We start from the raw sequence: 69278 nt of genomic DNA on the forward strand, positions 1-69278 counted from the left end.
AGAGGCACTCGCACTGACATGGACGTGTGAGCGATTTCAGTCTTACCTGGTAGGAATGGACTTCTTGATCCAAACTGATCATAAGCCTCTCATTTCCTTACTAGGCAGCAGAGCTCTTGATGACCTGCCAGCTCGTATTCTAAGATTCAGGTTACGACTACTCCGTTTTACATACAAAATCGAACACGTTCCAGGGAAAAATTGGATCACGGCAGATGCACTGTCCAGGGCACCCATCCAAGCTCCACCCACAATGCAGGATAAGCAGTTGGAAGAAAATGTGTGTGTCTCTATCAACCAAATTTTGCAACAGTTGCCAGCATCTGGAAGTAAACTAACACAAATCAGAAGGGCACAGGAAATGGACTCTACATGCCGTAAACTAAAACATTTAGTACAATCAGGGTGGCCTACAAGCAGAAAAGCACTTCCACCAGAGCTTCAAGTGTACTGGCAGTACCACCAAGACCTACTTGTTGGGGATGGACTATTAATGAAAAATAAAAGACTTGTCATTCCAGTCAATATGCAAGAGGAAATGCTTGAAAAAGTGCATGAAGGTCACCAGGGCATGACAAAATGCATCGCCAGAGCACAACAGTCCATTTGGTGGCCCGGTTTGACCAAACAAATCAAAAACACAGTTGAAAACTGCACAGAGTGCGCGCAGGAGGTTCATGTTGCTCCAGAGCCTCTCATGACAACGCCACTTCCTAGTAGACCATGGCAGCGCGTTGCAGACGATCTTTTCCAGTGGAACCGTGCCATGTATCTGATAGTAGTGGATTATTTTTCCCGATACATTGAGGTGGCAAGCCTTACCACTACTACTGCAGTCCCAGTCATTAACAAACTGAAGGCAATTTTTGCGCGGCACGGGGTTCCTGAAATCCTGATTGCAGATAACGGCCCTCAGTTTTCAGCGGCTGAGTTTGCAGCATTTGCTACAGACTATGATTTCAGCCGTGTGACATCAAGCCCCCACTACCCTCAAGGCAACGGGGAGGCAGAAAGGGCTGTGAGGACCATCAAAGCCCTCCTGAAGAAGGGGGAGGATCCACACAAAGCTCTGATGGCATACAGAGCCACACCTTTGGTGCACGGCTCCTCACCTGCACAGCTGCTGATGGGTCGTGACATCAGGACGCCGTTGCCTGTCAGTAGAGAGAAACTTCAACCAAAGTGGCCAAACCTTCTACTTTTCCGGAGCAAAGACCAGGACCACAAACAGAAACAAGCTTTCTGGTTTAACAAAAGACACAAAGTTCAAACAAAACAAGAGCTCAGACCAGGACAACAGGTCTGGGTGAAGAACACCAATAGTCCCAGAACGCTCAGTGGCCCAGCCAACACTTCCACTTCACGTTCCTATGACATCGACATGCCATCTGGACGCCTCAGGAGAAACAGATTCCAGATCAGAGTGATTCCAGAGGGCTCCACAGTTACGAGGTCGGGGAGGGTTGTTCGCCCCCCGGAGAGACTAAACTTATAGACACTGTTCACTTTAGGAAACTGTGGTTCACAGGGCACAATAATTCCTGCACAGTTTTGAGGGACACATGTTGTCACCTCTAGACAGATTTGTTTCAGAAGAAAAAAAAAAGAGAGAAATTATGTTGAAGAATGGAAATATTATATATAATATTGCATTGTTAAAAGAACTGTATGATTTATTGAAGAAATTGTTTACAGTTAAGTAATGCATCTTAAGAATGGTTTAAAGTTAAAAGATTAAGAAGAAACAGATTCTAAGCTAAAAGGAGGGAGATGTAATGAGGGCATTTGTGTAGAAACTCGTGTGATGGTGGTGGACATCCAGGGGGACGATATAGAAGGACGGACTGGGAGTGAGCTGCATGTAATAAGCTAAGAGAGTGTTAATAAAGCTTCAGTTGAACAGCTACGAGGGACTCCTGAATCATTGGTTACGACGTGCCTGCTCTGATATAATAGTACAGTTACAGTACCAATGAGTTATATCACTAGAAGAGACATCACGTGGTTCCTCATGGGAGGAGACCACCGCCATCTTGGTGAGGTCAAGTTACTACTGCAGTGCATGTGAACACATTTTTTGCATAATGCCAGATCATTGTTTGGGTTTCAACTGCTAAAATCAGAGAACTGAGTCCATGAAGGAGGAAGGTATGTAATGTTACGGGTAAGTACTGTAATTTTTATCTTTTAATGCTGCAGGGGCTTCATTAATCATACACATGTTGACATGCATGATGCTGCAGGGCTATTATCAACATGCTGCATGATGTACGGATAATTTGCTGTCAATATAAATGTACATTTTATTTTGCTAAACCTGTATACAACATGCTAAGCTATTATAGTAATATAGATTTACACATTTCTGACTCAGTGACTGAACTTTTCTTGCAGGTTTCCAATGGATCTTAGCTATCAAAAGAGCTAATCCAGATGGATCACTGTGGGTACCAACTAGTATAACAGTCTGGCTGTTTAAAACATTTTGTGGAACCAGATTTTGATAAGAGGCCAGACTGTTTGCTTGAAACCCAACACCATAACATCTGTGTTACACTAATTGATCACATGAATCAATATAAATCTATTGTTTTTCTTTGTTGTTGTTATTGTTGTTCTTTTAGGGTAAATCAATTGTTCACTTTTGGACTTCTTTTCAATATTTATTTTATTATTATTATTAGGATTAGTATTATTATTAGTATTATTAGTATTATTATTAATAATATTAATAGACTTATTTTTTATTGACTTATTTATTTATTTATTGTTATTTTTGTTTGTATTGACTTACTATTGATTTATTATTATTATTATTATTATTATTGACTTATTGTTGGGTTTTTCTAAATAATTTAAATTACATGTCAAAGAGGTCTAAAACCTCCTAAATGTTTAGAAACTATTTTTAAAAATTCTTTGTAATTTTTTTATTTGTAAGAAGACCTGCAACAATGTTTTTTCATTAAAGTTTGAGCTTTTAAGGCTGACTGTTTCTCTTCTTTAACAACAACTAATGATGTATCTATATATATATATATATTATATATAAATATATATCTTTACACATATGTAATGTGTAAACACTAACATAAATGTAAAAATATATATAGTATATTAAAGCTACTTAGACACCACTAAAAGCAATAGAAATCATTGTCATGTGGGCGTCGTCGACCTCACCAAGATGGCGTCGCGCTCCGCCACCGTCAGCCAGGCTTCTAAAGCAGCGTGTCTCCTCTAGTGATATAACTCATTGGTCCTCATCATCCACGGCTTTCCCTTTGACATCGCCGCTCTCAGGGTGAGTGGCAGCTGCCAATCAGGACCCGTCGGTTGTTTTGTGAAACTTCCTAAAAAAAAAAAAAAAGAAACTTTTGACTAAAAAGAAGAATCACATCCAAGACGAGAGTATACATCTGATAAAAACCAACAAATACTATAGTCAAAGTATACAGAAAAGATTAATACATCCGTTAAAAAGCACATCATAAACTGATTAAAGATGGGGGGGGGGGCATCTTCTCCAGTGTTTTCCATGGTTTAGATTGAAAGCAAATGAAACTAAACTTGATGTCATTTGTTGTAGAATTCAGCCTCCAAATGAACTTTAGTGCATTTCTAGAAGAAAATGCAGCGTTGAATGTTATATTACTGAATGAAAATGAAACCTAAAGGCTAAGAATTGGTCAAAAGAAAGAAAGAAACGATCCAATAAATAAACCATAAATAAAGTGAAAACAGCACAATAACAGAAAAGATATGTTTGTGAAAAATGACACATTTTCAAGGATAATGGATTTGAAGGAGCAAAAGTCATAGCTGGAAAAAGCTGAAAGAGCTGAACATTTGAATAGTTGGATGGTTGAAATAGATGAAAAACTGTAGAAGGAGGTAAGCAGCAAAACATGGAGGAAGATACTAGAATAAAGAAAGAGAAACAGGAAAAGACTGGTTAAAGGATTTATAGCATTCAAGCAATAATTAGTTCAATAAAGTTCATATTTCATCTGTATTATTAACGGACTTCTTAGGTTCTTTTATCAGACAAGAAGCTAAGAAGTCAGTTCAACCAATAATATTCCCCCCAACATGGTGAAGGCGATGTTTCTCCAGCCAGTTTGGTAGACCAGTCCAAAGTGTTTGGGTTCATGAAATGGGGTCCAAAGTAACCGGTTTCCGGATAAACAGCTGGTGCTGATATCTTTTTGAAATCTGTGAGAGGTAAAGCATTTAGTGGGAGAATATTTCTAGAAGAAGGGTTTTAAAGAAGGAAACCTCTCTCATCTTGTAGAAACATTTCTAAGTTAACGTCCACATTGTTTTGTAGCGTTTCAAAGCACATGTAGATAAAAACGTCTTGGAGCATTGGAGTTCCTCTGCAGTTCAGTCAGCCTCTGCTGGTTCTGTAACGTCTGTTGTTGACGTCATGACACTCAACAGTTCCCCGTCTGTCACGTCTACAGTCCAACTGCAGCTTTTTGTTCTGATGATGAGAACAAAAGCCACATTGGTGACGTTGAAGTCTGGGTCAGGTTTGACCTCAAACCAAAACGGATGACCTTGTGTGAGTTTGATGTGGAGGTCCTGATGGACGGCTTTGTGTCTGACAGTTCGAGTGGGCGTGGCAGCATCCCCACTCCTCCCGGCGCTTGCCTCACGTCGCTCGGCGCTCCAGGAAAGAGTCCAGCTTGCAGTTCCACTGGCGCGTGGTCTCCAACATGCTGCGCGTGGCGCCGTGGAACCGGCTCCCGCTGACGGCGCGCTGGCTGAAGCAGGAGTACAGGATGGACTTTGGACCGGCTCTGCAGCCCCCGCTGCACGTCCCCATAGCTTTTGGAAGCGTACGGGCCAAGAAGACGCTGCAGCCGCAGACCAGAGCCGAGGAGGAGGAGGAGGAGACCACCGACTGCTTCGTCTGCAGACGACCAGTGAAGGTGTGGAAACACACTTTGAAATGGTTCTTTGGAGCCATGATTGGACCGTCAGAGAACCTTCATCACGTCTTCTGTTGGTCATGGTGTTCATTTTCATGGGAACACGCCAATCTTCTTTCATGAAGGCTATTTTCAAAGTGGTCCCAGTGGTCTTTGAATGATGATTATTCTACGTCTGTGGGTTTCTAGACGTAGCATAGGCACCTTTTGTCTGCTCCTGATTCACTATTTGAATAAAGAAATACTCAGAAATGCAATTTTAGGATAAATGCTACAAGAACACCGTTTTCATTGGAGTGGGTCGTTAAATTATGCAGTTTCACCACAAAGATTGTATGTTTTCCAGTTATAAAATGTTTTTTCCTTCTTGTTTAGCCCTGTAGTTTCTTGGTTTGGGTTCAGCTCTGACTAGATAAAGAAGGAAGTGTGAGGCGGGCTCTGATTGGTCAACCTCTGCTGCTCCTCCTTATCAGGTATCGGAGAAGGTGAGCTGTCTCCATGCGTCCTGCGGGATGAGCAGCCATTTGATTTGCCTCGGCAGACGGTTCTTGCAGTCGGAGCCGTCCCAGCTTCTGCCCGTGGAGGGGGAGTGTCCTTCCTGCCGGCGCTCGCTGCTGTGGGGCAGCCTCATTCGCCATCAGCTCGGTTGCCTGGGAGACCTGGAGGAGGTCACAGAACCCTCTTCCCAGGTGAGTCAGCAACACGGCTGGATGCCCCTGTGGACGACGTCTTAACGCAAACGTGTGCCCTGATCTCCAGGACCACTGGGCGGACGAGCTGCAGATGTGAAGAGAGGATCGTGGTGGACGCCGCACCGTTTCTTTCTGTTGGACTGTTGAGAAACGACCGTAAAAATCAATGAGTGTCCTTTTTTAATGATGACATTTTAAATGTTTTTTTGCAGAGGAAGATCTTTCATGAGTTATGGTCTGACCAATAAATTATTTATTTGCCCTCATTTAGATCTGCCAGACTGAAAAAGAAGAAAAATAAAAGTCAGGGCAGCCACAGAGCAGAGGCTCTACCTCTGACCGCTGGTTCAATTCCCGCCCTGCCTATGTGTCCTTGGGCAAGACACTGAACCCCACATTGCTCCTGGTGGTTAGAAGTTGGTGCCATTGTTTGGCGTCATGCGTTCACACCGAGCATGTGACGCACGTTCAACAACACGCATTTGGACCATGGTGTTCACACTGGACAAGCAGGGAGGGGCTTCTTCTCCTTTTCTACTGTTTCCTAGCGCACCACCTACAGTTGGAAGAGTCTTGGTGTGAATCTGCTGAATTCACTGCTCTTTACAGACAGATGAAAGACTTTCTGTCACAGAATTCCCTCCAGGTACAAACGTCATGTCGCTACCACATCCCAGTCCCTGGCAGGTTAAAGTTCAACCTGCAGAGGTATGCGTGAATGCAGAGGTGGCCGTCGGGGCCTTCTCCAAAAAGTATCTGAATCATGTGTTGATTATATATTGTCCATGCATAGTCATGAAATCATCTGTCTATTCTCTTTTATTGTGTTTATGATGGTTCTGCTGCTTCCAGAAAGACGTATTTTCAAATTGAAGCATTGAACCAATCACTTTCAGCTGTCCTCTGTTGCTAGGCAGGGTTAGGGTATTCACCATAAGCTGTGAAGGCTTCCTAATGCAAAGTCAGTGTCTGCCATTCATTTCCTCCAACCAATCAGATTGTGAGTTGGTGTCAGCAGGGCCTTCTAGCAGGCTTAAGGCCCGTACACACTGGGACGAATATCCGCCAGCCGTTTTTCGCCACGTTTTTTGTGTTCACACCCAGGCGATTTACGCTGACGATGAGCCGAGCGAACATGCAATTTTATTCCCTGACATTAGATGGCGCTTTATGTAAAACAGAAATACCCCTGTACGCAAGGTGGCGCAGCGCAACGTTACGCTTCTTAAAGTCGCTTTTCACTCTTTCACACTTTCAAGAGAGCAAGTATTTACGCGCTTGTCAGAATCAAACAAAGAAAACATGAATATTTCAATCACCAGTAGCTCCAGCTCCAGCGATGAAGAAATTATTGTTCTGTTGAATGATGACAGACGCCGGAAAAGACGTTGATTTTGGGTACATCCCATAGTTACGAGAAGAGAAGAACATGGGGAGTTTTATCGACTGGTACAAGAGCTGAAAATGTATCATGAGCGTTTTCGGGGATATTTTAGAATGTCCGTCATTATTTCTTTGCATCAGTGTAGACGCTACTTGGCGTCTATCTTCTTCGCTGGTATGTGTGTTCAGCAAGACAGTTTTGTGTTTGAGCGCCCACAAGTTGTGTTTTACTGTAACGTCAGAAACTCCAGACACGTGTGCAAAAGCGCCATTCTCATTGGTTGTATAGTTTTTGACGCGGCGCGTCAAACCAAAAAAACTAACCCGAGGCGTTTTTAAAAAAATGACGCTTTGACGCGTGGCGTTTTTTCGCGTCGGTGTGCACACTCACATTGGTGCCCTTTGTTTAGTCACGAGGCGTTAAACGTCGGCGAATATCGCGCGCGAAATTTGTCCCGGTGTGAACAAGCCTTTAGGCAGCGTCACAGTATTCAGAGCTTCTGATTGGACAGAAGTTTCAGGAAGTCACATGCAGCCAGACTTTTGGATGTGTCTCAGTTCAAACAGACTGACTGTGATGCATCCATGGAGGATCCAGCAGGAATGTCTCCCACTGATGACTTCCTGAGGGAATCATGAAGCAGACGCACAGATCTGTGTGTTTGGACTGACCGTCCCCGTGTCCACTGCGTCTGTCCAGCGGACATTTTGGCTCTAAAGCGGATTCAAACCTACAGAAACACAACTGGACGGACTCTCAGCACTGATGATGGAATAGAAAACACTTCTGGATGGAACTGAAGACCATCATCTGGACGATAATGGACTGTTGGAGGGAAGAGAGGAGGACGGATGAAGTCTGCTAATAATCTGAGTTTCTGATGAGTGAAATGATGAACATCATAATAAATAATAGTCCAAATGTCTGTGGTTGTTGTCTGTTTATTGCTGTAGCTGCATCATGAGGTTTGTTTACTGTTTGGTTTATTCCGTTTATTTAGAGGCTTTTATTGTGGCAGCAGGAATTTTCCACGCGAGGACCCACTGGTTTTTGGGGGTTTTTTGGGAGGGGCTGGAGCTCAGACAGCAGGTTTCAGAAATGCATGAATGCTGATTATCTGGTGGACTCATAAACGTCTTCTGTTCTAGATGATCTGGACACCGATGCCCCCTGTTGGGGCAAATATAGTGAAATAGGCAGAAGGCACCATGGAGAACTAAGGATTTAGTTACGGCACAGAAAAGGACTCCTGAAGGGCTGATCAGAAATAGAAACTTCTGGTTCTTTTGTTTGTTCTATGGGACAGGGCACTAGTAAAAGGGAGGGGGCTTTTCTGAAATCATTGCACATTCTAACAATAGATCAAGTGTCTTATTAGGTTCAATAAATAGGGTAAACCCCCCCCAGCTCCGTATGTCATCACTTGGAGCCGACAAACCTCCCACCTATCGGTGCAGAAGGTCCATGTCCTCCTCCATAAAGTCCTCTGTGGATTTCTACACTCTGTTTGTAGAATTCCCTCCCAGCAGTCGGGAACAAAGTCCTGACATCAGCCGTCAGCAAGAGGAGCGTCAGTCTTTCTCATGACGTCAGATGGCTCCCACCCCACAGGAAGTTCTTATCATTCTTCTCATTCAGTGATTTTAGTCATAATTGATCATTTTGACTGTTTTGTGTTTCTGTGCTTTGGTCTTTTCATGTAAAGCACTTCTTAAAGGTGTTGTGTATTAAACCTGCTGGATAAATACACCTGCCTTACCTTTACGTCCCAGAAAACCTCGCCAGCATTTCCTGTGCCTTGCAGAAGTATCCACCCCCTTGGATGTTTGTCCCCTTTGTTGCTTTCATAAGTCACTGGTGGTCAATCCAATGTGTCTTTCCTCACAAACATTTACCAGAAGAAAACCTTCAATGTGAGAACAGATTTCTACAAAGTCCTGTCCCTGAAACGAGACCATGAAATGAAGTTGAGACGATACAGATGTTGTCGGTCAACAGACTTTAGTTCTAGTTTCACCTCCATGCACCACCGTGGAACAGCTGGTGACTGCAGCAGGCCCTGATCTCCTGGACGTCTCCTCTCTGGGTTCTTCACTGGGTCTCCGGTCCGTCGTCTCCTGGGGGGGGGGGCGGCTGGATGTGAGGGAGAGGAGGCTGCTGGAATGACCAGAAACCTTTTAGAAACATAGCTCACCCCAAATGTGAGTTTGGTGGGCTTTTTTTGACTATGTTGAACCTAAAACTGATTACACCAGTGTTCCAACAAATACAGAACTGCAACAGTTCCAGACAGAAACCAACCCCTCCCCACAAGAACTTGCATGGGGGGGGCATCACGTCTCTCTCCACATATGGGGCAGGAATCCTGGAACAGTCAAATACACATCATAAACCAAACCAACATGATCAGAATTATTTTTACAACAATTGAATAGGCCTGAATAGGCCTGGGCTGTACCAATTGTTTCTTGGAAAGGACAAATGTAAACATATTTTTTCTATAATTACTTCAGCATTTTGGAACTGTACCCATTGGAGGATTGGGGCAGTGGTGGCCACTCCCACCTTGAAAAGTACAGAACATTGACGCAAAAATGACGTTATTGTTGTGCGAGACAAGTATTCTTTCAGGAGTCCTCCAAGAATCACGGCCTGAACTGAAATGGGTGGAGAACTGTCGTACAACCATAACATCAGTCTTTACCAGTGGCTTTCTGGAGAAGCCGACCACCACGCATACGTTGTAGTTTGGAATATTCCTCAACTGGAACCTTACTTATCTGCATATAAGGATTAATATGAACACCACAGTCCGTGAACAAAGCACTGACAGTGACATGTGAATGACGTTTTCTGGATTTCTGGTTTTCACTGAACACGTTTAAATAGTGTAAACATTTTTTATGAAGTAGCTGGAATCAAAAAGATTGTCATGTAACATTCTATGAAGTCCTGTCTCTAAATTAAGCACAGATGTAAAATAAAATAAGTAGAAATATAGAAATGACATAAGACTGAAAAACACAAAGGTCTATCAACTGAATGGGAAATTGTGTTTTAACACTTTCCAGAAATTGTGTGTAAGGTTAAAAAAGTTGCTTCTCCTCTGCATGGTCAGCATCATGTGCAAGAGTGACAGTTCTGGTTACAGTGGTTACGGTAACCAGTAACCAGAATAAAGAACCCTTAAAAAAGGTTAAGTCTCCGTGCCTCAGTGTGTCTACATTATTGTATGGATGTAAATGACATTTAAAAATATGTGGCGTTTATGACTCTCTCAGCCAAAAAGGTTCCCGACCCCTGGATTAATTGATTGGTTGATTGATTGACTGATTGATTGACTTATTGGTTGGTTAATTGATTGATAAATTCATTCATTGGTTGACTGATTGATAGGTTTGTTGATTAATTGATCGGTTGATTAATTGGTTAGATTAGATTGGTTGATTGATCGATTGATTGGTTTATTGATTGATTGGTTGGTTTAGTGATTGGTTGATTGATATGTTATCAGATCAGCTGCAGATGAACTGACAGAACGGTGAGGTGGGAATGTCTCCAGGGGCTCAAACGTCTTTCTGTGCAGCTCTGCATATGCTTTTGGATCTTTACTCACTAAACCCTCTGCATTTACCCGGACTTGGGACCGGCACAGGAGAGCACTGAAAGGCGCCCTCTAGTGGTTGCATTACTATTGTGAGTTATTGTTATTCCATTCCATTCATATTATAGTTTGTGGTTGCTGATATGAATTATTATTGATATTATTTTATTTTAACAACCCCTTTTCCTTGATCTAAAATCCATTCCAGACATCTTTAGCCCAAAATGAAACAGTGTGACTCAGAGATAAATACCTGCTACTGAACAGTACAGGTGACGTTTTTCAAATCCCTTGCAAGACAATCATTGTTACAGCCCTAATTATTGTGTCTTTTTTATCTTTTTGATTGGGAGGAAACCGGCGCCTCCCGGCAAAGACCTTCTTTTCATCTGAATGTCCCCACTCTAAATATGTTTTTAGGTTCCTACTATGTTTGCTAAACGTCTTATTTCATGTCTTCTAAAAAACTAATCCTGTCCTACATTTATCTTTTTCATTTTCCAAAAATGTCCCCGTATTAAATCCTACTAACTTTTTCTAATGTCCCTATCCCAATTTAATTGAAACTTTTGTTTCAATTTGCTCACCCCTCCCTCGTTTACCCCTTTTTAAAGTCTTCAAGAGTTGCACTTTACTAAAAGTTGTACTCTTGAAATAAAGTTGTGGTTCTTGCAGAGGAGAACCACAACTTTTTGGAGAAACTTTCAACCTCTGTGGAAAAAGAAGTTGAAGATTCTTCTAAACACATTTGGCCTCCTTGGGGTCCCAATGTGCTTTTTAAAGACGGAAGCAACCGTCTCGCTGACAAGCTCGTTATTTATGTCAAACACGACCATGATTAACTCTGGCTTTTTCCAAAGCTTAAGCAGGTCTTTGTAAACCAGCAAGTGGAGCTTGGTCTCAATTTCCCTGCCAGTCATTTCAATGGGGCCGTCTTTGACTTTGTCCAAAATGCTATTAACAAGCGATGTCACAGGAAACATTTCTTCAGGAAAAATGCTGCACCACGACTTGGACACTACATGTGAAATCAGCCTTGAAACAGAACTTTCCAAAGCTGTTTTCAGATCTTCAGCAAGCGCAGAATTCTTGATTTCGCTCTCAGCACTGAAGGAAGTGTCCAGGTGTGTCTCTGCATCCTTACGTTGTGTCACTACCTGGATGGCCTCTTTTTGTTGTTTTTTAGCGCTGAGTTTCATGTTTGCAGAGCGTGATTTCCGCTTCTCAATGCTTACTCTCATGTTTGGAAGGTGAGACCTCCTGTCTTTGGTTTCAGGGTCCATTCTAGCATCCTGCAGGATTGTCTCTGGATCTTCCACTTGTGTCTCTGGATCCTCCACTTGTGTCTCTGGATCCTCCACTTGTGTCTCTGTTTCCCTCTCTGCAGACATCTTTTGTTGGACACGTTTCTTGATTTTTTCGGCTCCAACTTTCATGTTTGCAGCACATGATTTCAGGATTTCAGTTCCGATTTGAACACTAGGAATGCAAGATGTTAGTTCTGTAGCTTGTGATTCTACATCTGCATCGTCCACTTGTGTCCTTTGGGCTTTTGTCCTACATTTTCTAGCATGTGGTTTGGGAGTTTTGCTCCTGGACCTCACGCTTGTAAGACTGGTTTTCAGTTTTGAAGCCCCCTGTCGGATTTTTCTAGCTCCTGATCTCATGTTTGGAAGGTGAGACCTTCTGTCTTTGGTTGCAGGTTCCATTCTAGCATCCTGCGGGATTGTCTCTGGATCCTCCACTTGTGTCTCTGGATCCTCCACTTGTGTCTCTGTTTCCCTCTCTGCAGACATCTTTTGTTGGACACGTTTCTTGATTTTTTCAGCTCCAACTTTCATGTTTGCAGCACATGATTTCAGGATTTCAGTTCCGATTTGAACACTAGGAATGCAAGATGTTAGTTCTGTAGCTTGTGATTCTACATCTGCATCGTCCACTTGTGTCCTTTGGGCTTTTGTCCTACATTTTCTAGCGTGTGGTTTGGGAGTTTTGCTCCTTGACCTCACGCTTGTAAGACTGGTTTTCAGTTTTGAAGCCCTCTGTCGGATCTTTCTAGCTCCTGATCTCATGTTTGGAAGGTGAGACCTTCTGTCTTTGGTTGCAGGTTCCATTCTAGCATCTTGCGGGATTGTCTCTGGATCCTCCACTTGTGTCTCTGGATCCTCCACTTGTGTCTCTGTTTCCCTCTCTGCAGACATCTTTTGTTGGACACGTTTCTTGATTTTTTCAGCTCCAACTTTCATGTTTGCAGCACATGATTTCAGGATTTCAGTTCCGATTTGAACACTAGGAATGCAAGATGTTAGTTCTGTAGCTTGTGATTCTACATCTGCATCGTCCACTTGTGTCCTTTGGGCTTTTGTCCTACATTTTCTAGCGTGTGGTTTGGGAGTTTTGCTCCTGGACCTCACGCTTGTAAGACTGGTTTTCAGTTTTGAAGCCCCCTGTCGGATTTTTCTAGCTCCTGATCTCATGTTTGGAAGGTGAGACCTCCTGTCTTTGGTCGCAGGTTCCATTCTACCATCCTGCAGGATTGTCTCTGGATCCTCCACTTGTGTCTCTGGATCCTCCACTTGTGTCTCTGTTTCCCTCTCTGCAGACATCTTTTGTTGGACATGTTTCTTGATTTTTTCGGTTCCAACTTTCATGTTTGCAGCACATGATTTCAGGATTTCAGTTCCGATTTGAACACTAGGAATGCAAGATGTTAGTTCTGTAGCTTGTGATTCTACATCTGCATCGTCCACTTGTGTCCTTCGGGCTTTTGTCCTACATTTTCTAGCATGTGGTTTGGGAGTTTTGCTCCTTGACCTCACACTTGTAAGACTGGTTTTAGGTTTTGAAGCCCTCTTTCGGATCTTTCTAGCTCCTGATCTCATGTTTGGAAGGCGAGACCTCCTGTCTTTGGTTGCAGGTTCTGTAGCTTGTGGTTCTACAGCTGCATCGTCAGGTTGAGTCTCTGGGGTTTTTGTCCTTCTCTTCCTGTCTTTGGTCTCAGGTCTAGCAGTCCGCACCTTGCCCTCTGACTGAAACATCCGTATTCTACGACAAAGTTTTCGGATGTTTTCCATGGACTCGGCGGTATCCCATCCTCCGACGGCGCGTTTCCTTTGGCGCGCTTCCGGACCGGAAGGGGAGGAGGATCCCGCCTCGTCATGCACGGAGCACGCGCGGCCGCGGGGCCCCGCAGACAGGGAGGAGCTCCTCTGTGGGGAGATCTCCTCCTTGATGCTGTCCAGGGCGGCGTCCACGGCTTCGCTGGTGAGCTCCTTCCTCAGCTTGGACATTTTCTTGGCGGTGTTCGGGTCGTAGAGTCCAAAGACAACCCGGAAGACCTCCTCCGGGGTTAGCTTCGTTAGCATATAGGCTACTTCCCGCGCAGGAGATTCTTCTCCTTCGCGGAAGTCCTCTGAATCGCTCATGTCGGTCTTTCTCTTCAAATACTTTCTCCAAAATTTACCAGAATTACCGAGAACTTCCCCAAAGTGTTAGTTAGGGTCACACCTGATCGTGGGTTATATGTAGTTTTTTCCCCCGGGAACGGACAGGAAATTCCAGGTAAATTGATGTCAAGTGACGTAATTCTACGCCATTGTCCGTCGTAATAAAATCACAATTTAGTCTACTTCTGTCGTCTTACCTACTAACTATGACATCATCTGAAACGAGGTCTTTGAGCCTTCGTCTGCTGTGACGTCACTGGCTGTCGTTTGATGTTTCTATTGACATTTCAGATAAAGAAATGCATCAGAGGAGAATACGTCACTGATACTTAGAAAGACTCACTTTAACGGTTGTTTCTTATTGTGTGGATTATTTTACTTATTTATTTTTGTCTAAATATAATTTACTTGCTGTACAAATTATGTTGCAGGTGTTTTCTCTTTTATTTATAATGTTATTTCTGTAAATACTTTGAAGGTCGCTTTACTGCTGTATTTCTTGGGTGCTTTTTTTGGCTGCAGATAAAAGAATTTCCCCATCGTGGGATAAATAAAGTTATCCATCATCTATCTGAGCACATGTGAGGTAGAGGCGTGCACACAAACACGCGTGTAGAGAAATGGAGGCTCTGCAGGAATTGCCCCGTCTGCTCTGTTCTGTCGTCTGCAGGAATTGCCCCGTCTGCTCTGTTATGTCGTCTGCAGGAATTGCCCCGTCTGCTCTGTTCTCTCGTCTGCAGGAATCGCCCCGTCTGCTCTGTTCTGTCGTCTGCAGGAATCGCCCCGTCTGCTCTGTTCTGTCGTCTGCAGGAATCGCCCCGTCTGCTCTGTTCTGTCGTCTGCAGGAATCGCCCCCGTCTGCTATGTTCTGTCGTCTGCAGGAATCGCCCCCGTCTGCTCTGTTCTGTCGTCTGCAGGAATTGTCCCGTCTGCTCCGTTCTCTTATCTGCAGGAATTGTCCCGTCTGATCCGTTCTTTCGTCTGCAGGAATCGCCCCGTCTGCTCTGTTTTGTCGTCTGCAGGAATTGCCCAGTCTGCTCTGTTGTCGTCTGCAGGAATTGCCCCGTCTGCTCCGTTCTCTCGTCTGCAGGATTCGCCCCGTCTGCTCCGTTCTCTCGTCTGCAGGAATTGCCCCGTCTGCTCCGTTCTCTCGTCTGCAGGAATCGCCCCGTCTGCTCTGTTCTGTCGTCTGCAGGAATCGCCCCGTCTGCTCCGTTCTGTCGTCTGCAGGAATCGCCCCGTCTGCTCTGTTCTGTCGTCTGCAGGAATCGCCCCGTCTGCTCTGTTCTGTCGTCTGCAGGAATCGCCCCGTCTGCTCCGTTCTCTCGTCTGCAGGAATTGCCCCGTCTGCTCTGTTCTGTCGTCTGCAGGAATCGCCCCGTCTGCTCCGTTCTCTCGTCTGCAGGAATCGCCCCGTCTGCTCTGTTCTGTCGTCTGCAGGAATCGCCCCGTCTGCTCCGTTCTGTCGTCTGCAGGAATCGCCCCGTCTGCTCTGTTCTGTCGTCTGCAGGAATCGCCCCGTCTGCTCTGTTCTGTCGTCTGCAGTAATTGCCCCGTCTGCTCTGTTCTGTCGTCTGCAGGAATTGCCCCGTCTGCTCCGTTCTCTCGTGGGGCAGCAGTACTAACCACCACACAGGCCTACAGTGTTTTCCTGCTCAGACTTTGCCAACAGGCTGAGCTGGAACCTCATCTGCTCAGCTTTTCTCTCTGAATCTTCTCTGATTTTTCCAGATCATTTGCTTCTGGACTCCAGCAGCTGTAGTCGTAAGCGAGGAGACGAGGACGCGTCTCCAACCGGAGTAACTGGAACACGCTGGTGGAGTCTCAGAGGAAGAGGACTCTGGATTTCTGTGGGGTTTGTTGTCACGGCGACGCTTTCTTGTGAGAATTCATGGTGAGTCCCTGAGAAACTGCTGTTTGTCTGCCGTGTCTCGGTGTCCTTTGTTGACCGTCCCTGCCTGCCTCTGCAGCCTCACATCAAACTCCGGCTGGAACCGGTTTCCTGCATCGCCAGCGACAGACAGAAACGGGTCAAACGAACCACAAGCAACGTTTTTCTCTGAGGTTTGGGATCAGGTCAGAAGAAGACATGAACTGAACTCATGTCTGTGACACTTTGGGGCTTTTTTACCACCAACTGCAGCTCATCTTCTAGTTTTCATGAGCAGATGAGGTCAGTTGAGGTCATGAAAATCAGGAAAAATGAGCGCTGGAACGCTAAAGAACCACATGAAACGTTGACAACCTGAGACCACAGCCTGACAGCCACGTCTTGTTCCTGTAGTGGAACATTCTTCTTCACGGGGGCTCATGTGTTTTGCCATAAGGGAGACAGACTCTTTATCATCCAGTGAAATGTCTGCTGGCTGCAGGAGCTTCCTAGCTCCAGATCCACTTCCAGAACTGCCTAGCTTAGAGATGAGCTTCCTCTTTGTGTAACCCTCTTTTCTAAATGTGTGGCGTTTGTCTCTGAAGTGTAGAACGTCTCCCAGCAGCTGCTTAAGAAGGGACTAAGGCTGGGGGGTCAGACTCCAGGCCTAAAGCTGGGGGGTCAGACTCCAGGCCTAAAGCTGGGGGTTCAGACTCCAGGCCTGGGGGGCCGGCCTCCTGCGGGTTTTCCAGAAATCCTGCCCTATGTGTGTTTAGCCAGTAAGGAGCTTCATGGCAGGTTGGTTGGAAAACAGGTTGGACGGCGACCCTGGAAGCCTGGATTGTGTCCCCCCTGGACTAACGGGCAGAGAGTTGACCTCTGACCTTTCTTAAGCAACATGTTGATGACAATGTGGCGTCACACACAGGAGCGTGGAAGTGATCCTGGCTGGAGGAAGGAGAGCAGAATCAGACCAGCCTGAGGATCCACATGACTTCAGTCCCATCAAGTCTGAAAAAGGGAAGCCTGAGTAAAAGACTGGACCAGAGACCGCCGCCAGGACCCTTCTGGAAGGCCGCCGCCAGGACCCTTCTGGAAGGCCCGCCGCCAGGACCCTTCTGGAAGGCCCGCCGCCAGGACCCTTCTGGAAGGCCGCCGCCAGGACCCTTCTGGAAGGCCCGCCGCCAGGACCCTTCTGGAAGGCCCGCCGCCAGGACCCTTCTGGAAGGCCGCCGCCAGGACCCTTCTGGAAGGCCCGCCGCCAGGACCCTTCTGGAAGGCCGCCGCCAGGACCCTTCTGGAAGGCCGCCGCCAGGACCCTTCTGGAAGGCCCGCCGCCAGGACCCTTCTGGAAGGCCCGCCGCCAGGACCCTTCTGGAAGACCGCCGCCAGGACCCTTCTGGAAGGCCCGTGAGCAGATTCTGGGCTGCAGCTGAGAAGCTCCAGAACCTGGATCTGCTTCTTATGCAGCCACTCCTTGGTTCTCCTGGCTGGGGGCTTTGGAAGAACCGACCACCACCCATCTTCAGCATCTGAGGGGAGGAGGTTGGTCCCCAAAACGCCCCCGGTCCTCCTCTCCTTAATGCGGTGCAGTCGTCCTGTCCTGTTTGCAGAAATCCCCCCATAGCATGATGCTGCCACCCCCGTGCTTCACAGTAGGGAGGGTGTTCTTGGGACGGTTCTCATCATTCTTCTTCCTCCAAACACGGCGACTGGATCTCAGACTATAAAGTTCTGTTCTGGTCTCATGCAGAGCTGCTAAGCTGGAGACAAGTCTGTTATTATGGGATGTTTCACCTGCTTTTCCAGAACCTCCTACAGATTTCTGGGATGGATTTTAGGTCATTGAAATTAACCAACTTTAATAATAATCCAAACCACAAACTCTGATATGAATGGATTTTAAATGGAATCGTTCCACCCCAACAAAAACTGACACTAGTAATGCAACCACTAGAGGGCGCCATTCAGTGCTCTCCTGTGCCGGTCCCAAGTCCGGGTAAATGCAGAGGGTTTAGTGAGAAAGATCCAAAAGCATCAGCATGCAGAGCTGGAGACAAGTCTGTTATTCTGGGATGCTTCACCTGCTTTCCCAGAACCTCCTACACCGCTGGTTCTCCAGGTCAGGACAGCGGACCACCAGCTGGACCCCCTTCTCCAACGGGACCAGCAGACGAAGCTGCACAGATGCTGATGCAGGAGCTGATGCAGAAGCAGAGGAGCCCAGCAGAGGGCAGTTGGCTGTCTTGACCCTGACTCATGAGAAACGTGTGACGCTGAGATTCAGGGCGTCCAAAGGCCGGTGAGGGTTTTTATTATTATTTATTATTTACTTGCGACGGACATGATGAGGACATGATGAGGACATGGACTCCTGAAGCAGGCCAGCATTTCTCTCTGAAAGCAGCTCTTCCTCGTTGCTCCTGTACTTCCTCCTTCAGATCATCTTTGTACAGATGCTGGATGGTAAAACAGCTGCTTTTGAACTCCACCAAGCTGGATCCAGTGGGACATTCCCACCTCCCTGCTCTTTCTGTGCTTTAGCAATGATGGTCTGATGGTGAACTATGTTAAGCTGCTTCTTTACATGACTGATGGATTAAATTCTTGTCCTCTGTGATCCCTGATTAAACCCTTTGAAACCTCAAAATCTTTTGTGTTTTGTGGTTTTAATGGTGAGAGGCATCAATGACAAGGTGCAATACCGCCACCTACTGTGTAGGCGTGTGAGACGCAGTGGCTGTTGGACTGTAGCTTCATGAAGGACACACACTGTCATGATCACAGTTATCCCTGTTCTATCTTAGATGACCCCCCCCCCCTTCCATTGACGTGTTCTCCCTACTATGACAAAGGTGGATAAAGGTGGAAAGATTTCATGGAATCCATGGACACCAGTGAAGATCACAAATCATTGAAGAAAAAAGGTTCAGAGCACTGCCTAGTGGGTCTAGATGACCCCACTCCCAACGTTAAAGTGCCTAGGATAACACAGAGGTTACAAAGGGGGGTCTTGAGCCTCTTCTTAAAAACCTCTACAGTCCCTGACTAAAGTCTTGTCGCTTATCCATTTTGTAGAAACTAAAGCGTATAACCTCACTGTTAATGAATCCATTGGTTTTAGAAATGTCTCATGAAAGCTAAAACCCTCCCAAATTATGTTCAATATACTAAAATAAAATTGCTTCACTGAAGAAAGATTGATCATTTAATGAACAAAGGTCACATTCAGGCAAGACAAAAGTTTTGTCGTCTTGTCATATGATGCACCCAATCCTAGATTACAGCCTCACCTGTGATCAATTACTGATCAATCAATTAGTGGGTGTGTCTAAAAAGAACCCCAGCACACCAGGCCTTCACATCAACTGCAACTTGACCTCTGACAACATGCCTAAGATTCACCCTGAGACCAAAGCGTTGATTATCAAGAGGCTGAAGACCAGATCCACTGCTGAGGTGGCTGACACCTTCAATGTGTCTCAGCGTCAAGAACAAAGAATAAGAAAAAGATTTGAAGAGACTGGAGATGTTTTTGACAAGCCCAGGTCCGGCAGACCCCGCAAGACAACTGCTGGGGAGGGCCAGCCCCTTTTCCACTGCAGCAGAGCTCCACCAGGCCTGGTCACCTCAAGTCCCCGTGTTAACCAGAACAGTTTGTAGAATTCTGTCTCAAAATGGCCTCCATGCCCAGAAACCAGCACTAAACAAAAGGCAATTGAAAAAACGTATGGCATTTGCCAAGGCCCACAGCCTGCTAAAAGGATGGACGCTGGAAAAGTGGCAGAAGGTGGATTTCTCAGATGAGTCTTCAGTTGAATTACATCACAGGAGACCAACTGGAGCCTGCATGGACCCTAGATTCACCCAGAAAACAGTTACGTTTGGTGGCAGGAAAATCATGGTCTGGGGTTCCATCCAGTATGGGGGTGTGTGAAACATTTGCAGGGTGGAAGGCAATATCAATAGCCTGAAATATCAAGAAGTGTTAGCTACCTCCTACATTCCCAACCAGAAAAGGGGTCAAATTCTGCAGCAGGACGGTGCTCCATGGTATACTTCCATCTCTACATCAAAGTTCCTCAAGGCCAAGAAGATCAAGGTGCTCCAGGACCGGCCAGCCCAGTCAGCAGACATGAACATCATTGAGCATGTCTGGGGTAGAATGAAAGAGGAAGCATGGGAGACCAAACCAAAGAGTCTTGATGAACTCTGGGAGGCATGGAAGACTGCTTTCTTTGCTATTCCTGATGATAATCATTGTCAAACCGCATGGATGCTGTCCTTCAAGCTCATGGAAGTCATACAAGATATTAAATATGGATCTCACAGTAGCACTACTTAATTCACTGATGTTATGCAACATGTTTTGGTTTTTGAAGTAAATTATTTGTTAAATTTTGTCATTACTCTCTGAAGGCGACAAAACTTTTGTCTTGCCTGAATGTGACCTTTGTTCCTTAAATGATCAATCTTTCTTCAGTGAAGCAATTTTATTTTAGTATATTGAACATAATTTGGGAGGGTTTTAGCTTTCATGAGACATTTCTAAAACCGATGGATTCATTAACAGTGAGGTTATACGCTTTAGTTTCTACAAAATGGATAAGCGACAAGACTTTAGTCAGGGACTGTACAGTCTCTGAAATGAAAATATTAAATATCTGCTTATTTTTAATTTCACTTTTCTTTGCTTGCATTTTTTTTTAAATATATCTTTTTGCTTCAAATATTTTGTTTGCAAAAAAAAAACATTTTTTGCATGCGTTGTGTCATCTCTCTTTTTTCCTATCTTTGATTTTGCTGCCATAAGTTTCAGTTTAGCATGACAAAGCTGCCATCAAACAGCAGCTGATTGGTCCAGATCCTGACCAATCAGGTGTCTCTGTTTCATCTTGACGCTGCTTGGAGGCAGACATGGACTTTGGGTCGGTTCTGTTCGATCAGGGTTCTGCAGTCTTCAACCATTCTGGCTCGTTTCTCTGAGAGTAAAACCCAGAAGGAGCAGCAAAGCAGCTGAAATAAAAGCAAACAGGGTTTATTATTTATTCATGTCAGTGTAGCGACCGACGTGTTTAAAATGTCTGCAGCAGAAAAAACGTCTGAGCTCCGACTCCGTCCAGCTGGAAGTTTCACTTTATGACTGTAGCTGGTCTCCCAGGGTTCAGAGTCAGAGATGTGACTGAAATCATGGCGCTCAGACACACGTCTGTTCACTCCACAGGTCTCTTTATTAGAAGTGTTGCACAGAGGAACACAGGCCTACAGTCCCACTACCGTAAATACACAAACACAGAACACAGCACGGGCTGCTACATTATGACTAAGATTTGGATCTATTGTTTTATTTTCATCAATAAATGTTGAAATATATGAATTTTCAGAGCATCCTAAGCTAAATGTTGCTGTTAGCACGCATTAGCCTAATCTTTACCCTTCTTCCAGGTCCGTTCAAGCACCAATAAAGCTCTGGCCAACATATTTATGTTATGGAATAAACTCCCAGCTCATATAAGAGAGGCCGACTCAGTTTCTACATTCAAAGCTAGACTGAAAACATTCCTCTTTGGACAGGCTTATTGTCAGACTAGTTAGTATTCAGAGATTATTTAACTTAATGTTAGTTTGTTTAAATTAAACTTAATAATAACTATTTCTTTTAAAAGGCTGCTAGAAGTTGAAGCTGGGGTAACTATGGTGCTCTGGGGTTCTGTCCTCTTTCCTTTTTTACTTCTACCCTTCCTCTCCTCTATTCTTGATCATTATTCATCATTTAGTTCTCCATGCCTCTGTTTGGTGCAGTGATTCATGTATTGTCCCTCTTTTCCTCTCCCCTCCTGGGGAGTGGGAGTGCTTCCAGACTCCAGTTGGTTCATCCGTGCTCCAGTTCCTGACCGTTTACCTCGCCTTTGCTCCTGCTCCTACACCTGGCTGTGGTTCCTGTCTCCGGCTCGACTCGCGCCTTTGACTGTCCCCCCAACCACGGCTGGATGAAGCTCGTCTGCTGGACTTTTATATATGTAGTTGTAGATTTAGATAAGTTAATTCTTCTCTAAGAATTCTGGTAAATCGCCTGTCCGTCCTGGGGGAGGATCCCTCCTTCATGTGGGCACCCCTGAGGTTTCTTCGTTTTTTCCGGAATCCGGTTTTTTTGGGAGTTTTTCCTTACCGAGAAGGGGGGTCTAAGGGCAGGGATGCCAGTATAGCTTAGTCAGTTTGTTAGTTCATTTTAGTATTTTCCTATTGAACTCTTTGTATTCGTGATCCTTTTGATTTTATGTTTTACTTCGAAGCCCATCGAGACGACTGTTGTTGTGATTTTGGGCTATACAAATAAAATTGAATTGAATTGAAAAAATTGAAAATTGAATTTAGAAACTTGTGAGCAAACAGACACTTGCTAATAATCCTAGCAATAATGAAGCTAAAAGGACTCAGACTGACTCAGACTTTGGGTCTAGATGACCCCACTCCTAATGTTAAAGTGCCTAGGATAGCACAAGGGTTCCTTCTGCATTAAGGCCTATTCCAGTGAAAATGCTTTTTTAACAGAGGACTCAGGCATTTTGCTCATCACGGAGGGCGTCGCCTGGTCTGAGCGTTCCTGCCTTTAGCCCCCGGTATTTCTCATCAAGCCCCAAATGTTTGTTGCCCCAGAACCGTCCTACAGCCTTAATGATGACGGCAGATTTGTATTTTACCAGCTTTAGTGAATGCATCACATGTAGAGCGGTCTGACCAATCAGAGAGCAGTTGACTAGAGAGGGAAAATTCTCCATGTTTGATTCGCTGAGGGCCAGAAAGAAAAATTAGAGGGACAATTTTTCCTTTGTGGTGCTGCAACTCAATAAAATAGATTGGTGTCCACCCACCCATCCCTCCCTCCATGACCTCTCTCTCCTGATTGCTGAGGCCTCACCAGCCGTGGCTGCAGGTCTTTGAACCGTCCTGACCGTCTCTAGTTGAGGTGGACGGATGTGTCTTCTCACATGTCTGAGCGTTTCACCTTTGGTCTCAGTGAGCCCCGTCCCACTGAGAAGAATGTTGGTTGAGTCTATCTGTGGTCTGAACTGCTGCTTCAAAGCCTCCCTGTTTTACAGACCAAAGGTTTGGACTGGACACCTCCCCGTTCAAATTAATGGGAAGGTGTGGTCTGTACTGCAGATGAGGGTAAAAACCAAGGTTTCCAGGTAAATTCAGCTTTGGTTTTCCTCTCTAAATCATTCATGCGTCCTTCACTGGGACTTGTTCTGATGTTGGTGCAGAAGGTTTTAAATGCATTCATTCCTTTTCTTGCACGTTTTCACCTAACAAAGGTCAGCAGACACAAACCTTTAGAAACATTTTTATTGGAAGTCAGTAAAAAGCATTGAAGTAATCAAATACAAAGTTACTGCAGACTGTACACTTCATGTCCTCCTTTCTGTACCATACGTCTTTTGAGAAAACAGCAAATTCAGTTGAGTGAATTTATTAGAACTTCTAAGCACAAATATAGATATTTGTTCACTTTTTAATCTGTTCTTCCCTTTCTTAAACAAAAATATAAAATTATTCCTTTAAAAATCCATTCACTATCTGTTCTGGAATAGTTCATTTATAACTACTTCCTTTTATTTCCGACGCAGCAAAAGTGATTCCCTTTTTTGTTCTTTTTTCAAAACTCTTAATGTTGTGTCGTGACGCCACAGACCAGCCATTAAAAATGCCAAATGGGCGTCTGCAGCGGATTCCCTGCCACATTGGATTCATGTTGAGGTCAAAGTTGAAATAAGGCACATTTGATTCTGCTTTTGTTGCACAGGTGAGCAAGAGTTTCTACTGAAGCTAAAGCTAGATCACTGAAAACAAGAAAGATTCCTTAATTGACAGTAAAATATTCACACTTTACAAGAAAAGGAAGATTTAAAAAACAGAGATTAATAGTTACTTCAAAGATTCAGAGCAACAATGTCAGAATGGAGCCTTTCCAATGACCAGCAGGGGGCAGCTTCTGATGTTTTTACAAGAAACTGAAAGTCTGAGAAACGTTCCTGCTTCTGAATTATTGGTCTGAATCATAATTTCAATCATCCCTTACAATCCCTCGAAACCAGTGCATGATTTGAGAACACCACAGTTAGAGACACGCAGCTCTGACAAAGACAAAGGCTGAGGAACAGCAGTGGAAATATGGAAGCAAAATCCCTTACGTATTCATACCCGTTATCATTCAATAAAGCATGTGCAGCAGAAGGAAAACATTTCCAAGATTAACAAAATATTTCTGATTAATCAGTAATAATAAAAGAGCTGTAAAAAAGTAGTCTTCCGTTGGTTTCTACTTAGCCAGTACATAATTCTACATTTCAAATTAAAAGAATTTTGGGAAGAACATTTCATTGGAATTTATAAAAAACAACTTTTAACTATTTTAAGACAAAAGTTAAATCCCCTGGCTGCTTCGTGACATCAAGACTGAGTCAGTTTATGGAAATATTTAGTGTCTCCAGTCAGTTATTTAGCATTTCCACCCAACTGTGAGGCAAAACAAAGATTCCCATTTTTAATCGTGGGGGTTTGTTGTTGTTTTTTTTTAAATGAGCCTTTTAAACCCGTCTGTTCAGCCTCATTGGAAACCTGTTGGGCAAAAAATAACCTCAAGAAGAACAATTAGAAGAGGTTACCACAGGTTGTGTTATATTATCTTAGAACTTTCTTCTAGTGGTTTATTTGTATTAATATCTGAAGATGTAGATCTAAAAGCGATCCCCTGCCTTCTTGTTTAAGATAAAATGACATTTTTGGACCAAACAACCAGCAGACAATAACCTGAGGCTGGACTTTGGGGAGTAAAGTGCTCATGAGCTCATTAACTGCAATTCTTTAAATGGCACTTTTCAGTCTCTGTGGATGGGAGCTGGGGAAGAAAAAAAAACAGGACTAACGTGTGGGTTTGTAAAAATGTCCTCTTGGGGCTACGGTCAAGCTCAGAAAAGCCACAATAGGAGAGTAGGTATCTTCGTAAAACTCCGGCCCGCCGCCTCCTGCTTAAAGAGACTGGTAGCCTTCCGTCCTCCTTCTGCGACCCAGAAAGTACACAATTATCACCACCACAATGAGTATCAGCAGGGTCACGCCCACCGCGATGGCGACCCGATAGTCCGGCTGGTCGGCAGGGCAGGCGTCCGCTGGAAAAAGCAAGAAAACGCCAACAGTTCAGTGAAAGCTCGCTTAATGCAACACGGCCATGTTAAAACAAATGTTGAACAGGTCACAGAGATGAATAGTCTAATGTCGCTTCTGCTCAAGCTTTCATCACTGTGCAAACAGATAAAACCGTCAGGAAAGTAGGTTAGAGTTTCTTTCAAGCGAATGCAATCACAAACCTGCAGGTGCTTCCAGGCCGCTCTGGCCTGACCTGCAGAGGGCTTGGCTTCTCATCAAGTATCTTAACACAGCCGAGTTTATGCTAACTATGCAAAACTATTCTACTTATGAGCCAGAATGAAGAAACTTTACTGGAATGATAGCAGAGGTAAAACTCCGTGTACACAGGTGATTATATGATCAAAAGTAGTATCTGGCAGTTCGATGATGAGCAACAACCAAGAAGAGAACACTAGAAACTGGTTATCGTCATTATTGTGACCCACCCCCTTTCTCAAAGGGGTAGTTTAGGCTAAACGAGTGTCAAAAAACCCAAAAAGTATCTTATTTGCAGATGATACAACTTTTTTTGACGTTGGTGATAATTCAGAAGACATGAAGGAGGTGGTTCAAGCAGAGTTGCAAATCAGGAAAAAGTGGTTTGCTGTAAATAAATGATCACTGGACTGTGAAACAACATCCCTCATGGTATTAAGTAATAGGAACACAGATCTGAATATTTGGTTTCAATAGACTAAAATCAACAGAGAAAAGGAAATTACATTTTGACGTTGACGATTATCACTTCGTAGACCTCATATTATCAAAACGAAATTAGCAAAAGTGGTTGGAAGTCTCCATAAAGTCAACAGCAAAGCTTTGTATTTATTAGACAATTAATTGGTTGTTCCACACATGAACTACTGCATTGAAATGTGCAGCAGCAAGAATTATTTCTGTCTGTAACGATAAAGATCCATAATCAATTAATCAGCATGTTGAAAATATTAAAATGTAATGGATTAGTTAACCTAAGTATTCTAAAATGAATGGACCAAACTCATCAAAATTGTCTGCAAAATAAAATACAACAACAGTTTACAAAAAGATCTTGAACTACTACAAAAATATAACCAAAATTATAGTTAATTAATTATAGTAGTGGTGAAGAAAAGTTAAAAAAAGAAGATGTCTGGAAATTCTCTTAGTTTTTGTGTTACTTTCAACTATGTTTTTGATGTTTATGTACTGTGGTTACTTTTTATACCTTTTGCTCCTTTATTGAATGTATGCATGTAACCGGGCAGAAAAATACACTTTTCTTCATTCGGCTCACTTTCATTTCCCCTGCAGAAGGTGTCCTGTATCGCTTTAATGTTTTCTTGTGGAAATGAAATAACTAAAAATAGGAGCAGCTCAGTACAACAGTGGTTTGCTATGGTCTAACTAACAGAAACTGATTCTTTGTTTGGGTTTTCATCCGTGATACTCACGTTTGCCAAAGTTGGCGTTCTGTAGACCAATGGCCTGCAGTCGAGTTTGAGTCACATCCAGATACAGTCCTTTGCCCATGTCAACAGACTGACTCTTGCAGGAGTACGAGTGTCCGGTCCGTGCAGAGAACAGATGCAAGGACTGGTTGGAGGCAGTGTATGGCAGTTTAGCTGCAACAGGGGAGCAGAGGATACTGCAGTCTTGTCAAAGGGAACACAGTTTTCAGTGAAAGAAAACAGGTTGCATAAGGTCACTAGTATGAAAAAACTAGTCACACTCCACTGTTGAAAAACAGGTTGATGCTACGCTGGAACCACATGCTCAGAAATAACCAAACAGGTTGGTTCTCTTTGTGGTTTTGTCGAGAAGAACAGCATTACGGAAGCATTTGTTTCTTTAAATAAAGGCTTCTCGTAAATGTTTGCTCAAAGCCAGTTCCTCAGCAGTGACCAGAATAACAAATCCAAACTAAGGTGACCTACCTCCTTTCTCGAAGGGGTAGTTGAGGCTGAAAGACAGAGTGTCAGCGTAGACCATGTCTTCACTCTGAGGAGAGTAGAGGGAGAAACAGTTAGTGACGTTGTCATTCTCAGAAAATCAAAAGCACGTTAAATCAATACCGGGTAATTCCCTTAACAAATAATTCCCTTCTCACAGCTGGTTTCTCCTCCAAGCTGGGGTCCTCTACCAGAGGCCTGGGAGCTTGAGGGTCCTGCAGTATCTTAGCTGTTCCTGTTCTTTTCTGGACTGAGAGGTCTGAGGTCTTTCCAGGTATCTCTTGGGGGTTACTGCCCCCAGTGCTCCAATTACCACAGGCACCACTGTCACCTTCACTTTCCAGGCTTTCTCCAGTTCTTCTCTGAGTCCCTGGTATTTCTCCAGTTTCTCATGTTCCTTCTTCCTGATGTTCCCATCGCTTGGCACTGCCACATCCACCACAACGGCTTTCCTCTGTTCTTTATCCACCACTACAATGTCTGGTTGGTTCTCCATCACCATCCTATCTCAAAGTCCCACAGGATATTTGCCGTCTCATTGTCATGTATACATACATTCATGTGTGTATGAGTGTAAGAAGAAGGCATCAGTGGAGCCCATGATCCGTAAACACTCAGAGATGGGAGTCCTGCATTGGGTGAATGGCTCCAGCAAGGATCAATATCCATGATCTCTGTCTAGATGAGTGCAGTCCCCAGAACAGCTGAGACGCTGAACTCGACTCCCAAATTCTCAGACCTCACACTTAAAAGGCCCATATCATGCAAAATCAACTTATATGAACTCTTAAGTGGATTAGAAAGTCCAACTTTGATCTGACTATTCCTCTAAAAACCTGCTCTCTGAGCACCAGCCCCTGCCAATCCACGAAAACCAGCGGGTCCTCACATTGTGACATCACAAAGTGAGGGACCGCCCCTTGCAGGAAAAATAATCTCTGCCAGCTCCGCCCCCAGGCTAACAGACTAGCCCACTTTCTCCATGGAGCTAGCAGTGATCGGCTAAACGCTTTTATTTTATATGAACATTATGAACATCCATCTTTGCAAAAGTTCAAATGTTTTTTGTTTTCATGGGAGAAACGCAGACACACTGCGGAGGATGATGTCGTGAAATGGGCGGCACCCACAAGGAGAGGAAGGCGGAGCCTCAGAGATTGAGTCGTCTTACTTTCGGGTAGTAAAATGAGCTGAAAATAACTCATATTTCATATAAAAATCTTTCTTTAGTGTGCCAAAGGTCATAAATTATAATATACATGGATATAGATTAGCCTGAAAGGCTTAAGAAAAGCAGGATATAGAACTTTTAAATGGTATTCCAACCCGTCATGTGACTGAGCTTTGTCTCCAAATAATTATCTATACATATGGTGTTAAGCAGGGCTCACAGACAGAAAACATTGAACATTTGTATCAAAACTAAACATAAAGCACCTTGTTAAAGTGGAAATATATGTAGCCTTCCTGGAAAGTGAGGGTTAATTTGGCATTCGTTTCCGCGCATTCACCAGTAGCTTTCGTCTTTGATGGCTGAACAATAAAAGTCCCGTTAGCCTGAAACAAAAAATAAGAAATACAATTAATACTTCTTTACAGAAACCCAAATTTAACTCAAAATAAATGCTGTTAAGCCAGCAGTAACTGCTGAAAGTCGTCAATATGTTGTCATTAAACCAGTCTTTGAAGGACAATCCTTCCAAGCATTCAGCCTAAACTGAGGTTTATGTTTTGTCCGACACAGAAACAGTCAAGAAATCTCACATGACAAGGAAAAGCAGTTCATGAAATCAGAAAGAAGATGAAAGTAATTTAAAATGTACCTGTTCAGTTGTGAGTCGGATCTGTAGAGTCATCAGGGCCATCAGACATATCTGTCCTTTGAGTGTCAGATTGTAGTTTCCAACTGTCAAGTTGGTTGAGGGAGTTGTTGAAGGAGGTGTGGTTGTGGTGGGTTTAGGTGTTGTGGTGGTGGGTTTAGGTGTGGTGGTGGTGGGTTTAGGTGTTGTGGTGGTGGTGTTGGGTTTAGGTGTTGGGGTGGTGGGTTTAAGTGTTGTGGTGGTGGTGTTGGGTTTAGGTGTTGGGGTGGTGGGTTTAGGTGTTGTGGTGGTGGTGTTGGGTTTAAGTGTTGTGGTGGTGGTGGTGGGTTTAAGTGTTGTGGTGGTGGTGGTGGGTTTAAGTGTTGTGGTGGTGGTGGTGGGTTTAAGTGTTGTGGTGGTGGTGTTGGCTGAAGGTGTTGGGGAAGTGGAACCAAACTGTTGGGCGGGGCCCACTGATGCAGAAGGTTTGGATCTCCTGATGCCTTCGACCCATGACGGTGCTTCATTCAAGAAAGACAGAAAACATGTTTTTTACAATGAGAAGAACATTTGCATCATCTAAAAACCCCAAACTTAAAGTGGCCTGAACTAAGTTTGATTTTTATTTCGTAATTATTGACTGATAAGACTAAGAAGTTGTTCCAGGGTAGCGTTGGTGGGTGGGACTAGGACCTACTCTAGAGCTTCAGCATTGCAGCAAAATGAGCTCTACCAGCCACAAAATTAGAAATAAGAAGTCAGACTTTAATGACGAACCGTTTTTGTGTATGCATAGATTACTTTAACCTATCTGTAAAATCCCCTGACATCAAAATGAATCGTATTCAGCCCTACAACCAATCACAGATGTACACTATGTCCTCAAATAGAAGGGTTTGGCAGCGTTGGAGTAATTTGATTACTTTAGATACTGGAGGAAATTGTATTTAAATTACTATACTGATTCCCCAAAGTAAAAAGTAATTCACTACTTAAAGTCTTATTTTCTCTGCTCACAGACAAAATCTCCAATGAATCGCACAAAAACAATCACTTCGTAAAATCTACAAAATAAAAGCACAGAGGCCACAGAAAGGCGATACACTTTTTTTAGCATCACCTCCTTCATGTCAACACATCAACGTGAGAAAATGTACACTGTACAGTACATAAAGTATAGAGAGGTTGCTCATGGACGCTACAGCAGGGAAAAGCCGTTCACCTCCAGAACATCACGTCCTCTTAAATGAAATATTTTTACCTTTGTTTTCGAGAAATTGGAAATAATTCCAACATGTCCTACCCACACGTCCATATTTCCCGTCTTATCCTCCGACTTTGACCAATCTCCAGCTCTGCCTCGGTGCGTCAGTAACTCTGTTTTCTACTTATTAATATCCGTTTCTGTCATTTCACAGAGACACAAATGTCAGAGCCGACTGTTCACACAAATTCATTTGTTGTAGTAGTCTCCTGTCATGGTTTCAGTGCACCAAAATGTCTGTCATGAAGTACTGAGGGCTTCGGCAGTCTAGTCATTGTAATGTCATTACTGAACTGTAATTCGCTTACTAGGAAAGGAAATTAAATTACAGTACTTTATTACTTTGTAATTCATTACCCCCAACACTGTGGATTGGTGGCCTAGAGGTAGAGTGTCTGCCTCGACTGGGAGGTTCAAATCTATGGCTGGGTGACCCCCCCAATGGGTTTCTGAACCCGCCGGGACAGTAACTCTCTGCTCCTTCAAGAAATGAGGGAAGCGAAGACGGCCAGTCTCACAATCAGGCGTGTCTCCGTTATTTCCATTCTCAAAAATATAATGTCAGGTCAGGTGGATTCTGTAGTCTTGTGACAGAAACAATCATCTCCATCCCTGATGCACTAAAAAAACACATCATTATATCCGAACACGTCCAGTTCTGGTTGACATCATTTGCATGTTCAAACAACATGGCTAGAAAATGAAAGTCTCTGTGCTGCTGCCATATACTTTGATTCCTCCGCTTCCTGGAGTGTCGGGTTTCTGGCGCCTGACTGTGACCTTGACTTAGTTTCTGGGGGAAGCGGGAGCTGTGGTTGTCACATTAGTGTTGCGGGGTTGACATGCAACTAAGGGTCACATGAGGGATGTCGCCCTTTGCTGACTCAGCCATCGCCACCGGACCTAAACATGACCGGAAATACTCCACCACTGTTGCAACAAAAGAGGGATAGTCTAGGAAATGTCGCTTTGACAGAAACGGTCCAACGAAGCAGGTTGTGAAACTAAATCTACACGGCTAGTCAGACCAAGTTTTTCACTAAGCAGCTTGGTCCCTCAAATAAACAATCTGACATAGTTTAGGATGTAAAAAACAATCTGGGGGTTGAACACGTTTCCTAAAAGATGCATCTATTTCAAAGGCAAACCATACCGTGCAGTGAATCTGGACAGGTGCCATGACCTCTCACTCAAAAACAGGATCTGTGGCCTACAAAAGCAACTCCTGCCTGCTGGCAGACATGTGACTCAGGCCTGAAATGGTTGACGGCGGAAATTTTTGTTCCTGAAACAATCCAGGAAGTTAAAGTGAGGCCTGGTCTGAACCTCACATGCCTCCTTTAGTCATCAGGAAACCAATTTACCGGCATAATCACTGAAAAAACACTCCAGCATCCACAGGTTTTCCATAAATCCTGCTCATTTATTTACATATGTAAAGTAGTCCTGGATTTAGAATATTCATTCTTCTGTAACTTTTTGGTTCCTCATCACAAGTTCTAAACTCTGTTGGCTTCTTTTTGGTGGACGCTGTGAAAAGCTCTTACCTGAAAGAGCACAGATAGTTATGAAGATCAGCGCCGCTGCTTTCTGCATGGTTCCTGTCAGACAGACTCTTCCCTCTGCACTATGAGCAGCAGGGCTCCAGCTCCACCTATAAGACATGCATAGCTCTGTCGGGAGCGGCAATGAGAGGGAAGTTCAACAGCTGACCTTTGAAAATAAGAGCTGCTGCTGATGCACCGGCACGGGGGGGGATTTCCAGACGCTTGTGGTGGGTTTGATGCCGCTTCAGGCCCCTGGCACTAAACAAGCAGGAGCCACTTACTGGGATTTCTGTTACTGGATGAGACAATCATATCTGAGCCTTCTGCCAAATGTATCTATCACTTCCAGTGGGCCCTGTGAAGGACTGGGAGACCCCAACTGTGGCCAGGATAGGCTCCAGCAACCCCATGACCGTTAAAGGGATTAAACGGATTTAGTGGAGGAATCTATCCAGCTGGGAATTCTAAATGTAAAACCATCAAAAACCAGCTGGTGGCTACAAGTCAATCCAGCTTTGTTGCTGTGCAATAAAACATGTATATTTGTTACATTTAACACGGGCTAATACAAGAAGATCTGTTCTCTTAGCTCAAATGCTGCCACCCCCTATAAGCAAAGAAATAAAAGAGTTTTAAAGGATCACATGGGGACACAAATCACCTCATTTTAGCAGGACCTCTGAGCTTAAGACAAAAGTTTTTCTTTAGGGGAAAGAAGGTGGATTAATATCACAAGTAATTTGGAATTCTTCAACTATTGACATAAAACATGAAAAATTTTAAACTAACAAAAAGCCTTACGAATAACATAAAACAGATGTACTTAATAGTTGAATTAGACCAATACTTTTTTACTGTCTAGTTGACACACTAAAAACCAGCGGGTGCTTGACATTTTATTTTGAAAGGACCCTAAGGAAGCAGTAGTGTAGTGGTGCAGCACCGACGAACATTACAGCTTTCCAACAGCCGCCAAATGTCAGGAAATGAAACCTATGAGAGAGCCTCCAGAGGCGGGTCACATGTCCTTGTTTGAGTCAGGAAAACGAAACGAAACTCTGAAGCAACCAGCTCACCTTTTTGGAGACTTTGTGGAATATCTGTGTCATTCGTTCAACAGTTTCACAGCCGGCTGTGAAAGCAGCTGCTCTGTAAATTAACCCTTGTGCTATCCTATGACCCCCCCTTCCATTGCCATGTTCTCCCTACCATGACAAAGGTGGATAAAGGTGGAAAGATTTCATGGAATCCATGGACACCAGTGAAGATCACAAATCATTGAAGAAAAAAGGTTCAGAGCACTGTTTAGTCCGGGGGGGGGCAAGCCTGGTCCTCAAGGGCCTCAACCCTGCCTGTTTCCAGCTCTCCATGGACTGCTTGATGCTGATAACCTGAATCAGGTGTGTTCAGTCAATCAGGATGTGAAATCACTTGAGTCAGCTAATCAACAGCAAGGTGGTGAGGGAGAGCTGGAAAACAGGCAGGGTTGAGGCTCTTGAGGACCAGGGTTGGCCACCCCTGGTCTAGTGGGTCTAGATGACCCCACTCCCAATGGTAAAGTGCCTAGGATAGCACTGGGGCTAGGATTGCATAATATTTCAGGACAGCCATTTATGGAAAACTTGTTGAGACTAATGCAGTTTCTGTTTTTTAAACGTCTCGTGGAAATCAAGATAAGAACTTTTCCTTTAGATACAGCAAAGCCAGCTTGTAATGACTAAACATATTTATTTTGTACGTATGTTAACTAACGAAGCAATACTCAAAGCCACAGACGCAAACGTCTGTCACATGTACAGCTTTGTTCAAAGCGCAGTTTATCAGTTCTCTAAATTATTTTAGATGATTGATAAACATGTTAGGGGTACTCTCTGTTAATTCTTTTAAAAGTCAATTAAAAACTTTTTATTGTTGCAAAGCATTTTAAACTAAACTGTTTTTATTGGGTTTGGGATGATTGTTCTACATGGCATATATTTTTTGTCTTTTATGTTTTTATGTTCTTACGTATATGTATTCTAACCTGTGAAGCACCTTGTGACCTCTGTCTGTGAAAGGTGCTACACAAATACATCATGGACCAATTCAATTCAATTGAATTTTATTTGTATAGACCAAATTCACAACAACAGTCGTCTCAATGGGTTTCGTACCGGTAATTGTAAAGTAAACATACAATCAAAACCATCATGAAGACATAGAATTAAACTAAACTAACTAAACAGACTAAACTAAACTGGTCATCTCTGCCTTTAGACCCTCCCTTTTAGGAAAAACTAAAAAAAAAAGAAGATTCCAGAAAAAAAGAAAAAACCTCAGGGGTGTCCACATGAAGGAGGGATCCTCCCCCAGGACAGACAGGCGATGAACCAGAACACTGAGAGAGAATTAGCTTCTCTAACTCTACAACTACATATTTAAATTGTCCAGCAAATGACCTTCATCCAGATGGAGTTCGGGGACGGCTGGGGGCGCCAGATGACCAGAGGCAGGATCAACGGTCAGGTAGAGGGGCAGAGAGGAGGTCTACGGTCAGGTACAGGAGCAGAGAGGAGGTCTACGGTCAGGTACAGGAGTAGAGAGGAGGTCTACCGTCAGGTACAGGAGAAGGAGCAGAGAGGAGGTCTACGGTCAGGTGTAGGAGTATGAGCAGAGAGGAGGTCTACGGTCAGGTACAGGAGTAGAGAGGAGGTCTATGGTCAGGTACAGGAGCAGGAGTAGAGAGGAGGTCTACGGTCAGGTGTAGGAGGAGGAGTAGAGAGAAAGTCTTTGGTCAGGTGTAGGAGGAGGAGCAGAGAGGAGGGTCTACAGTCTGGTACAGGAACAGGAGCAGAGAGGATGTCTACAGTCAGGTACAGGAGTAGAGAGGAGGTCTACGGTCAGGTACAGGAACAGGAGCAGAGAGGAGGTCTACGGTCAGGTACAGGAGTAGAGAGGACGTCTACGGTCAGGTGTTGGAGCATGAGCAGAGAGGAGGTCTACGGTCATGTACAGGAGCAGGAGCAGAGAGGAGGTCTACGGTCAGGTGTAGGAGCATGAGCAGAGAGGAGGTCTACGGTCAGGTACAGGAGCAGAGAGGAGGTCTACAGTCAGGTACAGGAGTAGAGAGGAGGTCTATGGTCAGGTGTAGGAGCATGAGCAGAGAGGAGGTCTACCGTCAGGTACAGGAGAAGGAGCAGAGAGGAGGTCTACGGTCAGGTGTAGGAGCATGAGCAGAGAGGAGGTCTACGGTCAGGTACAGGAGCAGAGAGGAGGTCTACAGTCAGGTACAGGAGTAGAGAGGAGGTCTATGGTCAGGTGTAGGAGCATGAGCAGAGAGGAGGTCTACGGTCAGGTGTAGGAGTATGAGCAGAGAGGAGGTCTACGGTCAGGTACAGGAGCAGGAGCAGGGAGGAGGTCTACGGTCAGGTACAGGAGTAGAGAGGAGGTCTATGGTCAGGTACAGGAGCAGGAGTAGAGAGGAAGTGTACGGTCTGGTACAGGAGAAGGAGCAGAGAGGAGGTCTACGGTCAGGTGTAGGAGCAGGAGCAGGGAGGAGGTCTACGGTCAGGTAGAGGAGTAGAGAGGAGGTCTATGGTCAGGTACAGGAGCAGGAGTAGAGAGGAGGTCTACGGTCAGGTGTAGGAGGAGGAGTAGAGAGGAGGTCTACGGTCAGGTACAGGAACAGGAGCAGAGAGGAGGGTCTACGGTCAGGTACAGGAGTAGAGAGGAGGTCTACGGTCAGGTACAGGAGCAGAGAGGACGTCTACGGTCAGGTGTTGGAGCATGAGCAGAGAGGAGGTCTACGGTCATGTACAGGAGCAGGAGCAGAGAGGAGGTCTACAGTCAGGTACAGGAGTAGAGAGGAGGTCTATGGTCAGGTGTAGGAGCATGAGCAGAGAGGAGGTCTACCGTCAGGTACAGGAGAAGGAGCAGAGAGGAGGTCTACGGTCAGGTGTAGGAGCATGAGCAGAGAGGAGGTCTACGGTCAGGTACAGGAGCAGAGAGGAGGTCTATGGTCAGGTACAGGAGCATGAGCAGAGAGGAGGTCTACGGTCAGGTACAGGAGCAGAGAGGAGGTCTACAGTCAGGTACAGGAGTAGAGAGGAGGTCTATGGTCAGGTGTAGGAGCATGAGCAGAGAGGAGGTCTACGGTCAGGTGTAGGAGTATGAGCAGAGAGGAGGTCTACGGTCAGGTACAGGAGCAGGAGCAGGGAGGAGGTCTACGGTCAGGTACAGGAGTAGAGAGGAGGTCTATGGTCAGGTACAGGAGCAGGAGTAGAGAGGAGGTGTACGGTCTGGTACAGGAGAAGGAGCAGAGAGGAGGTCTACGGTCAGGTGTAGGAGCAGGAGCAGGGAGGAGGTCTACGGTCAGGTACAGGAGTAGAGAGGAGGTCTATGGTCAGGTACAGGAGCAGGAGCAGGGAGGAGGTCTACGGTCAGGTACAGGAGTAGAGAGGAGGTCTACGGTCAGGTGTAGGAGCATGAGCAGAGAGGAGGTCTACGGTCAGGTACAGGAGCAGGAGCAGAAAGGAGGTCTACAGTCAGGTACAGGAGTAGAGAGGAGGTCTATGGTCAGGTGTAGGAGCATGAGCAGAGAGGAGGTCTACGGTCAGGTGTAGGAGTATGAGCAGAGAGGAGGTCTACGGTCAGGTACAGGAGCAGGAGCAGGGAGGAGGTCTACGGTCAGGTACAGGAGTAGAGAGGAGGTCTATGGTCAGGTACAGGAGCAGGAGTAGAGAGGAGGTCTACCGTCAGGTACAGGAGAAGGAGCAGAGAGGAGGTCTACGGTCAGGTCTAGGAGTAGAGAGGAGGTCTATGGTCAGGTACAGGAGCAGGAGTAGAGAGGAGGTCTACGGTCAGGTGTAGGAGGAGGAGTAGAGAGAAGGTCTTTGGTCAGGTGTAGGAGGAGGAGCAGAGAGGAGGGTCTACAGTCTGGTACAGGAACAGGAGCAGAAAGGATGTCTACAGTCAGGTACAGGAGTAGAGAGGAGGTCTACGGTCAGGTGTAGGAGGAGGAGTAGAGAGGAGGTCTACGGTCAGGTACAGGAACAGGAGCAGAGAGGAGGTCTACGGTCAGGTACAGGAGTAGAGAGGAGGTCTACGGTCAGGTACAGGAGCAGAGAGGACGTCTACGGTCAGGTGTTGGGGCATGAGCAGAGAGGAGGTCTACGGTCAGGTACAGGAGCAGGAGCAGAGAGGAGGTCTACAGTCAGGTACAGGAGTAGAGAGGAGGTCTATGGTCAGGTGTAGGAGCATGAGCAGAGAGGAGGTCTACCGTCAGGTACAGGAGAAGGAGCAGAGAGGAGGTCTACGGTCAGGTGTAGGAGCATGAGCAGAGAGGAGGTCTACGGTCAGGTACAGGAGCAGAGAGGAGGTCTACAGTCAGGTACAGGAGTAGAGAGGAGGTCTATGGTCAGGTGTAGGAGCATGAGCAGAGAGGAGGTCTACGGTCAGGTGTAGGAGTATGAGCAGAGAGGAGGTCTACGGTCAGGTACAGGAGCAGGAGCAGGGAGGAGGTCTACGGTCAGGTACAGGAGTAGAGAGGAGGTCTATGGTCAGGTACAGGAGCAGGAGTAGAGAGGAGGTATACGGTCTGGTACAGGAGAAGGAGCAGAGAGGAGGTCTACGGTCAGGTGTAGGAGCAGGAGCAGGGAGGAGGTCTACGGTCAGGTACAGGAGTAGAGAGGAGGTCTATGGTCAGGTACAGGAGCAGGAGCAGGGAGGAGGTCTACGGTCAGGTACAGGAGTAGAGAGGAGGTCTACGGTCAGGTGTAGGAGCATGAGCAGAGAGGAGGTCTACGGTCAGGTACAGGAGCAGGAGCAGAGAGGAGGTCTACAGTCAGGTACAGGAGTAGAGAGGAGGTCTATGGTCAGGTGTAGGAGTATGAGCAGAGAGGAGGTCTACGGTCAGGTACAGGAGCAGGAGCAGGGAGGAGGTCTACGGTCAGGTACAGGAGTAGAGAGGAGGTCTATGGTCAGGTACAGGAGCAGGAGTAGAGAGGAGGTCTACCGTCAGGTACAGGAGAAGGAGCAGAGAGGAGGTCTACCGTCAGGTGTAGGAGTATGAGCAGAGAGGAGGTCTACGGTCAGGTACAGGAGCAGGAGCAGGGAGGAGGTCTACGGTCAGGTACAGGAGTAGAGAGGAGGTCTATGGTCAGGTACAGGAGCAGGAGTAGAGAGGAGGTCTACGGTCAGGTGTAGGAGGAGGAGTAGAGAGGAGGTCTACGGTCAGGTACAGGAACAGGAGCAGAGAGGAGGTCTACGGTCAGGTACAGGAGTAGAGAGGAGGTCTACGGTCAGGTACAGGAGCAGAGAGGACGTCTACGGTCAGGTGTTGGAGCAGGAGCAGAGAGGAGGTCTACAGTCAGGTACAGGAGTAGAGAGGAGGTCTATGGTCAGGTGTAGGAGCATGAGCAGAGAGGAGGTCTACCGTCAGGTACAGGAGAAGGAGCAGAGAGGAGGTCTACGGTCAGGTGTAGGAGCATGAGCAGAGAGGAGGTCTACGGTCAGGTACAGGAGCATGAGCAGAGAGGAGGTCTACGGTCAGGTGTAGGAGTATGAGCAGAGAGGAGGTCTACGGTCAGGTGTAGGAGCATGAGCAGAGAGGAGGTCTACGGTCAGGTACAGGAGCAGGAGCAGGGAGGAGGTCTACGGTCAGGTACAGGAGTAGAGAGGAGGTCTATGGTCAGGTACAGGAGCAGGAGTAGAGAGGAGGTGTACGGTCTGGTACAGGAGAAGGAGCAGAGAGGAGGTCTACGGTCAGGTGTAGGAGTATGAGCAGAGAGGAGGTCTACGGTCAGGTACAGGAGCAGGAGCAGGGAGGAGGTCTACGGTCAGGTACAGGAGTAGAGAGGAGGTCTATGGTCAGGTACAGGAGCAGGAGCAGGGAGGAGGTCTACGGTCAGGTACAGGAGTAGAGAGGAGGTCTACGGTCAGGTGTAGGAGCATGAGCAGAGAGGAGGTCTACGGTCAGGTACAGGAGCAGGAGCAGAGAGGAGGTCTACAGTCAGGTACAGGAGTAGAGAGGAGGTCTATGGTCAGGTGTAGGAGCATGAGCAGAGAGGAGGTCTACGGTCAGGTACAGGAGCAGGAGCAGGGAGGAGGTCTACGGTCAGGTACAGGAGTAGAGAGGAGGTCTATGGTCAGGTACAGGAGCAGGAGTAGAGAGGAGGTCTACCGTCAGGTACAGGAGAAGGAGCAGAGAGGAGGTCTACGGTCAGGTGTAGGAGTATGAGCAGAGAGGAGGTCTACGGTCAGGTACAGGAGCAGGAGCAGGGAGGAGGTCTACGGTCAGGTACAGGAGTAGAGAGGAGGTCTATGGTCAGGTACAGGAGCAGGAGTAGAGAGGAGGTCTACCGTCAGGTACAGGAGAAGGAACAGAGAGGAGGTCTACGGTCAGGTGTAGGAGTATGAGCAGAGAGGAGGTCTACGGTCAGGTACAGGAGCAGGAGCAGGGAGGAGGTCTACGGTCAGGTACAGGAGTAGAGAGGAGGTCTATGGTCAGGTACAGGAGCAGGAGTAGAGAGGAGGTGTACGGTCCTGTGTAGGAGGAGGAGCAGAGAGGAGGTCTACGGTCAGGTACAGGAGCAGAGAGGAGGTCTACGGTCTGGTACAGGAGCAGAGAGGAGGTCTACGGTCAGGTACAGGAGCAGAGAGGAGGTCTACGGTCTGGTACAGGAGTAGAGGGGAGGTCTACGGTCAGGTACAGGAGCAGAAAGGAGGTCTACGGTCAGGTGTAGGAGCAGGAGCAGAGAGGAGGTCTACGGTCAGGTACAAGAGTAGAGAGGACGTCTACGGTCAGGTGTTGGGGCATGAGCAGAGAGGAGGTCTACGGTCAGGTACAGGAGCAGGAGCAGAGAGGAGGTCTACAGTCAGGTACAGGAGTAGAGAGGAGGTCTATGGTCAGGTGTAGGAGCATGAGCAGAGAGGAGGTCTACCGTCAGGTACAGGAGAAGGAGCAGAGAGGAGGTCTACGGTCAGGTGTAGGAGCATGAGCAGAGAGGAGGTCTACGGTCAGGTACAGGAGCAGAGAGGAGGTCTACAGTCAGGTACAGGAGTAGAGAGGAGGTCTATGGTCAGGTGTAGGAGCATGAGCAGAGAGGAGGTCTACGGTCAGGTGTAGGAGTATGAGCAGAGAGGAGGTCTACGGTCAGGTACAGGAGCAGGAGCAGGGAGGAGGTCTACGGTCAGGTACAGGAGTAGAGAGGAGGTCTATGGTCAGGTACAGGAGCAGGAGTAGAGAGGAGGTATACGGTCTGGTACAGGAGAAGGAGCAGAGAGGAGGTCTACGGTCAGGTGTAGGAGCAGGAGCAGGGAGGAGGTCTACGGTCAGGTACAGGAGTAGAGAGGAGGTCTATGGTCAGGTACAGGAGCAGGAGCAGGGAGGAGGTCTACGGTCAGGTACAGGAGTAGAGAGGAGGTCTACGGTCAGGTGTAGGAGCATGAGCAGAGAGGAGGTCTACGGTCAGGTACAGGAGCAGGAGCAGAGAGGAGGTCTACAGTCAGGTACAGGAGTAGAGAGGAGGTCTATGGTCAGGTGTAGGAGTATGAGCAGAGAGGAGGTCTACGGTCAGGTACAGGAGCAGGAGCAGGGAGGAGGTCTACGGTCAGGTACAGGAGTAGAGAGGAGGTCTATGGTCAGGTACAGGAGCAGGAGTAGAGAGGAGGTCTACCGTCAGGTACAGGAGAAGGAGCAGAGAGGAGGTCTACCGTCAGGTGTAGGAGTATGAGCAGAGAGGAGGTCTACGGTCAGGTACAGGAGCAGGAGCAGGGAGGAGGTCTACGGTCAGGTACAGGAGTAGAGAGGAGGTCTATGGTCAGGTACAGGAGCAGGAGTAGAGAGGAGGTCTACGGTCAGGTGTAGGAGGAGGAGTAGAGAGGAGGTCTACGGTCAGGTACAGGAACAGGAGCAGAGAGGAGGTCTACGGTCAGGTACAGGAGTAGAGAGGAGGTCTACGGTCAGGTACAGGAGCAGAGAGGACGTCTACGGTCAGGTGTTGGAGCAGGAGCAGAGAGGAGGTCTACAGTCAGGTACAGGAGTAGAGAGGAGGTCTATGGTCAGGTGTAGGAGCATGAGCAGAGAGGAGGTCTACCGTCAGGTACAGGAGAAGGAGCAGAGAGGAGGTCTACGGTCAGGTGTAGGAGCATGAGCAGAGAGGAGGTCTACGGTCAGGTACAGGAGCATGAGCAGAGAGGAGGTCTACGGTCAGGTGTAGGAGTATGAGCAGAGAGGAGGTCTACGGTCAGGTGTAGGAGCATGAGCAGAGAGGAGGTCTACGGTCAGGTACAGGAGCAGGAGCAGGGAGGAGGTCTACGGTCAGGTACAGGAGTAGAGAGGAGGTCTATGGTCAGGTACAGGAGCAGGAGTAGAGAGGAGGTGTACGGTCTGGTACAGGAGAAGGAGCAGAGAGGAGGTCTACGGTCAGGTACAGGAGCAGGAGCAGGGAGGAGGTCTACGGTCAGGTACAGGAGTAGAGAGGAGGTCTATGGTCAGGTACAGGAGCAGGAGCAGGGAGGAGGTCTACGGTCAGGTACAGGAGTAGAGAGGAGGTCTACGGTCAGGTGTAGGAGCATGAGCAGAGAGGAGGTCTACGGTCAGGTACAGGAGCAGGAGCAGAGAGGAGGTCTACAGTCAGGTACAGGAGTAGAGAGGAGGTCTATGGTCAGGTGTAGGAGCATGAGCAGAGAGGAGGTCTACGGTCAGGTACAGGAGCAGGAGCAGGGAGGAGGTCTACGGTCAGGTACAGGAGTAGAGAGGAGGTCTATGGTCAGGTACAGGAGCAGGAGTAGAGAGGAGGTCTACCGTCAGGTACAGGAGAAGGAGCAGAGAGGAGGTCTACGGTCAGGTGTAGGAGTATGAGCAGAGAGGAGGTCTACGGTCAGGTACAGGAGCAGGAGCAGGGAGGAGGTCTACGGTCAGGTACAGGAGTAGAGAGGAGGTCTATGGTCAGGTACAGGAGCAGGAGTAGAGAGGAGGTCTACCGTCAGGTACAGGAGAAGGAACAGAGAGGAGGTCTACGGTCAGGTGTAGGAGTATGAGCAGAGAGGAGGTCTACGGTCAGGTACAGGAGCAGGAGCAGGGAGGAGGTCTACGGTCAGGTACAGGAGTAGAGAGGAGGTCTATGGTCAGGTACAGGAGCAGGAGTAGAGAGGAGGTGTACGGTCCTGTGTAGGAGGAGGAGCAGAGAGGAGGTCTACGGTCAGGTACAGGAGCAGAGAGGAGGTCTACGGTCTGGTACAGGAGCAGAGAGGAGGTCTACGGTCAGGTACAGGAGCAGAGAGGAGGTCTACGGTCTGGTACAGGAGTAGAGGGGAGGTCTACGGTCAGGTACAGGAGCAGAAAGGAGGTCTACGGTCAGGTGTAGGAGCAGGAGCAGAGAGGAGGTCTACGGTCAGGTACAAGAGTAGAGAGGAGGTCTACGGTCAGGTACAAGAACAGGAGCAGAAAGGAGGTTTACGGTCAGGTGTAGGAACATGAGCAGAGAGGAGGTCTACGGTCAGGTACAGGAGTAGAGAGGAGGTCTACGGTCAGGTGTAGGAGGAGGAGTAGAGAGGAGGTCTACGGTCAAAAACAGAAGTGTTGCATTTCTAACTTTATTCAGTGTATATCTGCACACATGTAAGTTATGCTATTACAAGGAATTTTATCCAGATCCAGTAAGAATGTGTAAGCGGGGGACAAAAAATGTCCACATAATAGGACGTAATTTGAGCAACTACTTTTGACGATTAACATATAAATAAGAGGAAAAAATGTCACTGGAAAAAAACACGGCCAGAGCATAAAGCATAGATGCAAACTGAACTTTGTGGACATTTCATGACTCCGCGTGACACAGAATGAGGAAATATAAAGCCGTCGTAGCGGTGGGGGAGTGAATGGTTTCTGCAGCTCTGCCTCGTGACTTGACACAACACAAAAACATTAAAAATGACTGGCGTCAGTCAGAACAAGTGTCCCATGTGTTCACTTCCTGGTAGCTCTGAAAGGATCCATCCAACATCTACCTTTTCCATGAAAATGAGTCTGAAACACACCAAAGTGGGAAACCACGGGCCTATTTGACCCGCTTGGCAGGAAATCCTCATCAGGTGCAGACATGTTTCCTGTTGATGTGATCCAACAAAGGTGTTACATTTTTGTTATTGCTCTTAATTTGCCTTCATGTTTTACTATGGAATCTACGGTGGCTGACAGGGCTCACACTACATACAAAAGAAACAACGCAACGACATCACCCAAAGCACAACGACATAAACCGCAGCACAACAGAAATGACGGGAAAAGAGGACATGAGGACTTTTTTTCCTACCAGCGAAAAAAAAAAATTCAGTTTCAAACTATTCGGTATGACGGAGTTTTAGGGCCACAAAAAAAGTTAAATAACGAGATTATAAACTGTAATTTTACGAGATTAAAGTGGAAGTGAGCATCAGCAGCAGAGCAGACCGACTAAACTCAATGAACAGGTGAGATGAATGTTTATTGATGACGTTCCAAATGTTTGGAAGCTCATTTCTTTGATTTATGATTTATTAATGTTTTATTTATTGATGGGTGGTTTGCAGGATCTCCGCAGCCCGATGAAGACGTTGGTGTCCCTGCAGACGTCCACTTTAATCCTTTCTTCCTCCACCAAAGACCAGATCTCTACGTTTGTGTGACGCTTCCGTCTGAGGAGGAGGAGCACTTTCTGACATTTTCAACGTTCTAATGCTAATATAACAGACTATTTTCATTCCTCTTTATTGTTTTATGTTGAAACAGGACGATTCATCTGTAGGAGGGGGCGTATGTAACACTGTTTACTTCTACATTGGCGTTCGGATGACAGGTTCATGACGTAATGTGACAAATGAACTTCAGGGTGTGTGAATGAAAAGGAGAATGAAGGCAGCAGCGGTCCTCTACACCCAAACGTGTCTCTGAGCTCCTTATTTTACAGATGACACTCCGCTTTACCGACACCAAACCCCGGAAAGCCAAAAGGTTCAGAATCTCTTTGTTTTTTTAAACCTATCCGGAAATAAAGCTTCACAAAAGGCTCCACATATTTCAGCTTCAAGCTAGACTCCGATAAACGGAAAACTTTGGTGTTTTCACTCGTTAATCTTTTAAGTCGTAAATTTACGAGTAAAAAAACTCGTAAATTTACAAGTATTATCTCGTAAATCTCCGACTTTTTTCTTGTAAATTTACGACTAAAAGTCGTGATTTACAAAAAAAGTCAAATAACGTTAGACGCAGATGTCACTATGTGGAGAGCTGGGTAAATTTATATTTTTAGACAAACGTATATTTGTAAGAAATTACCTTATTTAGTAAGAAAACACCCTAATCTTGTCTAAATATCACGTAGCTCTCAGGAGCGCCGAATAGTTTGAAACTGAATCGTTTTTTTTTCCGCCAGGAGAAAATAAAGTCCTAATTTCCGTTGTGCTGCGGTTTATGCTTTTGCTGCGGTTATGTCGTTGTGTTGCAGGTAATTTCGTTGCATTGTTTCTGTTGTATGTAGTGTGAGCCCTGTCGGCCACCGTAGAAATCATTGAGTATTATCAAACACTTTAACATATACTTTACTTTAAAATCACAAATTGTTAACTATTTATTTATTAAAATCCAGGTTAGGTTCACAGAAAAAGACCCCACTTGTTCATGATCTTTTTTCACGCAAGACTTAAACTATAAAACACACAGATACTTTTATTATCTGTTATGGGTAAAACTGTATAATGCCGTGGTCCGGGTGAATACTCGATTCTGATAGGCTGTTGGGTGTGCATTAAAAAGTGATATACCACAGTGAGAACTGCACGCCTAAAAAGTAGTTCCGGTCACATTACTTAAAAGTTCTGTATCACTGCGCTGGCTTCTTTGAAAAAACCTTTATCTTCATCATCATAATCAGTCAGCAGGAGGTGAACTTTCTCTGAACTGATGCTTTTTTAACACATCGCGATCATCAGCATAGATATTGCTTTTCCTTTGCCGCTGCAGTCGAGGTCGGTGCCGGCTCAGCGCGTTGTCATGTTCTTGCGGCGGACGGTTCAGGCTTCCACGGATAACGTTAATCTCTGATAATGCACACTTTGTCTGCCATTGTTGTCAGAAGTCAGAGCTCTGTCTCCCCCTCTGGTCACCGTTGGTAACCATCTCCAGAATTCTAGCCCCACTTCCTGGATGCTGCACACCTGACTGTCATTCATTCATCACCCACATCAGACCGAAGCTCTGCATTGATCTCAGTGGGAAGTACTGTTTATATCACTCTGCCTTCCTTACTGAGTGTTATATCTGTTATATCTGTGTCCTGACCCTGTTTCTGACTCTGTTAGCCTGCCCTGACTCTCGTCTGGATCCTAACTATCCCGTCTCTCCTCTGATGATCTCATGCCTGTTATCGACTCCTGCCTGTCTGACCCTGATTTAGCTTTGTGGACTTTTAGCTGATCTAATAAACCTGCTGCACTTGGAACCAGCCGTCTTCGTGTTCATGTGACAATCATCCCTTTCATAATAGTTCAAGAATTCTGGACTTTCCAGTTTAACAACCAGAAAGCTCCATGTGGAAACTCAGAGTCAGCAGTGTTGGCAGCACTTGTGTAACTAAATAGAATTTCCCTGTTCTGGGTTTTTTATTTTACTTATGATTTATGAAAAAAAAATTGTAATCTGATGCAATTATTTTTTAATCCCAAATGAAAAACAACACTTGTTTTGGAATAAAAACACAGTTTCAGTTTCAGTTCCTTTTATACAGATGACACAATTATTTATTGCCTTGACCCATGTCCTACGGCGCACATTCCTTCAGCTAAAATGACTGTTTAATGCAGACAAAACCAAATGAATGTTGTTTTCAAACTCTAGAAAACCACCTCAAGTTTTCTCTCCAGTCTCCACTCTGGAGGGAAGTGAAATGATCTTGTGTGCAGATATCTGGGAATGTTGACTGACGATTCACTCTCATTTAAGCCCCACATGGAGAATCTTTTGAGGAACTGAAACTGTGTTTTTATTCCAAAACAAGTGTTGTTTTTCATTTGGGATTAAAAAATCTCTTGTCACAGCAGCTTTTTAATCCATTATAGATCATGGAGACCTTTTAAAAATAAATGCTACAGCTCAATTTCAGATTTATTCTGTTTATCACGCTGCTTTGAGGTTTGTGACAAACTGTGAGGCCTCACCTGATCATTGTGAACTGTACTCTGGAGTGGGACGGTCGTCTCTGTCCACCCGGAGGGTCACACACCGGTGCATTTTTATTTAAAAATCTCTTCTTGGACTTTTATCTCCCTACATTTGCAGCTGATCAAGCTGAGGACTGTAGAATCACATGGAACACTATAAAAACAAGCTGGAAATTAAAAGAACTCATTGGAGGAGAGAGTCAATTTTTACCTCTACCTGTTTTACATGAGCTGTTATTATGGCCCGCAGCACTCACAGAGTGCAAGGACCATATTGTAACTGCTACGAGGGTCGAACACTCAAAAAGGTCCAAAACGTCAAAAAAATGCGTCAAAACGCCAAAAAATGGGGTCAAAAGTCGCCCAAAGCACACAACAACACGACAATTGTGTAACGCAACAAAAATACACACACACACGCACAACACTAACGCAAAAACGTAAAAATTGTAGTCGCAAAAATGACGACAAAAACACAAAAAAGCCCCAAAAAGCCCTCAAAAGACAGGTTTAAAGCCAAACAGACATGCCCAGCCTATAGTAAAAGACAGGCCGCATTGAAATACATAGGAAATCCTAACCGCAAAAACTTCTATATTGTTTCTGCTTTGTTTCATTATTATTATTCCGCTTTCTTATCGCGCCTTTGAGCTCAAATTTGACCCCCGCCACATACCCGAAAACTCACCAAAATTGGCACACACCTGGGATAAATTAAAAATGAATTTTCGGCAAAGAGAACGTCACCTCCCCCACAACGATGACATCACGGCGAGCGTTCCCGTAAAAAAAATGAATGGGCCGAAAATCGCTTATGGGGCCAAAAAAAAATATTTTGAAATACAGTTACGAAACCAAAACACGCGGGTTGGATATATCCCAGAGAAGTTATGAAATCATTATGGGATGGCCACACGACCTACGGCTTGGCGGCCATTTTGTGGCGAACACAGAGAAATGGCGATTTTTGTGTTTTTTGACAAAATGGGAAAACGACCCTTTTGTTTAAGCGATTTTCACGAAATTGCACACACATGCCAAGACCATGATTCTACAACTACCAATGAAGTTTCGTTGACCTTTGACCTTGGGAAGGGGCGGCCATCTTGAATTTTCATAAAAAAGCACCTTTAGTAACGGATACAAACGAAAACTCGTCCTAGGGATTTTTATCGATCTTTTTGAAACTTCTCGGGCATCAATGGCAAGCTACTGTGGACAAAATGTTGGAATTAGAAGTTGTAGAATTTGAAACGCGTGCGCGTGGCGAATTCGCAACCGTCGCCATTTTAGCTAGCTCGCACATATTTTATCGGAATAGCCTGAAACTGAAATATGCGATTCCCTGACCCACACTGAACAAAACGATGTCACATACGACAAAATCGATAAAGGAATGTGGCCGTGGTAAACAAAAAACGATCGCAAAAAAAAGTGCTGACTCGGCAAAAAAATTTTTTTTCGGATTTTATTTTTAAGAATCGGCTAACGAAACCCAGATAACTTTGTGGGGTATATCCAAAGAAAGTTTTGAAATCATTACGTGATGGCGACACGACCTACGGTTTGGCGGCCATTTTGTGCCAAAATCTGCCATTTTGAGTTTTTCGCGTTTTTACACAATTTGGAAAAATGAACTTTTTTTCGAGCGATTTTCACGAAATTTGACGCGCATGTCCCTAGCGTAAGTCTACAATCACCTCTGGAGTTTCGTCGACCTTTGACCTCGGGAAAAGGCGGCCATCTTGAATTTTCTATAAAAAACACCTTTACCACCGGATTCAAACGTAAACTTGTCGTTGGAATTTTCATCGATCGTCTCGAAACTTTTTGGGCATCAATGGCAAGCTACTGTGGAAAAAATGTTGGAATTAGAAGTTGTAGATTTTGAATGGCGTGCGCGTGGCAAGCTAGCAAAGTGGCGCAGTGTTATAATTCCCATGCATTTCAATACAATACAGTGAAAATTGAATGCATGCATTAATGCCTGAAACTGAATACATTGAAAAACACTGGATCTGGACATATAAGGAATGTGGGCGTGGTTAGCATAAAACCACTGTTGCTAATGACAACAAAAAGTTTACTTTTATCGATTTGTCCGAAACTGACGTCAATCTGTTCGTCCTCCCGAGGGGACCGAAACATAAAATGGTTGCTATGGAGATAAAATTAACAGAAAAGCCACAATTTTGGAAAAAGTGGGTTTTTTATCAACTTATGACATATAGCTCTCACCAATGGAGGAATGTGTTTTTCTGAGTCAGTTTATGATGCTGATCGCTATGCTAGCACTTTAAGCTATGTTAGCATAACTAACATAGTTAGCATAATTAGCATTTTAAGTAATGTGTTTTTCTGAGAGAGTTGATGGTGATCGCTATGCTAGCACTTTTAGCCACATTAGCATAGCTAGCATAGTTAGCATAATTAGCATTTTAGGTAATGTGTTTTTCTGAGTCAGTTGAAGATGCTGATCGCAATGCTAGCACTTTTAGCCACATTAGCATAGCTAGCATAGTTAGCATAATTAGCATTTTTGGTAATGTGTTTTTCTGAGTCAGTTGATGATGCTGATCACTATGCTAGCACTTTTAGCCACATTAGCGTAGCTAGCATAGTTAGCATAATTAGCATTTTAGGTAATGTGTTTTTCTGAGTCAGTTGATGATGCTGATTGCAATGCTAGCACTTTTAGCCACATGAGCATATCTAGCATAGTTAGCATAATTAGCAAATGCCGTTTTGTCTAGCCTTTATCAAGATTGGGCAGTGAGGGCGGTGAAGGAGGCGGTGGTGCGTAGAGTTGGGCGTGGAAGGCGGGTTGCGTCTGCGGGCCATACAACGCCGCTTGCGGCTTTAATTTTTATTTATTTTATAGAAATATGTCTGAAACCCCCAATGATAAGACACACTCAACTAGAAGTAAAGGTGTTGATGGATTTGGGACACACCAAAGACCACGATGAGAGTCAGATGCAGGAGGGTCTTCCCTCAGCTCTACCCATTAACCCTAGTGCTATCTTAGATGACCCCCCCCCCCCCCCCCTTCCATTGACGTGTTCTCCCTACCATGACAAAGGTGGATAAAGGTGGAAAGATTTCATGGAATCCATGGACACCAGTGAAGATCACAAATCATTGAAGAAAAAAGGTGCTGACCCACTAGACAGTTGGGTCATCTAGACCCACTGTCTAGTGGGTCTAGATGACCCAACTCCCAATGTTAAAGTGCCTAGAATAGCACAAGGGTTACACCGCATTTGTTCATCTCCCCCTGATTCACAACGATTTGAATGAAGAAATAATCAGCTTAATTTTCTTTTTGTGTCAGAAAAAGGTAATATTAAGGTCAATAACGTGTTAAAAACACTTTTTTCATCACACTTTAACTTTGATGTTTATGGAGTGATATTTATGTCACCACGTTGACCACATTTGTGTTGCAAATGCAAAAATATTTTATTGAGGGGGAAAAATTGACGGCAAAAAAAGGGGGAAAAAACGTTTTTTGAAGAAAAGAAATGTTGAAAGAAAAAAAAATTGAAAGCAAATATTTAACATTTTGATTTGCAACCCAGAAAGTTCAGAGAGCCACATGGCGGCGTAAATATCCCTCCACTGATGTTTTGTTTTTTAAATTGAAAAAAGCCTTTGAGGTTTACAGTATTGAGACATTTGTAAAAAGAATTCAACAAGTTACAATTACAACAGGTATACAAAAATGTAAACAACATTAAAAAGAGTTCAATAAAAATATATACATATATATACAATAATACAGAAAAATACAAACTTAAATAAAAAAGATTAAACTAAAATAAAGGGGTTACACAGGCTTTGTAATGATCAATAACTTAGGGGTTATCAAAAAGCTGCAAGTTACCGATGATATTTTGAAGTTCCATAATACGCTTATTTTCCGTGAAGTTTACGGATGGAAAAAAAAGAGTAAAGTTATTTATGAAATGTAAAAAAATATAGTTTGATTACAACATTTAAAATGAATTCTGTGTTTTTGTTTTGTAAAATAAACCCAACAATGATAAATATCCTTACTTCCCTCCACAGATGTTGTCACTGCTTGCAGGAGGTTGAACACTTTGAACCTGCAGTCTTTTTTTTTACTTTATTATTCAAAACAAATATGTATGACAAGAGAAATAGTCAACAATAAGAATGCCAAGGGATGGTACATGTATTACAAAATAAATGTTACAAAAACAGATTACTATGCATTGAAAATGTTCAAAAACAGACAGTTTTCATAAATAGTGTGCAAATGAGATTCTAATTCTTTAATTTTTACAGGGGAAATAGTTGTTATGAAGAAAATGTTGAATTGTGAATATGAAACTTACTAAATATTGTAATTAGATTAATTGCCAATTTTATGTCTGATTTTATCTTCGTGTAGGCCAAATATGATGTATTCAATCAGATTTCATCTGAAATTGTGAGTCTAATTTGTACTTTTAACCTGCAGTCATTCACAAAAAGACACGCGGAGAACTCAGACGCTCTCAGCCAATCAGGGAGCTCTGAGCCTAACAGCTCCCGCCCCGGAAGAAGACAACCCGAGAGGAAGTGCCATAGGAATTCTCACGCGCCTGCGCAGCAGGGCGAGTGTTGTTTGAAGTCAGTTGGAGCCTGGAAGTGCCCTCCGAGTCCCCGAACAGGGTAGTTTGTGGCAGCGGGCGGTGATGATGATGTTGGGCCCGCAGCACCTGAACATGGAGCGGTCGCAGCAGCTCGTCCGCTACGTGGAGGACTACCTGGAGTGCGTGGAGTCTCTGCCTCTGGACATACAGAGAAACGTCTCTGTGCTCCGGGAAATCGACTCCAAGTACCAAGGTAAGGTCCGCGCGGACGCCGTTCTGCGGTCCGGAACGAGTTCTGAGTTCCTCGTTTCTGTGGGCTGCAGCCAGAAGGAGCCGAGCCGAGCCGAGCTGAGCTGAGCCAGGCGGTAGCGAGTTGAGCTATTTACGGGAAAAGAGCACAGCAGCGTGAGGTTCCTTGTTCCGAGGCGGATCTGTGACTTGTTGTTGGTAGGAGTCAAAGCTGGGGGGCCTTGGGGGGGCTTTTGGGGCTTTTCCTCGGAGTTTGCCTCGCTGTCAGAGACGGGCTGCATGTGCACGCGCTCCCACGGAGACCTAAGTGGGCGGCGCATGACAGCAGGTCCCGTTCAGCCAAAAACATCAGAAAGTCACCGCGTGGCTACTGCAGCCGGTACCACCGTTTGGACCGGTTCTGGAGCTTTTCACGGGAGCCTCGTGACGTCACGGAGAGCAGCCTCCTCTACATCCGACGTCCGACCATCCCACTGCTCCTCTCCAGTGTTGGGCGCAGGGAGCAGCCCCTTCGGCTTCAGAGTGACGTCACTTCCTGTAGGCGGGACTACTTTTTTTGTGCTATCTACTATCTGCCTACTTTTATATACATGAAGCACATTGCGAGCTTACAGCCTTATTTACTGACTAATTACTTTTCAAAATGGTGCAAAAAACAATCAAAACACATAAAATGTGCTTACTTATGCTATAACAAAAGCCCAAATCTAAAACAATCTGAGATATTATGACAGAGAAATGTAACTTAAGTCAGTAGAGACGCAGAAACAAACTAAATTACGGCTTTTCGCAGAAACTCCTGCGTCGTGGCGACACCGCCGTAACTCGTCATGACGTGACGTCCTTTTCAACGTCCAATCTGTTGGGAAAAGTAACAGGTAGTTGAGATTTTTTCATTGTCTGTATTGGAGAACTGGACAAGTGGCTCCGCCCCCCCTGGTTTTCCAAACAGGAAGTCGCTCTAAGAGGCCAATATCCCATAGACTTCAATAAAGAAATAAGCAGCTGTTCCTCAGTCATTCTATTGGTCAGGAGAACCGCTCTGATGTTTTTGGAAACATTCTTGATAAACATTTTTTTTTTCTGTAGTGCAGGTTATAAACGGACCAATCAGACGCTTGGGTTAAAGTAGGGGGTCTCGTGTCCAACGTTCCAAACGTTTGACAGGTTTCTTTTGAAGTGGTTGGGAAGTGGGCCTCTAACCAACTCACTCCTGATTGGTGAGAGGGGTTGCCATAGCAACGGCTGGAACCATTCACTGCTTACGGGCGTCATGTGGCTCCAACATGGCAGCCTCCGTGTGGCAGAAAAAATCATGGAGGAATAAATGAATCTGAATCTAGATTGAAGTCTTTGAGGCGTGAAACTTCCTGTTCTGCTGCACTAATGCATTCTACTTTTGACCTTTAAGAGCCTAAGAATAATATTAACAAAAGGTAGCGGGACATCACTGTGAGTAATCAGGAGATGTCCCCTTAGTGCCCTACTCGCCAATTTTAACTGCACCCCCCTTAGTACACACACCCCTCCCCCTTCAATATATACATCCCAACATAAACACACACACATGCACACACACACCCTCTCTAACACACATACACGCACACACATTTTACAAGGAAGGTGGGACCTGGGTCCATCTGTCCCCTACCCCTTCCCTGGTGGGGGGTGCGGGCCCCTTGGCGATGGCGGCCGTGTCCCTTGGGTGCCGGCTCCCTGGGCCCGGCGGTGCTCTCTCCGCACGGTGGGGGGGTTCATATTACACCTGAGCCGGGGGTGTTCGTGTCCCTGGGGGGTGGGTTCTGGTCCTTGCTCCTGAGCGCTGGGCCCCGCCAAACTTCCAACATGGCCGAGCCTGGTCGGGCCATATTTATAACATCCCTTGTGGGCCGCCCTTTTTTCCCCGGGGTTCCCCCCTCCTGGGCGGGGGCGGCGGGCCCCTGCCTTGCTCCTACCTGGACCAACCGTGGGCCGGGTGGGTGGCTGCCTGGAGTGCGGAGCGGGTCTCCCTTGGGGGGTCCTGGCTCGTACCTGGGGTCGGGGCGGGGGGATGCCCGGAACTCCTGGGTGGTGGTGGGGTGCTCGTCTGGGGCTGTGGGCGTCCCTCTCCGGTGGGGCCCTGCGTTGGGCTCTTCCGGCGCGGCGGGGGGCTGCTTTCCTGGCTGGGCTGGGGCGGCGCTCTCTTTCCCTCTGCGCCTCCCTGCTCTCTGGCTCTGGGGGCCTCGCGGCGGTCCGGCTGGCCCTGGCCTGGGTGGCGGTCTTGGTCGCCCGGGGGGCGGTTGTTCCCTGCCTGTTCCCGTGTGGCGTTGGGGGAATTCCGGCTGCCGCTGCTGCTGCGGCGGGGGTATGGGTGTGGGGGTGGCTGGGCGCTCCTCCTCCTTCTTTTCACATTCCACCATCCATTTTAGAAGAACATAAACACTCACCTGAGCACAGGTGTTAGCTCACCTTTGCACTAATAGTTTGCATGATTGAATGAATGAAAGATTTCACACTAGTTGGTTTAAAGGCATAGGTATGCGTTCGTGAACACTATCTGTTTTGTGTGCATGTTGACATGTGGACATTTTTGCGGCTAGCAGGTGTGTTGATAATATTTGAGTGTGTGTGAACAGGCCCCGCCCTTTTTGTACTACATTTGAACCGTACCGTAACGATAAACAACCAGTAAACCTGTCTGCTCTATGCTGCTTCATGGTCTTACCCCCCTTCCCCTCCTATTATCACCCTCCTACCCCCCCCATCTCTCTAACGTCCCTTTCTCTTCTTCCCTTCTTTCCTTTTCCGTCCGGTCCAACACCAAAGATTTTCAAACATGATTGAAATTAATAAAGTTTGGCCTCAATTACAAAAGGGGTTTATTCAGACATACCTTTGGTTTGTCTGAAGATTAATAACCCCTCTTGTTAAAATAAAATATGTCCAACACAAGAGGCCCTCAGCTCTCATCTGTTTGCCTAGCTGTTGGACAGGACAAGTTAAAAAAAAAACAAAAAAAAAACAAACAAAAAAAAACAAAAGGTAGCGGGAGAAATGGGGAAGGAGAAGCTTCTGGGTTTGGAGGTCTGGATTTCAAACCAATGAGGAGAACTTCAGTTTAATCTTGTTAATTTGAAGAAAGTTAGAGGAGAAGTAGGATTTAACGGCTGCTAAATGTTGGGTGCATGGATATGTGAAGTGGCAGCACTTGGTGACTCTTTTCTTCTCCAGAGGTCCTCAAGGAGGTGGATGAAGTCTTTGAGAAGTACAAAGACGAGGAGGACGCGGCTCAGAGGAAGCGTCTGCAGATCCAGCTGCAGAGGGCCCTCATCAGCAGCCAGGAGCTGGGCGATGAGAAGATCCACGTGGTGACCCAGATGACCGAGCTGGTGGAGAACCGGTCTCGCCAAATGGATTCGCACTCCCTGTGCCTGCAAGAGTCCTGTGACGCCGAGCGGCTACCTGTAGAGCGCCGCTCTAGCGTCCAAGAGTCTCCTGCTCCAGAACGTGCCTCCAACCGCCGTCCCCGTCGCCAGCGCAACAGTGAGAGCCGGGATTCCAGCCTGCCGTCTGCCAACGGATCTCTGCTAGACGATCCCCTTGACGATCCGCCGCTCCCTGCACAGCGAGAAAAGAAGTCAAAGTCTTCCAAGAAGAAGAAGCGCAAGGCCAAACAGGAGCGGGACACGTCACCCGTGGACTTTGCCATCGACCCCAACGAGCCCACCTACTGCCTGTGCGAACAGGTTTCTTACGGCGAGATGATCGGCTGTGACAACGAGCAGTGCCCCATCGAGTGGTTCCACTTCTCCTGTGTAGGACTCACCTACAAGCCCAAGGGGAAGTGGTACTGCCCAAAATGTAGAGGAGACAACGAGAAGACCATGGACAAAAGTCTAGACAAGAACAGAAAAGACCGCAGGTCCAGGTAGTGGCTGGTCTGGAGACTTGAGACGTTCAGGAACGTTTGTCGCTGGAGCACAGCTGTACAGCCAGAGCCCATACTTTGAACCCTGGGTGGCTGCTGTGAGACACCCCCCACCCCCCCACTCCCATTTCTTTGTCATTTGAATAATGTGAACGTTTCCTTGAAGATGCTAACGAGAGCTGGGTTACGTTGTTCAGACACTGGAAGAGAATGTCGTGTTCAGACTTGAGTTTTTTTGCTTCTTTGGGTCACATTTCTGTTTTTGGTCATTAAAACCGATCACCTGTTTATGATTGGTGTGATTGTTTGTTTGTCTGTTGTTTTTATGAACCAATGCTGCATTCACACTTGTGTTTAATGTACCTGTGGTTACCTTCTCCGGATGGAGATGAGCAGTGCTCTTCATCGTTCTTTAAGGCTCCCACGCCGCAGCCCGGATAACCATGTTCTGCTTTTGTTGTGAAAGACTTTGACAGGTATCCATATTAACTTTTTCTTTTTTTCTAGTCTCTTGTAACCCTTGTGCTATCGTAGGCACTTTAACGTTGGGAGTGGGGTCATCTAGACCCACTAAACAGTGCTCTGAACCTTTTTTCTTCAATGATTTGTGATCTTCACTGGTGTCCATGGATTCCATGAAATCTTTCCACCTTTATCCACCTTTGTCATGGTAGGGAGAACACGTCAATGGAAGGGGGGGTCATCTGAACCCCATAGGATAGCACAAGGGTTAACAGACATTTCAAGTAGAGTTTTTGTTGCAGGTCTTTGTTTCCGTTTCAGTTTTGGTTGGTCTTCCTCACGACTGGCCAACCCTGGTCCTGAAGAACCCTTAACTGGTTTTCCAGCCCTCCCCAGACGCTTGATGCTGACTACCTGCATCAGGTGTGTTCAGTCAGTCACGACCACGGACACCAGCGGGTCAGGGAGCGCTGGTCAACAGGCGGCGTGGCATCGTCACAGACGCTCTTAGAAAGTGGAAACAGCTGCTTTGAAAAACGGAGAACTCTCAGCTCATTTGAAAAAGCTGCTTTCACCTTCATCTCTGGTTAAACACCTGTGGATGCAGGTCTCTTCATCAATTATTGATCCCTAATCCAAAAATAGGTGTTAAAATGAAAGTGTCGTCTGTACGGCTGCTGAAATTTTATTAAAAATGAGAGAAAAATGGCTTTAACCTAAAAGAAGCCATGGTGACATCAGTTTAAAAAAAAGGTGAAATGTGTTCTGTGCTCCACCCCACAGAATTTTAGTTTAAGGTAAGAAAAAGTGGAAGTCACTTTCACTGAGCTCTTATTTTGAAAGCTTAGAGTTTCCTTTATCAGGATTTCTGCGAAAATCCTCTTAACCCAGCAGCAGCTGGAAACAGATTTCGTGGTCCAGACTCCCATCCCAGCTCCAAGACCTCTGCATGAACAAATGTGTGCAGACGTTATTGAAACAGGAAACAGTGGGTCCCCACTTCCTGTATCATGGAGGTACTTGGTCCAAAGACAGACATTCGTTTCAATAACTGAGGCATAAACATCACTGAAAAATACCATTTAATGAAAGTTTTAGTTGAACAACGGTGCCAAAAACTCCCATCTTTATAAACAGACTTTCTGTAAATCAGCATAAAACGATGGGTAGAGAAACCGCTTCACGTAACAGAACTACACCACACTACAGTCCAGCAGAAGCAGCTGCTACAGTCCCAGCCAACCGCTCTGTGGTGTGTAGACGCTCACTGATTACGGGCTGAGCCCCCGCAAACCCGAACCGTGTCCATGGCTCCACCGGGCTGCACCGCCTGATGCGGGCGAGCTGCAGCAGCAGGACTTCGTGGGGCCAGATCCCCATGGGGCCAGCCCCCCGTCCTCAGGCCTGGTCATCGCTTCCACCCGTTTTGCTCAGCTGAAGCAGAGACGACAGTCAGAGGCTCCTTCTGTCACCTGAAAACCAAGAACTCTCTGTACTCACATGCTGAACAGCCGCCCAGAAAAGCAAGCAGAGAAAGAGATGGCGGTTAGTAAAGAGACAAGAACAACAAGTCCACCATCTACTGGAAGAGAGGCAGAACAGCTACCTTGATCACATCCACCCAGTTCCATCCTCTGGGCAGTTCCCCCTTATGATCTGAAAGAACAAGGGAATCTTGAGAGGCCCACTCTGAGGAAAAAGATGTTTTTAACTTCTTCTTGAAGCATTTTCCCATGATGACGGACATGGGTTAAGAAAATTGGAGCTGCAATTACATCCTGAGAAGTTCTGTAAAACCAGGTGCAGATGAAAAAACCAAAAAAAACTACAATGGGTGGAGCTACAAACTCCTAGGGGCTGTATGCTAGTGGGAGAGGGTAAATAAAGAGATGATGGGAAATGGGGACGGGCTTACTCCACAGCAACAGTCTCCCCCTCACAACTCAGAGGTGAATTTCTGATGAACTCCTGCTGCCCTGCAGAAACTATGTCCCAGAAAATGACCTGTTGAGTGTTTTTTTATGGTGGCCCTGAAGGTCAAATCACATCAACAAATCACTCAACGCAAAACATTTGAAAGATCACAACAACAGTTCAAAAAGCTAAACAACATTTTAGAGAACAAAACAAAAACGTTTGGAAAACTAAATTAATCTCCAGGGCGGAAAAAAAAAAGAAATGTTAAGAAATAAAACAATGAGAAAGCATAAACGGTAGGTATTATGGGATAGCGCTGACAGGATGATGACATTTGTCCATCACTTTTTACATGAAGCGATACAGGATATCTTTCTCCAATCAGCGATGTCCCACAGTGGACCAACCTTTTCTGGTTCTTTTGTTCTTCTAAAATTTTATTTTGTTTTCTGAAATCCTCTTTTGGTTTTTATATATATTTGTTTCTGGAATATATTTGTTTTCTGTTGCTTTCTTGGCTTTGCTTTTGTAATAGTTGTTGTGATCTTTAAAAGTATCTTGTGTCCAGTGATTGTTGATGCCATCTGTACTTTGGGCCAAAACAGCATCGTCACAATTTAAAGACCACTGGGGATCATGACGGGAGCGGGACTTAAAACTCGATAAACGTAACAAGAATGAAGAATTAGGCAGGAAAGAAGCATTTCCCAAACTGGTGCAAGCAGGCACTTCCTAACTTTTCCAGGTATGGTCCGTAAATACACAGGTATGCCGTCTACAGGACAGGCCCTTGAATCCCTCCTTCGTGTGACACTGCAGACTAAACTCCATCCTGTGTGATCCTGCAGACTAAATTTCTTCCTGTGTGACACTGCAGACTAAACTCCTTCCTGTGCGACACTGCAGACTAAACTCCTTCCTGTGTGACACTGCAGACTAAACTCCTTCCTGTGCGACACTGCAGACTAAACTCCTTCCTGTGTGACACTGCAGACTAAACTCCTTCCTGTGTGACACTGCAGACTAAATTCCTCCCTGTGCGACACTGCAGACTAAACTCCTTCCTGTGCGACACTGCAGACTAAACTCCTTCCTGTGTGACACTGCAGACTAAACTCCTTCCTGTGTGACACTGCAGACTAAATTCCTTCCTGTGTGACAATGCAGACTAAATTCCTCCCTGCAGACTAAACTCCTTCCTGCAGACTAAACTCCTTCCTGTGTGACACTGCAGACTAAACTCCTTCTTGTGCGACCGTGCAGACTAAACTCCTTCCTGTGTGACACTGCAGACTAAATTCCTTCCTGTGTGACACTGCAGACTAAACTCCTTCCTGTGTGACCCTGCAGACTAAACTCCTTCCTGTGTGACCCTGCAGACTAAACTCCTTCCTGTGCGACACTGCAAACTAAATTCCTTCCTGTGTGACACTGCAGACTAAACTCCTTCCTGTGTGACACTGCAGACTAAACTCCTTCCTGTGTGACACTGCAGACTAAACTCCTTCCTGTGTGACACTGCAGACTAAACTCCTTCTTGTGCGACCGTGCAGACTAAATTCCTTCCTGTGCGACACTGCAGACTAAACTCCTTCCTGTGCGACACTGCAGACTAAACTCCTTCCTGTGTGACACTGCAGACTAAATTCCTTCCTGTGTGACACTGCAGACTAAATTCCTTCCTGTGTGACACTGCAGACTAAACTCCTTCCTGTGTGACACTGCAGACTAAACTCCTTCCTGTGTGACCCTGCAGACTAAACTCCTTCCTGTGCGACACTGCAGACTAAACTCCTTCCTGTGCGACACTGCAGACTAAACTCCTTCCTGTGCGACACTGCAGACTAAACTCCTTCCTGTGTGACACTGCAGACTAAATTCCTTCCTGTGTGACACTGCAGACTAAATTCCTTCCTGTGTGACACTGCAGACTAAACTCCTTCCTGTGTGACCCTGCAGACTAAACTCCTTCCTGTGCGACACTGCAAACTAAATTCCTTCCTGTGTGACACTGCAGACTAAACTCCTTCCTGTGTGACACTGCAGACTAAACTCCTTCCTGTGTGACACTGCAGACTAAACTCCTTCCTGTGTGACCCTGCAGACTAAATTCCTTCCTGTGCGACACTGCAGACTAAACTCCTTCCTGTGCGACACTGCAGACTAAACTCCTTCCTGTGTGACACTGCAGACTAAATTCCTTCCTGTGTGACACTGCAGACTAAATTCCTTCCTGTGTGACACTGCAGACTAAATTCCTCCCTGTGCAACACTGCAGACTAAACTCCTTCCTGTGCGACACTGCAGACTAAACTCCTTCCTGTGTGACACTGCAGACTAAATTCCTTCCTGTGTGACAATGCAGACTAAATTCCTCCCTGCATACTAAACTCCTTCCTGCAGACTAAACTCCTTCCTGTGTGACACTGCAGACTAAACTCCTTCCTGTGCGACCGTGCAGACTAAACTCCTTCCTGTGTGACACTGCAGACTAAATTCCTTCCTGTGTGACACTGCAGACTAAATTCCTCCCTGCAGACTAAACTCCTTCCTGTGTGACACTGCAGACTAAACTCCTTCCTGTGCGACCGTGCAGACTAAACTCCTTCCTGTGTGATCCTGCAGACTAAATTCCTTCCTGTGTGACACTGCAGACTAAATTCCTCCCTGCAGACTAAACTCCTTCCTGTGTGACACTGCAGACTAAATTCCTCCCTGTGCGACACTGCAGACTAAACTCCTTCCTTTGTGACACTGCAGACTAAACTCCTTCCTTTGTGACACTGCAGACTAAACTCCATCCTGTGTGACACTGCAGACTAAATTCCTCCCTGTGCGTCACTGCAGACTAAACTCCTTCCTTTGTGACACTGCAGACTAAACTCCTTCCTGTGTGACACTGCAGACTAAACTCCTTCCTGTGTGACACTGCAGACTAAATTCCTCCCTGTGCGACACTGCAGACTAAACTCCTTCCTGTGTGACACTGCAGACTTAACTCCTTCCTGTGTGACACTGCAGACTAAATTCCTTCCTGTGCGACACTGTAGACTAAACTCCTTCCTGTGTGACACTGCAGACTAAACTCCTTCCTGTGTGACACTGCAGACTAAACTCCTTCCTGTGTGACACTGCAGACTAAATTCCTTCCTGTGCGACACTGTAGACTAAACTCCTTCCTGTGTGACACTGCAGACTAAACTCCTTCCTGTGCGACACTGCAGACTAAATTCCTTCCTGTGCGACACTGCAGACTAAACTCCTTCCTTTGTGACACTGCAGACTAAATTCCTTCCTGTGAGACACTGCAGATTAAACTCCTTCCTGTGTAACACTGCAGACTAAACTCCTTCCTGTGCGACACTGCAGACTAAACTCCTTCCTGTGTGACACTGCAGACTAAACTCCTTCCTGTGTGACACTGCAGACTAAACTCTTTCCTGTGTAACACTACAGACTAAACTCCTTCCTATGTGACACTGCAGACTAAAGTCCTTCCTGTGTGACACTGCAGACTAAAGTCCTTCCTGTGTGACACTGCAGACTAAACTCCTTCCTGTGTGACACTGCAGACTAAACTCCTTCCTGTGTGACACTGCAGACTAGCGCTCAGACCTGTTCTGCTAATTATTCTCCTCTTCTGAGCTTTGGTCAGCTGCTCCCTCTTCTCCTTCTTCTTCATCGCTGAGGGGGCAGAGATCAGGTTGCAGTTTGATGTCAGGGTCTGAAACACGACAACGTTTCTGATGGGAAACACTAGATAAACTTAGGTTGTTAAAAACTGAAAATCTTCAATCAAGATGGTAAAATGTTGTCAGCTGTGGTGGAGTCACATCCGTAGTACTAACCACAGCTGAGACCACGGGTCTGTGGTTCTCCATCAGAGCCTCCTGGTTCTCCTTGGCCCACTCGAACAGAGTGTACGTCATAGCGGTGCCCATGTTGGCCTCCGCCTGCTCCTGAAGCTTCAACAGGATGGTATGTTTGGTTTCTGCGGAGCTGCAGGTTAAACCACATGGTGGAAGATAAAGGATGAGGGAAAAGCATCAGGTTTATCCGGCACGGTCTTCAGCACACAGTCATTCCGGACTTCTGGATCCTTCCTGTTCAGACACACCTCAGTAATACCCGGCTTACCTGTCTGAAACGGAGCTATTACAGCTAAATGTGATGAAGACTCTTTAAAACACAGTAAAGTCTTCCTCCCCCTCCTGGGAGCAGTCTGAACTTCAAGCCCATCTGGAGATTTTGTCTTGAAACTGTCCTCTGCACTGTTCACACAGGAATTACACCATTGACTGTATGAGAGCTGGACAGAGTGGCCCCCCCCTCTAGGCGTTCCAAACAGGAAGTACCTGCTGGCTCCAAGAAGCCAAAATCCCACAGACTTCTATAGACATAAACAGCTATCCCAGGGGTCGGGAACCTATGGCTCGCGAGCCATATATGGCTCTTTTGATGGTCACATGTGGCTCGCAGACAAATCTTTAATTATAGTTTTTTTTTTCATTAGACCAGTCCTTCTCGGGCGCGATGCGATGCCAGAGGCGCGCAGTAGTAGCAGTTCTTAGAGAGAGAAATCTGCGCCAGCGCTATCAGTTACTATTATCTATTATTTCACAGAGTTTGTACCAGCCGGAAACCTGTGAATTGCCGTGCCTAAAACTGCGCGCTCCCGTCTCTGAGAAAGAGCGCGCAGATGCGGGGACGGGATGTGTGAGGGAGAAAGCAGAGGGTGGGGTGTTGTGGGGACAGGCAGCAGGTGAATCGCGCAGGGATTGTAAAAACGTAAAACCAGCTGCCTGTCACTCACTGTGGCGTGTGAGTGTGTGTTTGGCTCCCCGTCTGCATGTGAGCAGTCTTTGTCACATCTACAAAACATTCAGACCTACGATCACGTTTAAAGTCTCAACGCCTGAACGAAGCAGAAACTCACCACGTATCAACCAGACTAGACCATCAGCAAAACTACCACGAGAAATACTCATCATTTATTAGCAACAGAATAACAATGTTATTAAAAAGAATCCACAGACTTATTGTACTTTAAAAATGTTGAAATTAAATCAAATGCACACATTCATTTGTATATTTAGTTTTAAACATATTGTCGCGGACTGAGTTTAACTTGGCTGTTGGGCCGCGTTAAAAGTTCTGGAGTTCATTGAACGCGTCAAGCAGAGATCTGATTGGCTCTCAGTTCTGTCGCTCAGCCTGTTGTTAGGTAGTTTGGACCAATGGGGTTCAGCTATGGGCCGAATAAGGGAAATGGGAGGACTGGAGCGGGAGCAGGGGAATATAAAGTTGGGAGAAGCGCTCTCGTGTCGGCGGGAGAGATTCAGGAGTTGCTGAATTAATTGAACGGCGTTTGTTGCGGTCTGCAGTAACCAGAATAAAGAACCTTAAAAGAGGTTAAGTCTCCGTGCCTCACTGTGGGGAAGGGACACTACATTATTGTATGGCTCTTTCGAAATTACATTTCAAAATATGTGGCATTTATGGCTCTCTTGGCCAAAAAGGTTCCCGACCCCTGAGCTATCCTAAGGTTTTTTCATATTTGATTCAAGTTATAACCAGACCAATCGGATGCCTCAATAAAAGGAGGCGGTCCCATGTCAAACGTTCAAAACGTCGGATTCCAACAAGCTCACTCCTGATTGGCCAGAGGGCTTGGCATAGAAACATTGACTTGGACTGACTCGGACCAATCACAGCTCACTAACAACATCTGGTTCTGACATGGCGATGTCCGTACTTCATTTGGTTGGAGCTTGAAGCAACCATTCTCTGAGGGTGACGTCCCAATAACTCAGTCCAGGTCCCTCATGCAGTCGATGGATTCCACTGAAAACGCTGTTTGTCCCTCATCAAGGCTGCTTTTATACCTTTAACACAGCTGGAACTCACCAGCTTGATCTGGACAGAATTGGAACGTACCATTTGAATAAATAAGTTCACTACGTCTGTATTTTACTGTTTTTAGACAACCTCAGCTGTAAAATGACGCTGGAATGTCAGAAAACTCCTGCAGAATATCATCTTAAGGACGTGTTTCGACTGGTTAACAGTTTACAGAAAATAAGTCTGTTCCGATTATTAAAACACAATCAAACAACAACATCCTACAACCGTACATCTCTGAATGCAACAATGAGGAAAAAATCCTGAAGTCCCGTCTCATCAACCAGCCCGACAGCTTGACTGACGGATGGAGCAGCGTTGTCTGAGGCGGTGGCTGCAGGCTCCATTCCTCAGTCGCTCGTGGAAAACTGGTCCTGGAGGTGAGTCGGGTGAACTCTGAGTTTCTGTTCCACGCACCCCCTTCTGGAGCTCCAGCTGTAGAAGGTGCTCAGCCTAACAGACGAGCTCTGTCCCCGCCAGACAGGTGACCTTCCCATCCCAAAAGCAGGTTTTGGTTCCTGAGATGGAAACATCTTGGCCACGCCTTCGGCTGTACCGTTCTGTGCTTCCAGCACCACGGCAGGGGTTGACATAGCCCAGAAATTTGCACTGGCCCACAGGGCCAGTAGTTTTTGAAAGTTACTGGCCCTGCCTGAAAGTTACTGGCCCGACACCGCGCATAGCGGGACCCGCCGCTCCGCAGGTGCTTGCAACTTTTGGGGGGTCCGGGGGCATGCCCCCCCGGAAACTTTTAATATGGTGCAATTTGGTGCATTCTGGTGACATCACTTATTTCTACACTTTTCAATGACTGAAAATAGACCATATCAAACTTAAATCTGCTCTAGTCTGTTTCAGATGTTTTGAAGAGAGCACTGCAGTGTAGTAGGAAACACTAGTTCAGAAGTTTTCATGGTGCTTCTAACGGCAAATATCGCAATAAATCATAAACCTTAAATGTGTTAAAACAATCTAATGGCAGCTTGAACCATTTAACGAATCAAATAAATCCCTTAATGCATTTGACCAATCGGATGGACGCCTTCACATTGTTGACCAATCAGATGGAGCCCTGTTATGTTAGATGTTTGTAACCTATGTCAACGTGGGTCATTTGGAGTATAATTTTTAAACTGGGAATGATTATTTGGTTATTTTGCTGTTTGTTTATATACCGCAAATTATATCGTTATCGCAATTTTAATCTCTGATATCGCATATCGCGAGTTTTCCTCATATTGTGCAGGTCTAACTGAGATCATTCAGCTAACTAGAAATACTTACTGCTTACAGTGTTGTAAAGAAAAACAAAATTAAGTAGTTTAACATTCTACTGCATTTGAGTCTGAGATTCAGGTATTTGGAGTTGCCTTTGATTCTTTGACATTCAGCTTAAAGCTTAGTGCATACAGTTTCATCTTCAATGCATTCATTAAATATCTTGCTGTCCATACTACTAATTATACCCACTACTCCATCCAACATATTCCTATCTATTCCTGCCATGTCTTCCACATCTCTGACATGCTTCAGTCTCTCTTCAGTGACGTTGTCGGATTTATAATCAAATGTAATCATAACCCACTGGCTTGTGCCTTCGTTGTTGCTGTTTAACATTGTTTAGTATTGAATTGTTACATTCAATAAAGTTTGAAAAAAAAAAAGTAGTGAGCGCGTGCCGCGTGGTGCTCGGCAGTGAAAGCCGAGCGCGAGCAGGCGGGAGAGAAGGAGAAGTGATCAAAGGTTTCCCATAGAAACCCTTGAAGTCTGAACACAGGACTAGCAGAAAAACTAAATTATGAAGACGAGGTAAATCTACACGTTTTCGCAAAATTTACTTTATTGAAAAAGGTGAAGAATATATAAACCGTTAGATATTTTAGTGGCCCGAGCGGACAAGTGAAAAGTAAAGTCTTGTGGTCCGCACTGCTCGAAAAACAGGACCGGGCCAGCGGACAAATGGCTATGTCGAGCCCTGCACGGCGTCTTCTGCAGCTGCTCAGCCCACAGGAGAGCAAACTCTTCTGAGGCCGCCCACTTCTGGCTCATGGAATGGGCTCCAGTAACCCTCACCTGGGTCAACTTTGCCCTTTGTCTAGAGGTGGGCGGGGGGAGTGGGATCGTAAACCCGTAACCTTGGAGTCTGGAGTTTCTTGTGGTGGATGAGTGTAGATTCTTTGCACTGCAGAAGCAGCCCGTGAGCTGATGTGTCAGTGAAGGGGCTGCTGAAGGTCTGGAGGGTCAATCACCTTCACCTTTGGCCATGAGCTACCGCCTTTCCATATAGGAGGACAACAGCTCAATCATTTGGGAGGAGGTTGGAGTAGAGATGCTAAATGATTCCCACTTAAGAATGTCAGGCAAACAGCAGGGATCCTCCAGAGCTCAGTGTCCCTGTGACAGAGCTGGAAGGAGGAGGCTTGGTCGTCCACATGAAGGCGGATGTGGGCAATAATGGATGTAAAGGCCACAGGTTATTGTATTAAATCAGGGTTGTTTCTATGGATGTTCTGAGAAAACCAAAGCCAGTACACGACAGCACAGGACTTTAACCCCAACGCTACCGGTTCTGCTCACAACTTACATTCTGTTGTTGAAGAAAGCATCGAGGGAAATGTTTGGCGCCGTATCAGGGTAGGACTCTGGCCATGTGATGTCAAGGATGAAGGATTTGACGTCTTCAAGGTCTCCTATCTGTGAGCAAATGAAAAGAAAGTTTTCACAACCACACCGTATATTTGAATGGACGCGCCGAACATGCTAATGACCATGGTGATGTTCACGCCGGGACTCACCCTGAACTGGAAGGAAACTGGACTGATCTCCTTGAAGCATTCGTCGTCCCCGTAAATGGACTGAAGAGCCTCCAGCTCCATCTGGGAACACAGGAGGCACAAAGACCGTCACCGCCTGCCGCCTGTGCACGATCACTTCGCCGTTGAAGAACTTGGTTTCCGCATTGGAACGTTGACGGTGCTAAAATACGCCGTGGCGGCGCTCACTGGGATGGTTTAAGGCCCGTTCACACCGGGACGAATTTAGCCGCCGATTTTCGGCGACGTTTAACGCCTCGTGACTAAACAAAGGGCACCAACGAGAGTGTGCACACCGACGCGAAAAACGCCACGCTTCAAAGCGTCAAAAAAAAAAAAAAAAACGCCTCGAGTTCGTTTTTTTTTTTCGACGCATCGCGTCGAAATCTACTCGACCAATGAGAATGGCGCTTTTGCTCACGTGTCTGGAGCTTCTGAAGTTACAGTAAAACACAACTTGGGGGCGCTCAAACACAAAACTGCCTTGCTGAGCACACATACCAGCGAAGAAGTTAGACGCCAAGTAGCGTCTACACTGCCGCGAAGAAATAATGACGGACATTCTAAAATATCCCCGAACCAAGCAGCAGTTGGAGCTACTGGTGCTTGAAATATTCACGTTTTCTTTGTATGATTCTGACAAGCGCGTAAATACTTGCTCTCTTCTTCTGAGTGAAAAGCGACTTTAAGAAGCGTAAAGTTGCGCAGCGCCACCTTGTGTACAGGAGTATTTCTGTTTACATTAAGCGCCATCTAATGTCAGGGAATGAAATTGCATGTTCACTCCACTCATCGTCAGCGAAAATCGCCTGGGTGTGAACACAAAAAACGTGGCGAAAAACGCTGGCGAATAACGGCTGGCGAATATTCGTCCCGGTGTGTACGGACCTTTAGACTTTAATTTCGATTCAGAAAAAGGTGAGGGGGACTTGGCGGACATTTGGGAGCCAACTGCAGCTTTCTCATGACTTTGGTTCCATTTCACAGCTTTGAGAAAGATACCAGATAAATCAGGTCCCCAAAACCCCCTAAACATGGAGGAAACACGCGACGTTCGCCGCCGCAGACCCGAGTCTCACACGTCACATCATGACGAGCAATGTAAATGAGCGGTTCAGGTTCAAGCCCTCAATACTACATAATAAACAGCACTTGGAGGACGTAAAGCATGTAATGACATAACACGAACAATCTTGTAAAAATATGAAACATTCTCGCATCACTTGAATGTCGTGTGATAAACTGATGGTGTTTAGAGCACAGATGGGGAAGATGTGGCATCGAAAAAGACAAAGACTTGATGCATCTACCTGTGATTACCAACGTTGCTTTCTGACTGCAAAACAAAGGCGATCAGCACGCTTAAAATATTAATAACTTGCTTGATTTCAGGTCTATTTTATGTATTTCTGTGTTGGGAATTGGAAACTATCGTTTGTGGTCACCAACCTTTCTGTCTGGACTTAGAAATGTGTGTCTTATGGTCTCTATGAGGTCACGTTCAGGAGTTACCAACCTTCTCAAAGAGATTATGTCCACCAGAACCATGAGACGCCCAGGTTCACCTCTTTAGCCACGTCACGAGTTTTACATGTCACATCTTTTACATGCTTATATTTCTGTCCTAATAGGAACTTTTTTGTGTTTTGTTACTTGGAGAAGTAAAATACTTTTTTAAAACCTGCGTTTTAAAAAGTCCTCCTGTTTTTATACAGAGCTTTTGGAAAGACTTCTTCTTTATTCATTAAAACAATGATTTTGATGAAGATCTGACTTCACTAAAGCCAGCAGGATTCAGTGATTTCAGAACCCTGGAGCTGAGTCATGATGATGTTTTTCAGAAGATCTGTCCGCTTCCACGTTGACCCCGGGCCTTCAGCGTGACCCCTCGGTGCTGTGACCGTAACAGGCCGCGTGCTGCTCTGACCACAAACACATCTGCGCGAACCGGAACCGGAGCGGACCGGCTAGCATGCTAGCTGCTAGCAGCAGATGCTAACAGCTAGCATGTGGCTGCTAGCCGCGGCGTCATCCTACCTCCTGATCCTCGTTCGCTGTCATCGTGTCCCTCAGTTTCCTCTATTAACCTCCTGTTTGACAGAAGCCTGATAAATACTTAATAACCCATTTCCCCAGCTAAACCAAAGTCACAGCCTCTGACTGAACCTTTAGTGCAGCGTGCAGCAGCAGAGCTTCTAACGGGACACTTCGAGCATGCGCAACAGGCGAGGATCACGTGGTTCTTACGTGATGTCACGTGACATGAATCCTGTGTCCAGGTTTTGCATTCATTTGTTTTAATTTAAGAATATAATATGTATGCCGTTTATTTTAAATAATTTATAACTAGAAACATGAAAAATAACTGAAAAACGTTTGGTGACGTCACACATCTGAAAGATTCGTTTACGCTTGTTCACGTTGCACACAAAACGTTCTCAGTTGCAAATGAATATATTAAATATTTGCTTTCAATTATTTTTTTTTTGCTTTCAAAATATATTTTTTGGTGTCTTTATCGCGCTCTTGTGGCTTTTTATCATGATGGAGGACTTGTATAAAATAATTTAGAGCAGAGACTGAGAGCCAGGCCTTCTCCACCAGCATCAGTGTGTGACCTCACCAATGACCTTCTGGAAGAAAGGTCAGAAATTCCTAGAAACACTCCTGAACCTTGTGGACAGCCTTCCCAGAAGAGTTGTAGCTGGAACAGCAACAAAAGTTGGAGCCACGTCAGACTGAACTCTATGGCTCAGGGATGGGACAGACCTTCAGTTCATGTGTGAGTCACGGCAGCTCAGACATCCTACAGTTTTAAGGGGGGATTGGATCCCAATCACAAACCTGCATCAATAAAGCATCTGTTCTTGCTTTTGTTCAACGCCAGTCAGTGGAATACTCACAGCATCTCATTCCACTAAAGTCTTCAACCACACTTTCACTGAAAGGTCTGTACTGTGCAGCAGGGACTCCTGGGACTTTTTAGAAGGCCTCTGTGTGTGACAGACAGAGCTGTGGGTGGTAGTTTGTCCCTCATGGTGTTCCATAGATGAACATTCATGGCCAGCACCTGTCTGTTGAGCTGTGATTGGCTCACAAGGCTGATAAATAGCAGCAGTGGGAGTTCCATCTAGGTGCTGGTTTCCTGGTTTGGCCTTGGTGGGTGAGCTTGACATGACCTTTTTTACTAAAGCTTTTAATCATTTGAGTCCTTTTAAAGTTTTTAAGCATTTGAGTTTGCAAGATTTTAAACTCTATTCATATTAACAGGTGGTGGCATGAGTTCTGACCCTGGGGCATGAGAGGTAAAATAAGGGTTTGCAAAACATGTGTTTGTCCCAGGGGAGAACTAACTTATTTTTCTTTTTCCAGCAGAGTTGCCACTGCTGTTTTGCTTAGTGTTTTTAGTCATTGTTTTAATCAAGCTTGACACCCTTGCTTTTATCCATTTTTTTAAACTGTTTTGTGCTCACTTTTAGTATCTTGGTGTCTGGACCTGGCTGAAGGTGGCTGCCTCCTCTTATCCTTATGGTAGCTGGTGGGTGCCATATTTAGTATTGTGTAAGGGGGACCCCCCCTGTTTTCAGCCC

The 69278-nt window shown here is 45.7% G+C and overlaps 4 protein-coding genes and 2 long non-coding RNA genes across 12 annotated transcripts in view; 4 read left to right on the top strand and 2 right to left on the bottom strand.

Moving 5' to 3' along the window:
- Window positions 1-3168: 3168 nt before the first annotated feature.
- LOC111949297 (structure-specific endonuclease subunit slx1-like) lies at window positions 3169-7938 on the top strand. 2 transcript variants are annotated; one of them, XM_078936578.1, is made up of 4 exons: window positions 3169-3304; window positions 4614-4937; window positions 5411-5626; window positions 5697-7938. In XM_078936578.1, the coding sequence occupies exons 2-4, from the start codon at window positions 4722-4724 to the stop codon at window positions 5724-5726; spliced, it is 462 nt and encodes a 153-aa protein (XP_078792704.1). In that variant the 5' UTR covers window positions 3169-3304; window positions 4614-4721; the 3' UTR covers window positions 5727-7938. The 2 variants fall into 2 exon arrangements, with proteins under 2 accessions (XP_078792704.1, XP_078792705.1); XM_078936579.1 differs by lacking the exon at window positions 3169-3304 and having other exon boundaries at window positions 3599-4937.
- Window positions 7939-13585: 5647 nt separating this feature from the next.
- On the top strand, window positions 13586-18583 carry LOC111946335 (uncharacterized). Of its 2 annotated transcripts, none has more exons than XR_013651147.1 (4): window positions 13586-13881; window positions 15795-15957; window positions 16034-16139; window positions 16862-18583. It is a non-coding gene; the product is annotated as an uncharacterized LOC111946335 (long non-coding RNA). The 2 variants fall into 2 exon arrangements; XR_013651148.1 differs by lacking the exon at window positions 13586-13881 and adding an exon at window positions 13906-14178.
- A 4683-nt stretch (window positions 18584-23266) lies between these two features.
- On the bottom strand, window positions 23267-31844 carry LOC101170982 (lysosome-associated membrane glycoprotein 1). 5 transcript variants are annotated; one of them, XM_078936576.1, is made up of 8 exons: window positions 31664-31820; window positions 29267-29373; window positions 29109-29137; window positions 28877-29039; window positions 28491-28610; window positions 27039-27102; window positions 26556-26726; window positions 23267-25103 (listed from the first exon to the last, which is right to left on the bottom strand). In XM_078936576.1, exons 1-8 carry the CDS (start codon window positions 31779-31781, stop codon window positions 24964-24966), a joined length of 912 nt encoding a protein of 303 aa, XP_078792702.1. In that variant the 5' UTR covers window positions 31782-31820; the 3' UTR covers window positions 23267-24963. The 5 variants fall into 5 exon arrangements, with proteins under 5 accessions (XP_078792702.1, XP_078792700.1, XP_078792699.1 ...); XM_078936574.1 differs by lacking the exon at window positions 29109-29137 and having other exon boundaries at window positions 28877-29089; XM_078936573.1 differs by having other exon boundaries at window positions 28877-29137.
- Window positions 31845-49771: 17927 nt separating this feature from the next.
- On the top strand, window positions 49772-54883 carry ing2 (inhibitor of growth family, member 2). Its single transcript, XM_023966120.2, has 2 exons — window positions 49772-50692; window positions 53899-54883. Exons 1-2 carry the CDS (start codon window positions 50542-50544, stop codon window positions 54597-54599), a joined length of 852 nt encoding a protein of 283 aa, XP_023821888.1. The 5' UTR covers window positions 49772-50541; the 3' UTR covers window positions 54600-54883.
- A 1239-nt stretch (window positions 54884-56122) lies between these two features.
- rwdd (RWD domain containing 4) lies at window positions 56123-67926 on the bottom strand. The gene is made up of 7 exons (XM_078936577.1): window positions 67726-67926; window positions 65671-65751; window positions 65460-65569; window positions 60823-60973; window positions 60590-60698; window positions 56664-56713; window positions 56123-56560 (listed from the first exon to the last, which is right to left on the bottom strand). Exons 1-7 carry the CDS (start codon window positions 67747-67749, stop codon window positions 56510-56512), a joined length of 576 nt encoding a protein of 191 aa, XP_078792703.1. The 5' UTR covers window positions 67750-67926; the 3' UTR covers window positions 56123-56509.
- Window positions 67927-68853: 927 nt separating this feature from the next.
- The window catches only part of LOC105356499 (uncharacterized), a 727-nt gene continuing 302 nt past the window's right edge, over window positions 68854-69278 (top strand). The window contains exons 1-2 of the long non-coding RNA XR_910623.4: window positions 68854-68993; window positions 69168-69226. This is a non-coding gene — a long non-coding RNA (uncharacterized LOC105356499). The remainder of the gene's footprint in view (window positions 68994-69167; window positions 69227-69278) is intronic.

The sequence above is a fragment of the Oryzias latipes genome, chromosome 18, assembly GCF_053564925.1.
Source record: "Oryzias latipes strain Hd-rR chromosome 18, Olatipes_Hd-rR_3.1".
NCBI lineage: Eukaryota > Metazoa > Chordata > Actinopteri > Beloniformes > Adrianichthyidae > Oryzias > Oryzias latipes.

Excerpts from the sequence above, each read along its gene's own strand:
- LOC111949297 (XM_078936578.1), top strand. The coding sequence starts at position 4,722 with ATGCTGCGCGTGGCGCCGTGGAACCGGCTCCCGCTGACGGCGCGCTGG. Across the intron at positions 4,938-5,410 it reads TCTGCAGACGACCAGTGAAG|GTATCGGAGAAGGTGAGCTG; the intron begins GTGTGGAAACAC and ends CCTCCTTATCAG. Across the intron at positions 5,627-5,696 it reads TCACAGAACCCTCTTCCCAG|GACCACTGGGCGGACGAGCT; the intron begins GTGAGTCAGCAA and ends CCTGATCTCCAG.
- LOC101170982 (XM_020700759.3), bottom strand. The coding sequence starts at position 31,781 with ATGTCTTATAGGTGGAGCTGGAGCCCTGCTGCTCATAGTGCAGAGGGA. Across the intron at positions 29,374-31,663 it reads AACTATCTGTGCTCTTTCAG|CACCGTCATGGGTCGAAGGC; the intron begins GTAAGAGCTTTT and ends TCTTGAATGAAG. Across the intron at positions 26,727-27,038 it reads CTACCCCTTCGAGAAAGGAG|CTAAACTGCCATACACTGCC; the intron begins GTAGGTCACCTT and ends CCCCTGTTGCAG.
- ing2 (XM_023966120.2), top strand. The coding sequence starts at position 50,542 with ATGATGATGTTGGGCCCGCAGCACCTGAACATGGAGCGGTCGCAGCAG. Across the intron at positions 50,693-53,898 it reads AATCGACTCCAAGTACCAAG|AGGTCCTCAAGGAGGTGGAT; the intron begins GTAAGGTCCGCG and ends TTTCTTCTCCAG.
- rwdd (XM_078936577.1), bottom strand. The coding sequence starts at position 67,749 with ATGACAGCGAACGAGGATCAGGAG. Across the intron at positions 60,974-65,459 it reads GCTTTCTTCAACAACAGAAT|CTCCGCAGAAACCAAACATA; the intron begins GTAAGTTGTGAG and ends TTTAACCTGCAG. Across the intron at positions 56,561-56,663 it reads ACTGGGTGGATGTGATCAAG|CATGTGAGTACAGAGAGTTC; the intron begins GTAGCTGTTCTG and ends GCGGCTGTTCAG.